Source organism: Miscanthus floridulus, chromosome 1, assembly GCF_019320115.1.
Source record: "Miscanthus floridulus cultivar M001 chromosome 1, ASM1932011v1, whole genome shotgun sequence".
NCBI classification, from domain to species: Eukaryota; Viridiplantae; Streptophyta; class Magnoliopsida; order Poales; family Poaceae; genus Miscanthus; species Miscanthus floridulus.
Window position 1 is genome coordinate 158,078,788 of NC_089580.1, and position 72,089 is coordinate 158,150,876.

Here is a 72,089-nt window from a genome sequence, read left to right on the forward strand (position 1 = left end):
TTTTCCCATGAGCCCTTAGCCGAGATGACACAAGCTCTCAACATATCTTCTAAGATTTGATTCACCCATTCAGTTTGCCCATTGGTTTGCGGATGATAGGCAGAACTTCTTATGAGCTTAGTCCCTAATAATCCGTGTAAGTGCTCCCAAAAGCGAGCAGTGAACTGTGGTCCTCTATCTGAGACAATAGTACGAGGGATCCCATGAAGTCGGACTATCTGGTTGAAGTACAACTCCGCATAGTCGGTTGGACAAAAGTCTATGCGGACAGGAACGAAGTGTGCCAACTTGGTCAGTCGGTCCACAATTACCCAAATTGAGTTAAAATTCCTCTGAGTGGTAGGGAGTCCAACTATAAAATCCATACTTATCTCTTCCCATTTCCAACCTGGAATAGAGAGTGGCTGAAGTAATCCAGCTTTCATGTGCACAGCCTTGACCCGACAATAAGTGTCACACCTAGCCACATAAGCGGCTATCTCTTTCTTTATTTTGGTCCACCAAAATCGAGGCTTTAAATCATGATACATTTTACTACTACCAGGATGAATAGATAGTTTAGAGGAATGAGCTTCGGATATGATTTGATTTCTAAGCTCTCTATCCTTCGGAACTACCAACCTATCCTTGAACCATAACACGCCTTTCTCATCTACTCAAAAATGTTTGGTTTCTTGCTCTTTCATCTTGCGCTTGATGTGAAACACACCTGCATCTGTCTTCTGTAGCTCGATAATTCAACTCTATAGAGTACAACTAACAGTAATGTTGTGTAGGACTGTAGGATAAAGGAGCTTTGACAAATGGACATCACTCTCAATCAATGAGTGGCAATGAGACTTTCTGCTTAAGGCATCTACGACGACGTTTGCCTTGCCAGGGTGATAGTGCACTTGGAGGTTATAATCCTTGATCAACTCGAGCCATCTTCTCTGACGCATATTTAACTCTGGTTGAGTGAAGATGTACTTGAGACTTTTATGATCAGTGTAGATGTTGCACACATTGCCAAGTAGATAATGTCTCCAGGCCTTCAAAGCATGAACAACTGCAGCGAGTTCCAAGTCATGCGTTGGATAATTCACTTCATGCTTCCGAAGTTGGCAAGAGGTATAAGCGATGACTCTACCCTCTTGCATAAGAACACCTCCTAACCCAACACCTGATGCATCACAGAACACATCAAAAGGTTTCTCGATATCCGGTTGTGCCAAAACCGGAGCCAATGTTAGAAGAGTTCGTAGGGTATGGAAAGCCGCATCACACTCAGGAGTCCAGACAAACTTCATGTCTTTTTGCAGCAATCGAGTCATAGGCTTGGCTATTTTAGAGAAATCCAGGATGAAGCAACGATAATAGCCAGCCAACCCCAGAAAACTCCGAACCTCGTGCACCGAAATGGGAACCTTCCAGTTCAATACTTCTTGCACCTTGGTGGGATCAACCATAATTCCACCATCGAACAACACATGTCTAAGAAAAGGTACCTCACGAAGCCAAAATTCACATTTGCTGAACTTTGCATACAGATGGTGTTCTCGCAATCTAGTAAGAACCACCCGCAAATGTTCAACATGATCTTCTTCATTCTCAAAATAGACTAGGATATCATCTATAAATACCACCACAAATTTGTCCAACTCAGGCATAAACACTGAATTCATCAGATACATAAAATGTGCGGGGGCATTGGTCAATCCAAAAGACATAACCAGGTACTCATATAGACCATATCTTGTAGAGAATGCGGTTTTTGGGACATCCTCAGGCTGAATTTTGATTTGATGATACCCAAATCTTAAATCAATCTTGGAAAAGACTTTTGCCTTAGACAACTGATCAAATAAGATATCTATGCGTGGCAGAGGGTACTTATTCTTGATTGTAACTATATTCAAGGGTCTATAATCTACACACATGTGTAGAGATTGATCCTTCTTCACAAAGATGGCTGGGCACCCCCACGGAGATGAACTAGGACGGATAAGGCCTTTCTTTAGCAGTTCATTCAACTGGGTCTTAAGTTCGGCTAGTTCATTAGGAGGCATTCTATATGGCCTTCTAGAGATGGGAGCTGTACCAGGAAGCAACTCTATCTTGAATTCTACTTCTCGATCCGGGGGCAATCCAGGCAAATCATCGGGAAAACATCCGGAAAGTCACACACGACAGGGATATCTGCCAGAGACTTTGCTTGCACCGCATTGGTCGTGCAAGAAAGATTGATGTCCCTAGGTAACTGTACTAGAAAACCCTCCTGATTGCTAGGATCTCTGAGCATAACTATCCTAGTCGATGTATCGATAAGCACTCCATGACGGCTCATCCAGTTCATTCCCAATATCACATCGATACCTAGCCTCGGTAAAATTACCAGATCAACCTGATAACTTCGCCCCTCTATCACAAATTATACATCCCCAACTACTAGCTTGGTTGGGATAATACCACTGGCAGCCCTTATACAATAACCCTCACCCTCAACAGTATATGTTTTCTGCATAAACTTGGATGCAAATGATGGACTAATGAAGGAATGCGAAGCACCTGAATCAAACAGTACAACTACGGGGTGTTGGTCAATCAGAAACTTACCGGCAGTCACTACCTCTCCTGAAGGAATCTCAGTAATATTAGTGTGGTTCACTTGTCCCTGACGGCCTCCCTGGTAATTATTCTTCTTAGGGTAAGGGCATTCTCTTGCCTAGTGGCCTGTCTTGTTGCAATTCTAGCACGGTATGTTGCTTGGTGGAGCCCTGGAACTGCCCTGACTGGTAGTGCCCTTGGGAAGAGCAACTGTAAATGCCTTGCGGAACCCCGTCTTGGTGGGATTCTTCTTCTGCGGTGGGCGAAACTTGGTGGCTGACGCTGGAGGACGAAATGGAGTCCTTTGTACGATGGGAGCCTTAGATTGTGAGGCACCCGCCTCATAGGCCCTCTTACGACTTTTTGAAGCCGCATATACAGCATTGTTGTTCTCTTATGATAAAGCATCACTCACAAACTCATTAAAATGAGCACACTTGCAATTTCCTATGGTCTTTATTAGTTTGGGGCTAAGTCCCCGCTTGAAGCTTGCAATCTTCTTGGCATCTGTGTCCACAAACTCGGTAGCATACCTTGCAAGGTTGTTGAAAGCTTGTAGGTATTCAGTCAGGCTCTTGTTTCCCTGAGTCAGCTTCATGAACTCTATATGTTTGATCGCCATAAGACCAGGAGGAATGTAATTTCCCCTAAAAGCAGACTTGAACTGATCCCAAGTGATTTGGGCATTAGTAGGCATAGTGGACCGATGATGACTCCACCAGATGCCAGCAGGCCTATGAAGTTGGTGCGATGCGTACTCAGTTTTTAGCACCTCAGTCAAGCGGAGCAGACGGAACTTCTGCTCGAGAGTATTCAACCACTCATCAGCTTGTAGAGGCTCCACAGCCTCCTTGAAGATTGGGGGTTTCGTGTCAAGGAAATCCTTGAAATCACTGTATTGATTTGGATTCGGTCCTTGGCGTGGACCACGACCATCACGATTCGCAATCGTACGGAGGGCCTCGGCCATAGTGCGCTGTCCTTCCGCAAGCATTGCTATTAGTTCCGTTGGTGTGGGTGGTGGTGGCGGAAGATCATCATCATCACTCGCACCGGTGGAACGAGTACGAGGCATCTGCATAATGCACAACCAGTAATTATTGATGATGTCAGCACATTAGAGAGGAACAATATAATCATGCCAAACTGTATTTACTGACGAGAATGAAAACTCCATACAATAAACAGAGGCAATAATTCATTCTCCAATCACCACATCATCAAGTAGATTACTAGCGCCATATGTAGTGCATTCCAACATGACAAGTTTTAAACTTCACCAACGTTACGCATCCCGAAGGGAGCGAATTAAAGTACATTACAAGTATGACTGCAAAAGCTTAACTAGTCAGACTTGCTAACGAACTACTCGTCGAAGTGATTACTGTCCACATTGGAGACACCTTGGACTTCTTCTGGGTATTCCTCTCCTTCTAACTTCTTGCCGAGAGATTTCACTTTATACTTGGGATAAGCAATTATAAGGGAGGGAGTAATGCAATATGAATGTCATGAGTGAATATGATGCATGCTCGTTCCGTACGTCCTCACAAACCTAAGAAAATTTAAGCTTTAGCGGAATATACGGTGGCATACATACGTTCTCTCAATTAGCGGTAACTAGTCGATCTACACGGTGCATTGTTAGCGTTCCTGCAGAAAAACTTCATTGCAGCCCAACCCAACAAGATATAATGCTAATTACACAAGCAGTATTAAGATACTTTCCATATATACATCCTCTAATATATATACTTTGGCATCCAAACTACCCGACAAATGTACCCACAATTAAGTACTTTCATATATATACATGTATGCAACATGTAAATACTCCAGTAACCATAACTAGCTCTCCCCTAGACCGACGGTTGGACGGTCATGCTCTCACAACTCACTCTTATCTTAGCGTAGAGGCAATTGATCCATACATTACCATTCAAACGAATGGCATCCATGCAATATCACGCCGCATGGACGACGAAAAAGAAACAATCAATTCTCCCAAGTTAGTAATTATATATAAGCCACCTAGAAGTCCTTAAGTGGGCTATAAGAGATGTGATCACCAGTATAATTTTTTTTTGATTTTTAAACACTTATATATAACTATAAGTTTGAAAACTAATTTAACAACAAAAACTTTTGTTTTAAATAGCCGTAAGACATGTTTAATGTTGAATCTAGCACTGATACCAGCTGTCATGGAACCGACCAATTTATAAGAGCACAAGTACAAAAACAATCGCCGAAGCGATCAAATTCTCGAACTTGAGCCCATATAAACCCAGTAGTCAACCGAAATCTCGAAGGATTTCAAACCAACTTGCATACAACCAAGATCACAGTAATTCAACATAACATATCGTACGTTACAACATTTCGCATACGTTCACAAATAGGTTACATCATCACAGAGTCATTGTTATTACAAAACAAGTCTTGTAAACATGCGGAAGCAAATAGTTTAACTCACACACCGAGTTCAAATACACATACTGGTTTGCTGATCACAGACTGCAAAAGCATTCAGATAAGAGAAAAGAGATCATGCCCATGATCTAGTCTTCATCACCCGCTGGGTGAAGACAATACTTGCAGAATCCCTGATATAGAAGGTCATCTGCAACAAGAGGGAATAAACCCTGAGTACGGGAATGTACTTAGCTAGACTTACCCGTCGAAAACCAAACAAATGACACCAAGGATTATGCATAGCTTAATGTAGTGGAGCTGGCTGACACTTTCTTTTTGTAGAAAAGCATAAGTAATAATGATCAACTCTTAACCTGAACTAGCAGTAACTTTTTAGCCATTAACCTGTCATCTATATTAGCACCTGTACTAAGCAATCATTTTATTAGGGTGCAAACATTAATAACCATATCAGGTATTCATTGTGGCAACCTTATCATCATCCATTTAACCATATCGTTAAATTAATTGAATCTACGTTGTCGCTGCTCAGTCAAGTTCTTACTATCCAGGAGAGACGGCGATTCGAATCGATTCCTATCCAGCTGGAGGGGTATTCCTAAACACAAACCTTGCTTCCCCCATCAGGATCGCAACAAGTCACCTTTGGTACAATTCAGGAGTCGCGGGTACGAACAGATCGGCATTCTCAGAGAACCACTCTGCCAAGGTTGTTCGAGACTCTAACCCGCCTTGGACTTATGCCAATGGCTCTCTGCACATCCTTACTACCTCTAGAGTGCCGCCACTGCTCGCGTTCCCAGCCTGAATCGAGCTACTAGGCTTCGCGGTTGGAACGACTTATCCAGCCAGCTAAGTGTTAGGCTACGTTCAACATGACATGAGGACGTACAGCGTATCGGTCCTTAAATGACTTAGACGGAGTCACTATGTTCAAACCTACACAAGACCCCGCCCGGTCTTAATTCATTATTCACATGGTTCTTTTCCACGATAGCAAATATAGCCAACCGTGATCCACCTCATCCTAAAGCTCGCAGGTGATAGGAAATCACCTGACTTCTACCGCACTAAGCATGGCTAAGCATTTAACCCGTTCCTGAACTTAAATAGGATTCCAGTGCGATATCTGAACAAGAAAGGATATATAATGTAGCAATTGGTTCCAACCAATTCCTATACTTAATGCATCATCAACAATAAAAGATACTCAATGTATTTGTAAAAACATAGGAGGCTTAATATGCTCTGGGGCTTGCCTTTCAGGAACACGGAAGGCTAGTGGTCAGGGCACTCGGGCAATTCCTCCGCGGTGACTGCTTCGTCGGGTTCCTGCACCTCGGGTTCCTCCTCCTGGTTGGCTCCCCCGAACTCCAGCAACGTCACTCCCTTCGGCACACCTATTGCATGAATGCGCAAGATAAATATCATGGATGCACATGAACGAATGTCAGGGATGCTCGAGGAATGCACATGTTCGCTGTAGTTTGCATATTCTAACTTAAGCCCTATTCAAATCACTTTACTTACCAAGTTTATACAACCTAATGTATAATTTCTCATCTTCAGTTAATGACCTAGCACCTGCACCTAAGCATATTCTTAAGTTAGGCTAACCCCTAAACAATCAATGAGAACATTGCAACCACATACACTCAAGCAATTGTATTTCAGCAAAATGAATACTATGTAGCGGTGTAGTAAACTAGCCATAACTGAAGATTTATAATTCCAAATGACATGCAACAAGACAATCTGGAAAGATTATGAAATTGTATGCAATTCATTTTCAGACCTCGAAGCATGATTCAAACCTTTGCCAGTTCGAATTCATAAATCAACAGAATTCTATCCTCACAAGACAGAGAATAAGCAAAAACTGCAACCTAACTTTAAACAGCTGTAGTTTCTAAACTACTAGACCAAATGCCCTCAAATTTTGACATGAGCTAGATACATAAATTATCTACAACTCTTGTATTCATTACAATCATAGAAAACCAAAATATCATGGAGAGCTTTCTAAAGTCCCAGATCTATCCAGAGGGACATAATGCAAACGAAATACTTAGTAACTCATGAGGTAAACATATAATTGGACAACACTAAATCTACTCACATGTCACACATATCACAAGAACACCAAAAAGTAGGGTGTTCATTCCCAAAACATTTCCTCTAATACTTTTCTTAATTTATTTAATTAATTAGAGGAAATAGTAAACATATATGAAAGCTACACCATTAAATCTACAAAAATTACAGTAGACCCTACATGCCCTAAGTAGACTACCATAAAAATTTCACATCATTTGAGTAAGTATAACATCCTACACAAAATTGGTAAGGTAGAATGGCTTAAAATGGCATAATTAGGAAACCTTAGTGAAAAGTGTCAAGCAACAGATTTCATATTTTTCCTAGCATCTATAAGGTACCAAGATACTACCTACCAAGTTTCATGGCCATAGGATTCATAGATAAATTACAAAAATTCACACAAGTATCTACCAATGATAAAAAGAAAATCTATAACTCAAAAACTACACATGCAATGTCTCTCAAATTTTAACCAGAGCTTCTACTAAGCAATACTAGCTTACCCATAAAATTTCACAATTTTTGGATCACAGAAACTCAAGATAAAATTCAAACAAATTTGCATGTATCCAAAAACACATTTCAAAGTCCTATTTAATTCATCAAAAATTTCTAAAACATGTGCTCATATAATATTTTTGTTAAATACTAGACATGACTAGGAACTTCACAAAATTGGAACCATATCCTTTGGATCTACCAAACTTGGGTTACCTATTTTTGAATCTATACACCAAACTATGAAAAACAGTTAAACAAAACAAATAAGGAAACCATTTCACTGATGTTGGCCCGGCCCGAGGAAACGGTGGCCCAAGAACACGTGCTGGCGCGGCCCAGACAACGGCGCGGCCCATGCTGGGCTCCCGCTTCAGCCGTGGTGCTGACAAGAGGGACCCGCGCGTCAGCGAGACAGGGCAGGGGAGAAGGAACGGCCGGTGGCGCAGTTCGCCGCCGGTGGCTTCTCCGGTGAAGGCAAAGGTGCCAACATGTTCGCCTCACCTAAGTGGACCTAGGGGAACCTTCTATTGCAGCTACTGACGCCGCTAGCGGGGGTGGCGATGGCCACGGCGGCGCTCGGCCACGGCACGGCCGACTCCGGCGAGGCTACGGCGCTACGTCTAGGACGGAAGGTGCTACGAGCATCAGCAGTGCACCTAGGATCTAGCGTAAGGCAGAGGAGGGGACGGGAGGGTCACGGTGGCAGTTGTCCGCGTGGAGCGACAACGCCGGCGAGGTCCCGCCATGGCTGCGGTGGGGGAAAACGGCGAATACGCCCTTACCGAGGCACGATCGACCCGACGGTGAGGTGGAGATGGTAAAGGGGATCACGACGAAGCTCTAGGTGAACGGGACAACGCGTTTTTGCAACGGCGTGGAAGCTAGGCGAAGGCGCGGCTGGCAATGGCGGACGGCTGCTTGCTTGGCGCAGCACGCGGTGGAGGCAAAGAAATGAGAAAAAGAGAGCGGCGAGTGCGTCGGCAGGCGCGGGGCGGCTTCAAGACACGGCTGCGACGCCAGAATGCGCACGGCGCGTGGCCAGCGTGCTCAGGCGAGCGGTGACGTGCGGCACACACGCGTCATCGCCTTTCTGAACCGGTCGGCCATGATCACTGAAGGTTTTCTGAAAACACGATTCAGAGTTCATCCAGTCCAACTGACGGCGAAACTTGTCGCCAATAGATCTCTTAATCCATGGCGATCCAGGTTAAGTTGTAATTAACAAAGTTGGAGACCTACGTGAGTACTACAAGTTTGCTAATTGGGGCTCGAGCTAATTTGGCTTGGTTAGTGAGATACAGTGCTCCAAACATCAGCTCATGAAACTAAAACTTGCTTTGTGACTTAGAAAATTTTCAGAGTTTCAAAATAGATCTCAAAACTAACTTGTAGGACCCTTTAGAGCATGTTGTGCACATTTTCATGACTTGGCTTCAAAACAACGTTTGTTCCTTATTAAATTTGCTACAACTTTGCTTTAGGTTGGTCAGACATGCAAACATCCTAAGCCATACTTTTTAAACAGTCAAACACAAGAGCTCTAGGGGTCCAAGTTGGTCAACCATGACTTGGAAACCTAATTAGGCAAAAATGATCCACATGAACATTGTTCCTAATGACATTCTAGGTGTAACTAAGTTACTTAGGATGATTATTAACCACACCATACATTGGTCACACAAGAATCAAGCATCACATGTATTGAAACAATGAAAAACACAAGAAATGTTGCAAATGTTTCATAGTCATGTTTCACATGTTTCATGATCTTGTTGCATAGTATTAACTAATCTTGTTTCACTAAGTGAGTGGCACATGTTGCACTCAAGTGTTGCACACTTTACATTTCATAAAAGAGACAATACACATGAAATATACAGCATGTTGCAATGTTTCGAAATCATGTTTCATGTGATATAAGTTCACGAAGGGATGCATGATGCTCATGTTCATGAAATGCAGTGCAAATGTGGAAGCTAAACACCAGGGGTGTTACAATGAACATGAAAATAAAAGCGAAGTACAATAACAAAATTTTGTTTGATAATTTCTATCAGCGTTACACTTGTCACAATATCTAAAGTTGATGATTCTACTTCTCATCAAATTATTCACCTAGCCAAGCCCACACAATGTCTTTCAGCGCGGGTCTCATACCTTGGTTCATAAAATTTTGATACTCAAGGCTATCACCGTTGGTTTTCTTAATCTCCACTAGATGAAAATTTGGTGTGATTTGAAATATTTCAGCATTTATGGACATCACACCTTTTATTCTTGGTTTGGAAACTTCCATCTGCAACAATCCACCATTTTTCTTTATAACCTTCAGTCCTAAACCCTTTGCAACTTCCATGAGCTTTGTGACAATTGTCGAAGTTGTGTTGGTAGATGTGAATTTAGACTCCTCCTTGTTTGAGTTATTCTCAAAAATACCTGAGAGATCAAACCCATTGGAAAGAGAGATGATATCAAAAGCATTCAAATTAGTAAGTTTCTCTGCTGCTGAATTACACTCAACTATATTGCTATTTAAAGAATCCAAAGCCAAATCCACGTCAATAGGCATAGCATCTCTTGTTGTATTCATAGTAGAATCAGACAATCTTGCATCAAGACCAATTCTAAACCAAGGATGTTTCATTATTTCTTCAATAGAGATTCTTCTATTAGGGTTTGGATGAAGGATACGCCGCAAAAGCTTTCGGACATCTGAAGAAAACCAACTTGGCCATTTGAGTTCTGCTTTGCAAATTTTCTTATACATGTCCATCAAGTTCTTGTCTTGGAAAGGAAGATAGCCTGCCAACAACACAAAGAGGATCACTCCACAAGCCCATATGTCAGCTTTTGCACCATCATACCCTTTTCTACTAATTATTTCTGGAGCAACATATGCAGGAGTCCCACATATTGTGTGGAGCAACCCATCTTTTCTCTTGCAATCTGAAAGTGCACTCAAACCAAAGTCTGAGATCTTTAAGTTGCGACTTCCGTCAAGAAGAAGATTTTCAGGTTTTAGATCACGATGATAAACTTGTCTGTTGTGGCAAAAGTCAACAGCACTAATCAATTGTTGGAAATATGTACGGGCAACATCTTCTTTTAACCTTCCACGTTGAACCTTGTTGAACAACTCTCCTCCCTTGACATACTCTATCACAAAATATATCTTTGTTTTGGTAGCCATCACCTCATACAATTGGACAATGTTTGGATGCTTTACCAACTTCATCACTGAAATCTCTCGAATTATTTGATCCATAAGACCACACTTCAAGATCTTATCTTTGCCAATCACCTTGATAGCAACACTTTGTGAAGTCTTAACATTGCGAGCATGGTAAACTTTGGCAAAACTCCCTTTTCCAAGTAACTTTCCCATCTCATATCTCTGCATTAGAATATTCTCTTTCTCAGCCATCTTCTCAGTGTTTTATATCCACGATAAAAGCAATGACTTTCAAACTTGAATAAGTTGGTGATAGGCAACAATGATGTAGGGGATGCTTGTAATTGTAAGTGACCAACAATTTCAGCCGTCTCCACCTAGAAAGTAACCTGAGATGATGATTGAGCTACCACTCGTAGCCCCATTATGTGTGTGCTCATCAAGATCAAGCAAAGTACAATTATGTTTGGGTACTCAGCCAATTCCCAAGCAAGGTACTCTATCATGCAACCACATCTTTCTGCATCCCTTGATATTTTCGACAATACTGCCAATAGAAAATACAAATATTTAGACACAAAATTGTTTAGTATTAACTAAAAAGAATTTAAAAAATGAAAAGGAGAATATTTCCGTACAGATAAATACTACCTCTTTTATTTGTTTTGACTCATGAAGAAGAAATAAGTTCATTTCACAAGAATTTGAATAAATTTTAGGCTCTTTTAACCCAAAATTATAAATCAAAATATGTACAGGAATATCAAAATTGAATTTATGTGTGTCCTTTTACGAGATAAAAAGAAGAGCTAAGGCTACTTGATAGAGAACCTATATAAGCTCGATCTGCATCATAGATTCCACAAAGACTAGAATAGATAACAATTTGTCAATGCAAGAAGTCCATACATGGATGGCTGAAAAAATGACCCTAGCTTCTAGTACTTGGGTGTGGTTTGTTCATGAGGAGGCCAACTGGTACATTACTATTGCAATGCCAAGAAGAGAAAATACCCATGATACTCTTATCAAAAGAATGCATTGATGTACTGAGAGGTAGATTGATCTGAAATCACAGGTCAATCCAACTAAAACTAGACAACTACATGTTCACATCTCTATTGGACACAACAAGGCACGGGCAAACTGACTCCTGACTTCCGTGTATATCTGTACAGAGCAGGCCTAAATCAAGAGGCTGCAAGAGTATATATATTGGTGTTTCAGAACCAGGAGCAGGTGCAGGATTCACCAATATATATACTTTATCACATGAACGGGCAAACATGCAGATACAAAAAAACTAAAAATCCAAAGCCATGTCGATAAGTTAGATTCTTTTTTGGACGCAACAAGATCGAGTTGGGAAGTGGTGTGCACTGGTACCTGATCCCGGCGATCCGGGCGAAGCGGAAGAGCCTCTCCAAGTCAGGTCTCGTCTTCAGAAAGATTCAAGCAAGATGGAGCGCTGTGCATGAGAAGAAAGCGGAGACGCGATTCCTCTCCTGACTCAATCAATCAGGTTAGTGTAAGAGAGACCCCTTTATAGGCGGAGGAGGCACTGAGCTTCGATGGTCGATGAACTCGGGCTGCCTGGGACTGGGAGAGTACTAATCTGCTTGCTACTCCGTACTCAGCATCACGAGTGGCCGTGGGCCCATCAGAACAGAAGCATTGGTTTCTCAGCTGGGCCCATTGTTTAGGCTGCGTTTACTTGGCGAAATAAAAATGTTTGATGTCACATCGGATGCTTTGAGGATGTTGGAAGAGGTTTTTAAATACTAATAAAAAAATTAATTACATAGCTCGCCTAGAAACTGCGATACGAATTTATTAAGCCTAATTAATCCATCATTAGCGCGTGTTAGTTACTGTAGCATTTATGGCTAATCATGAACTAATTAGTTTTAAAACATTCGTCTCGTGATTTCCGACCAAATTGTGCAATTAATTTTTTTTCGTCTATATTTAATACTCTATACATGTACCGCAAAATTCGATATGATAATTTATGGTGAAAATTTTTAGAAACTAAACCAGACCTTACTTTGTTGTTTGTTGGATTGGACATTAGACTAGACAATGGAGCAGCATGGCTGCTGCTGCCTGAGAGGCTGAGACTGACGGTGGAGTGGGGTGGAGCACTTGTTTAGGTCTGTTCCCAAAAAAATTTTAACCCAAACTATCAGATCGAATTTTACGGTATATATATAAAGTATTAAATATAGACGAAAAAAACTAATTGCACAGTTTAGTTGGAAATCACGAGACGCATGCTTTAAGATTAATTAGTCTATTATTAGCCATAAGTGCTACAGTAACTAACATGCGCTAACGATGAATTAATTAGTCTTAATAAATTTGTCTCGCAGTTTCCAGAGTATCTGAAAACCTCTTCCGATATCTTAAAATATTCGATGTGACATCCAAAAATTTTTATTTCGTGAACTAAACACACACTTATTTTCCCTTTCTCAAAAAGGAAAAAAAAACTTGTTTATTTTTCCCTCGTGATCAGTTAGAGTAATCATATTCCTCGTGATCCGTAATGGTGGTGGTGTACAGCTCGCACCTTTGCACTGGGTCCTGCTCCGATTTGGTTTTGGGTGCCTCGCTTGACCTCGAGCCCCACCACCCGTGGATTAGCTCGTTTCATTCAGAAAGTGTGTTGCCGGTAGCACTAGCACCGTATAGGAGGTAAAGAAAGCGTCCCAATATGTTGTGCTGAAATCAGAGAACAGAGACTTGACGAGCGAGCGATCTAGGCCGATCTGAGATCTCTCAGGGCACACAGTACACCGGATGACCCGGATCGACGGGGCTGGTCTTCGACTCTTTGTCCCGAAGGGAAGCAGAAGCAGAGCTGCAGAGGAATGGCAGGGAGTAGCTTTCGACGTCCTCAGGCCTCGGCGGCCGCTAGTAGGTTAAGCGTTAACCGAGTCGCATTACACTAGATTCTTTTCAATTTAGTAACCAACGCACTAGCAGCTGCGTCCAGCTAAATTGGGCAGACCACCAAGGGCCAGTTTAGTTCCAAAATTTTTGGCAAAATGAGCACTGTAGTATTTTCGTCGTTATTTGGTAAATAGTGTCCAATCATAGTTTAATTAGGTTTAAAAGATTCGTCTTGTGGATTTCGTCTAAACTGTGTAATTAGTTTTATTTTTTATTTATATTTAATACTTCATACATGCGTCTAAAGATTCGATGTGACGGGAAATGTGAAAAATTTTGCAAGACGATGGCGTATTGGCGTGGAAAGGCAGAGAAAATATCTGCATAGTGCAGTGACGTAGGACTGTTGGATTGGATCGGATAACAGCCTGGCACAGTCAGACCAGACGCCAAATTATTTCTTGCTCGAGTCGCGAACAAGAACAAACCATATTGCGATAAACGCTAAAGCTTACTACCAGCTTAGCATGCATATCCCTTCTTCGGATCGGATCCCCTGTAGAGCCACACTGATTGGCGTCCACACTCCAGTGAGAGATGAAATTAGAATAATTAATCTAGGGCCATCACGCAAGGTTTGTTGATGGAACAATGTTGCGACGACAGTGATATACGTTCGCGTCCGCTAGGACCTGCGGCAACCGGCAATATCAACCAGCGCCCTCGTAGTCGATGTTTTTTTAATAGAATGAATAATAAGACTTGTAGTTCCGCGGTTCGACACCGATCGATCGATGTTATGTGCTACTACTACTAATACATCTGATGGGACTTGGAAGATCTATGATACTCCACCTCGCAGTATTCATTTGCTACGGGAGAGAGAGAGAAAAAAAAAGGTAAGCTAGGGCGAAAGATTTGTTTCGTAGCAGCACGCGCAAACGGATAGAGATGAGGTTACGTACTACCGGCGGCTGCCCTGATGACCTGGCTAGCTCGATCATGTATCAGCGAAGACTCTATACCTAATAATAAAAGAAATAAAATTTCTCCTCACTTATTTTTTTTGTCCGGCCATCCCTTCTTCCTATTTTTTTTATGGCCTTTCCTAACTAACTATGTGAATGTGAAAATTATTTCTACTCGGCTGTCTACCGTTTGAATATATGTTTTTGAGGCCTAGATCGTAAAATCCTAATCTAAATAGATCCATCCGATGAGTACCGAATAGAAATTCTAATCTAAAAACAAAAGGCTAAAAGTTTTATTTTCTCTTTTTATTTTTCCGTGGCCAAGTCACGTACTATAAATCCTAACAAGTCACGATTACAAGTCACGTATCTGTGTATAGACAAGTAGCCGAACTTGGCTTCCTTGTCCCAGACGTGCTGGTGATGGCCAAAAAAGAAAAATAAAAGGTCAAGGCTGGTTAGCCTACAAAAATTAGCTTCCTTATGCTAATACGTGTTGACCAAATTCTGAATTGAAACCCAGAACAAGAACAAAAGGCCAACGACCTTGTATGGGTTCGGCCTGGATCAGGATGTCTCGCTACGGGACAATAAAATAGGAGGGTGCAAGGGCTGATTTTTTTTTCAGAGAAAAAAAGAGTAAATTTCATAGAAATTATTATAACTAGCAAATATGCATGTGCGTTGCAACGGGATAAAAAAACTATCGCACTTTCATTCCGGATGAATCCATTACAAGTGAGAAGTGCTCTACCTTAAGCGCAATGCTTGGGGGACGCATATATGCTATCCCCCACGGTCCGAGTTTTTTTTTAATAATGTTTGTTTGCTTCTAAAAGAATTATGTTTTTGACTCATTCATGAGCAAATGCAATAAGCTAAAGTACAATTTCGTGATGCACATATAAAAGAAATTAAATGCCTAAAATTTGTTAAGGACTGAGAGATATCCGGAGCCGGCCGGTTCCTTTCACAACAATTATCCCTTGTGATAACGCTTCTAGAAAACTCACGTCTTTTTCCAATATAAAAAAACGGACTCGACTTGCCAATTAGCTGAGATGTTTTCTGGGCGGACGTACGTGGTGATTGCTCTATCTAGGACCGAACTCAATTGACTCTCCTCCGATCCCATGCAGTCTGGCCATGGACCCAGCAAGATAGAGTTCCATTGCATAACGTGAAGCAACCCCAAAATATGTACGTATATATTTGGTTAACAGCTTGCGGCCGATAGACATACGCGGCGAAGTGGTCAACGTATCTGCCGGCCGTTTACACCAAAGGCCAGGCCTCTAGAATGTGCCGGACCGCTTGCCAAGTTGTGCCGCGCTGCCCAGACTATCTTGTAGGCTCAATATAATCCGTGTTCACGAAATAATAGCCTGATACACGTACATATACCATGGCCAGCTCAAGTTGTACGCATGCATACATATACAGGCGCTGCACATAAGGCCGCCGGCGTTCCAGCCATGGTGGCTTGTTTCTTTGCCATGCATGGGTGCACATGTCGAGCACGTACATTTTCTATGTATTTTTGAATGCCTGGTGATGCACGCAAATAAATACGAGTATACGCGTATACAAGACGAATTTAAATCTGACAAAAATCCATCAAACGGGGCAGCGGAATAGAAAAACAGACAAAAGAAGAAACTCTTCGGTCTCTCAGATGGGCGGGCAAAAAAACTTTGATTTATAGGAGACAAATAACCACACAAGCTTGAAACATTTGTTCTCCTGATTGTGAAGGAATTGTTCGGTAGCTAGGCAATATGTATAGTTTCCATAATTTGGGTGGGCAGACTCATCTCTCTTTTCCGTGTATCTCCACCAACTAAACATGCAATCCGAGGGCAGCATGTCTTAAGATTTATTTGATTCACTTAAGGTTGGATTAAGCCCAATTAATAAATTCGATAAACATAGATAGTGATGTCCGAGAATCATACAATAAATCATACGTCTCGTTGCAACGTACGGGCATTTTTGCTAGTTATCAAGAAAATGTCAATCGATAATAATAAAAGGAGGAATGCGTAGATAACAAGATAAGAGCTCAAAAGTAAATCCAAAAGTTACACACAAGAAAAAGAAATTGCGAAGAAGAAAATATAGTCTGTTCACTGATTGATTTCTAAACTGGAAAATCTGACTGACGCTGATTGGTGATAAGTTCCGACGGAAACCAAAACGGGCTGATAGAAAGGGAGAAAGCGAGGATCGATGAGCTGTCAACGACCATCCATCGATCCCGTCACCATCGCACTCGCACGGGATCAGCGCGTGCGGGATTGTGCGGGCTGCGGCCGCCACCCGAGATATTTTCCGCTGGATAGGGACGCCCAACCGCAACTACCCGATCAACACCAACACGGCACGTATCAGATACGATACCCACACGGCCCCCGGCCTTTCGATCGGCTTTCTCCTCGGGTGGACACTCTAGGCTCGATGGTCACTTGAGGCCTGTTTGGGCCACGTTTAGTTCCGCTGGTTCGGCGCCGCCAAATGAACTGTAGCTATACCCACAGTGTCGTTTTGTTTTTGTTGGGTAATAATTGTCCAATCGTTGACTAATTAGGCTCGAAACGTTCGTCTCGTAAAGTACAACCAAACTGTGTAATTAGTTTTTGATTTCGTCAATATTTAGTATTTCATGCATATACCGCAAGTTTGATGTAACGGAGAATCTTCTTTTTGCATAGTATTAAAGTTAGGAATTTGGTGGAACTAAACAGGGCCTTGTTTCACTGCGTGGCCTGGGGGTGCAGGGTGCTCGCCCAGGCAGCTCGATTCGGTCGTCAGACGCTCAAAATCGACGGTCGAGGAGCTGTCTGGTCCAGACGTCTTCACCAGGGTCAGAACCAAACAGGCCGGCTCGTCCGCCTGTCGCTACCCGTGCAACTATGGAAGGTGAGAGGTGCTCTCTTTTTTTTTTTTAGCATAGAGAGGTTCTTGTCCGATCAAAGCGCGAGAAGTCGCGGCTCCTATAGCGACAGGACGAGGTTTGTAGCTGTTGCGGTGTCGGGCTACCGATGGGGTTGCCGAGGTGGTTGCCCATGAAATAGGGTCCTTGACAGGTTGATGGTTTATAATCTAGGCTTATCAGTTATGATATGATATTTTTTCTCTCATAACGATACAGTATTAGAGCTGTTCGGCTAGTGGTTTTTGTGGCTGATAAGCCAGCTAATGTCGTTTTATTGTGAGAGAAAAACAATATACTATGGCTGATAAGTTCAAGTGAACAGAACTTTAGTCAGCTTATCAGCCGCAAAAACAATCAGCCGAACAGCCGAATAGATTGAGTTTCACGGTTTTTTATCTATTATATATAAAAAATAAATAAATAGAAGTTTGGCCGCTTGTTAGGAATCAGACTCGTCTAATTGAGCGTGTATCAAATAACCCCGTTCGGCTTGCTGAAATTTAGCTGAAAGTGGCTGAAAACACTGTTCTGGCTGAAATATTGTAAGGGAAAAACATTGTTCCGGCTGAAAAAAAAGTCGAATAAGCCAAATTTAAGGTAAGCCGAACGGAGCCTAAAGCTAGAGAGGCACCATGCAACTATGAAATGTGGATTTCTATCATCCTCGTCAATATGGAAGCGCAAGTGCCCGGATGTTCGGACGGACACACGCGTTCGAAAGCTCGCCCTCCGCCCTCGTCTGTGCTTCGTTTCCCGTACACCTACGCTCTGCCTCCACGCCCCGCAGTGCCCGCGTTTTGCGCGCCCACGCAGGGCCCGCGCGCGCTAGACCGGCGTGGGGACCTCTCACGCCCCTCCGTCGTTTGCGCCCGCTCGGTGGCGCCCCAACATCTACTGCAGGTGGCTGCGGCAGGTGGGTCCCGTTGCAACATGTGCAACACCAGATCTATTTGAAACATCCAGATACAACATTTGAAACACACGTCTGAGGCACATGAAACACTCGAAACATGTGTATGAACACACTTGTAAAAACATCTGAAAACACTTAAAAACCATTGCAAACACATACGCAACATCTAGATAAAATACTTGCAATATATGTATAAAATATATGCAACATCCAGATAAACGCATTTGCAATATGCTTGTGAAAAAACAGATGAAACATTGAAAACAGAAGCTTGCAACATACTTGTACCACCATTATAACATATGCAACATCCCGATCTACTTTTGCAATATTCATATGAAATACTTACAACGTACCTATGGAACATCTGAAACACTTGAAACATACTCTTAAAACATGTGTTGTTCGCCCTTCTTCTTCCGGACGACGCAAAGCGGACCGGGGAACGGCGGGTTCCAGCCAGCCGGCGGCCGAGAATGGTGGCGCGACCTAGCAGCGACCAGCTGTGCCTGCACTTGGCCTGGGCCCCGCTAGCGACGACCCCTCTCCTGGCCTCCTGGCCACACACAGCGGGCGGCGCCTGCACGCCTGCGCAGCGCTCGGTGAGCGCGGTGGAGAAGGAGCAAGGCGGTCGGCGGCACTCGGAGGGGTGGAGATGGAGGAGGGCGCGGGGGAGGCGAAGAGTGTGGCGTCGGGGAGCCGCGTGGCTTGGTGGACGGTGCGGACATCACGGCGCAGCGAGCGACCGGGCGAGGAGAAAGAAAACTGCGTTCGTTATTTTGAGATGAACCTTGAGGGGAGAAGGCCGGGGCAGGCCTAGGGAGCCGGCATCCGAGCGGATGGTCGCCCTAACTCAAGCATTACCGATATTTTTTCATCTTATTAAAAAATCCATACATTTCCGGTTCTCAGAAAACAAAGAATTAGTACGAAAATGGGGAAAATTGAGGTGACCATCCAGGTCATTTTCGTCAAACTAGGATTAATCCATCGGTCGGTCTAATTAACCATTTGACACGAATAATCAAGTGGGGCCCATCACAACAACAAAGTTAACAAAAGCTGCAGTTTCCTTTTCAAATGTCACCTTCCTAAATCAACGTGAGAGTTGCAGCCGGCGGGTTGATAAATATACTAATCTGCTTTATTTACTTTATTATGCTGTGAGCATCAGATCAGGATAGCATCAAGCCCAAATGCAGATAAACATCCATAAGCGCGGCAGGCACAGACAAGTTTTTTCCTCCGCCCAAAAGCTAACATAACACTAAGAACAAACTAAGGCGACATAAATAGATCTGTCAGCAGCAGTAGATCAAGCAAAGAACCAAACATGACCTGATCGCTGCATTGCAGTTTTATTCTTAAATAAGAACCCTCCTTTTTTTTTAATATACGCTTATTATATCATCAAACAGCGCACCGTGTCGTACTGGATAAAGCTGAAGGATTAAATTGGGAGTACAAGCATGGATGCAGCAGCCATAGAAAAACAATGGCATACGCACCACCTGACTGCACCGTTGGCCTGCTCTCGGCGCTTTCAGGTAAAGCTGAAGCAAGCAGCTGGACTTCATCAGTAAGGAAAAGAATCATCTAACCATGGCATCCCCCTGCAGTCCTACATACTTTTCTCAATATTTAAGCAGCATTGCTAATTGCTCACTTTTGAGCATGTGTATCATTTAATAGAGATCTTTTGGTAACACCTCCCACAGGAACAACGCCTTGTCTTCCATTGTTTGCCACCAGTACCAACACTAAAAGTATGATGCAGATGTTTCAGCAACTAACTACATTTGCTTGATGATCCAAACTACTATTCTCTATGTAGGATCAGGTGTTATTCCTAAAATTTATAGAATTCCTAAAATTCATGCAAGCAATACCTGAAGAACGAATAACCTTTCAGTTGGATCAATCAAACTTTACAAGGTAGGAATTCTAAACAGTGCGATACAAAATCACAGCTGAAAATTTAACTTAACGAGATAGATCACAAGCAAGTTATCTAGGAATCGAAGTTAACCTCAAGAACAAAAAAAAAAAAAAAAAAAAAAAACAAGAGTGATACCACGAAAAGAAAATGTATATAACTAGTATTCTAAGAGAATACAAGAACACACCCCCTCGATGGCTAAGATTGAAATATTTCTATCAACATATATGATCAATACTTCTGCTTCGTAGAAAAGACTTGATTGCTACAGAACTATAGTGCTATAAACAAGTAGGCACTTCATTTCGCCTCGACTCAAATCTGCTTACAACATTACACTGAAATCAGAACTTGAAAAGCGACAGATAGAATCAATCACAAAAATATATTCAAGTACTCTATACTACACGTGGCTTTCTGCATCTATCCTCAACCACCGATTCTACAACTTCTGCCGATTGGAGAAAGGCAAGAACCAGGTTCTTCAGTATCTGATCCCTTTCGCAACCTCAAAGAAGTGGGCAACATTTTCCTCTGGAGTTCCAACCTTGATGCCATGACCAAGGTTCAATACATGTCCAACATTGCCAGCCTTCTGCACAGTGTCGTAAATCCGCTTGCTTACAAACTCTTTGGATCCAAAAAGAACACCAGGGTCCACATTCCCTTGAACTGCTATGTTAGATCCCAATCTCTTCCTGCCCTCTGCCATATCAACTGTCCAGTCCAAGCTCACAACATCAACACCTGTCAACGGAAGCCTCTCTAGCAAGCCCCCGGATCCACTTGCATATAGTATCAGAGGCAAGTTAGGATGTGTTACCTTAACACTATCCACTATCTGCTTTAGATAAGGCAGGCTAAATTCCTCAAAATCAGCTGGGCTGAGTTCAGTAGCCCATGAATCAAAAATTTGGACAGCCTGCGCCCCATTGTCCGCTTGGTATTTAATATAGTTAGCCATCGATGTTGTGAACTTCTGTAGCAAATTATGTAGAATCTACAACAACACGAAAGCAACTGTCAAGATCAAAGCTTTATAACAAGACTCAGGATGATCAAGAAAAAAATAATGAAATAATGTAACAACTAACAAACTTAAAATATGCTCCGTGTTAATAAACTCTAAAAATGTCCTTTTGATGTACTCTGAGATATATATAAACCAAGTTATTCAGATGTCATGCTAGAAGCCAAGCAAACTGTGTAGTATTCAGTATCCTACATAAAAAAAAGGGCGTACCCAGTGCAAAGAGCTCCTGCTCTGTGCGGGGTCTGGGGAAGGGTGTCAATGGCAAGCCTTACCCTCGCCTGTGCAATGCGAGGAGACCGCGACTCGAACCCGGGACCTTCCGGTCACAGGCATAGTTTTAAAGGCGGTTAGGCGTCCAGGCGAGTGCTTGGTACGCCTGGACGCCTAGGCGACGCCTAGGCCACAAGGCGCCAGTTTTCCAAGGCGAGCTGGGTACGCCTGGACGCCTAGGCGTCGCCTAGGCGACGCCTTAAAAACACTGGTCACAGGCGGTAAGACTCTACCGCTTGCACCAGGCCCGCCCTTCATTCAGTATCCTACATGCATTTGCAATTTTCACAAGGGATTGTGCTGAGTAGAACAACATTCATGTGGAACAAAGATCTTTTCCATACCGCTGGTTCGGAGAAGGCCATTTTCTTAATCATTGTAAAGTTCTTTGATGAACCTCCTTCCACACAATAAGATGCCAAGGTAAACGGAGCTCCAACAAAACCTAGTACAGCAGCTTCATTCTTAACCTGAGAAAGAAACAACTTAGTCACTCATAGCAAGAAGAAAAACTATCGTATGTTTGAAATGTACCTCGATACTACCTCTACACACTGAAAATGAAATGCCATGCAAAATACCAAAAATCCAAATAAGATTAGAGAGACACATGTTTATAGTTTCTACTGAAACTTAAACTATTTTCCAATCTTTTGAAGAATGGAGATTGATTGTTTCAATGTACCATTTACCATGCCATTTGACTATAACGGACAGCAAATATAAACTGTACTTCTTTTTACAATATTTGCATTACACAACAGCAAAAACAAAAACAAAAAAAAGTTCCCAATGGCATTGAATTTTTTTTTTACAAAAATAAATAGAGGCATCTTATTGTTGGATGAAAACTGGACTGATCAGTTATATAGGCTAAGATTCTCAGTAAGGCAAACTGCGGAATATGTCAAGCCCTATCTGAAATGTTACAATGGATTGATGCTGACCAAAAGAAAAGTAAAGCATATGCGATGAAAATTGAAATCCAACAATTTTATTTTATGAAATCATTCCCATTCAAAAATGCACATGAGCTACTCAGCATAAGCAATTGCACTATCTTGATGTAATTATTCCATAATGTATTCATGACTCTAGAAAGCTCCAAATACTAAAGGGCGTACCCAGTGCAGAGAGCTCCCGCTCTGTGCGGGGTCTGGGGAAGGGTGTCAGTGGCAAGCCTTACCCTCGCCTGTGCAATGCGAGGAGACCGCGACTTGAACCCGGGACCTTCCGGTCACAGGCGGTAAGACTCTACCGCTTGCACCAGGCCCGCCCTTCAGCAAGCTCCAAATACTGTTGCATTAAAACTTAAAAGATGAGCCCAGATTGCCTGCGACTTAAATAGACTGATATATACTCTGTGAAACCAATAGGGTTGATCAATTAGAAAGTGAAAACTGTGAGTTGACTACCAAAATCATAACAGGGACAAACCTAGTTCCACATGAGCATGTTTTTCTAGTGACCAATTGACCACATTTTTCAATTTTCATGTCTAGGTACTGAACAACATATACTAACCTCTTGTCGCAACAAATTCAGAGCCTGCCCCACATAAGGGACCCACTCCTCAGGAACAAATTCTCTGACTTCATTCACAGCAGCTGCTGTTCTCAAAGGATCATAGATCACTGGACCTTTTCCCTTCACAATGTCAAAAGGTATGTTCATCCCAGGAAGTGGAGTAAGGATATCCGAGAACAAGATGACCTAATAAAAGCATATGACAAATATTAGCACAACACTGAATACCATACATAGAAGAATAACAGATATTGCACACGATATTCGTGTAGGCTTTGTGACAATTTCCAAACAGTGATTTTAAACAACATAGCCTACCCCAACTTGCTTGGGACTGAAAGGCTATGTTGTTATTGTTGATTTTAAACAACATACACAAAAGGCTAAAGTCTGCAGCTTACTCCATCAGGCTTGAAAACCTTCCATGGTTGCAAAGAGATCTCAACAACTAGGTCGACATTTTCTGATCTTTCACGGAACGAAGGATATCGCTCGCAGAGCGATTGGTAGCTCTGCAGGAAATTCAAAGGGCAAGAAGTTAGTAAGGATGGATGATCGCTATTGGTTGTACAAATAAAGCATGCCGGCATGCCTTTAAATAAAACATAGACCCATCCTGATTCAATAAGCCACAGCAAACTTGACATTGTTATGTAAACCATAAGTCACAGACACAAAGTTGCCATGGTTATGAAAAAATCGAACAAGTTCAGAACCAGGATCAGTTAGATCAATATGCAATCACTAGTGCAAGCATCTTTTTTTTCAAGGCCGTTGTTGTGTGTGAACAGGAATCAAGCTTCATTTTAAACATCAAAATGGTAGAACAACTGTGGAGTGGGCATTGATTTTAAAGGGAGTTTTGACGATGAGTTTTAGTAGCCCCCCCCCCCCCCCCCCCCCCCCCAACCCACCCTTTTTTTTTTACAGAAAGTAGCTCCCCCTTGACTAGTCCATTTTCCCACATGCCACTGGAGTCTACATCATAGCACCCTACAAATATTTAGCATTTTTCGTTCCCTTCTATGAAGAATCTTGGTTAATTCTGCTATTTCTCACATAACCTACCGATCACTTTTCGAGAGTTGAGACTATGACTATAACACTACCAACCAATTTAGAACGTTCATCGAGCTGCGCACTGGAATGCTAACTACAAAAATGCTTAGCAGACGAACAGAGAAAATCGTAATAAAATGGAAGTGGACTTGCCTTCATGTACCTCCCAGCCTGCCTCATGAGCCAGACGGGTGGCCTGTCGACCTTCCTCCCTCTGATTGCGCTCACCAGCAGCGGCTCCTCCGCCGTCCCGGGCGAGGCCTCCTCCACTACCGCCTCTGAAGCACCATCACGTCAAAAGAGCAGCTAAATTAACTTCTCAGCCCAAGCCTCCCAACCTGTGAGCAGAAGAGAAGGAGCTTCACCTCCGACGGCGCTGCAGCGGATGGCCGAGAGCTGCCGGCGTCTGGGCCCGGCGCGGGCGGACCTGCCGTGGAAGAGGGAGGTGGACGGCAGCGAGAGCGGCGGGCACGCTGTCGCCATTGGGGCGGGATCCGAGGTGGTGCCGCGCTCGCGGACGGGCCGACGGAGCAAGGGAGTCGCGGCGTCGGGTCCGGGACTCGGGAGGCGACGACCTGGCTTGGCTTGGCTTGGCAAGCTGGCTCAGCCGCTCAGGCGACGGAGAATCGGAAGGGGATGGGAAAATGGGATCAGATTGGACGAGAGATGATCTGGGATGAGATGAACGGAGATTGTGGGGATGACATGGTGGATAATAGCGTGGGCCATCGTGGCCTGGAGCGGGATGTCCGCTCTACCCAGTCCCAGTTAGGCCGGCAGCCCATCTGGCAGTTTTTTCGGGCTACGGCCCACGCACAAACAGGCCAACTGCGGAAAGGACGGAGGCCGCGACCAAGCGTGGTGGTGTCTCGTTCGACCTTACTTCTCCGCGCCGTGGGCCAAAATTATCTTTGGACGCCTGGAAGATTTTTTTTTTACGTGAAACCAAGTTGAGATAAATCTTAAAGTACCTTCTTGCAAATGAATATTACCAGAAAAGCTGCACTTTTGCCAGTTCCAATCTTAGCCATGACAAGAACATCTTTACCCGCATGTATGCCGTGATTATTGAGGGGGGCAACCTCCTGATTCTTGAAGGTTTCAATGATAGCATGTTGAGATAAATCGAGAGATAAAAGGTGCTAAGATCCTGTTCGTTTTTCTTATAATCCATATTTTTTAGCTTATTTTTTCAGTCGGAACAATATTTTTCTCCCGCAACAAATCAGTCAGAACAGTGTTTCGGCTTATTTTTTCAGCGAAGCGAACGGGGCCTAAGTAGTAAGGGGTGTTTGATCCGGTGACTAAAATTTAGAAGGTGCACGTAAGGGTGTCGCATGAGTTGTTCGGACACTAATAAAAAAACAAATTACAGAATCCGTCGGTACTCCACGAGATGAATTTATTAAACCTAATTAATCCGTTATTAGCACATATTTACTGTAGCAATATATTACCAAATCATGGATTAATTAGGCTTAAAAGATTCGTCTCACAAATTAGTCGCAAGTTGTGTAATTAATTTCGTAATTAGTCTATATTTAATACTCTATGCATGTGTCTAAACATCCGATAGGACAGCGACTAAAGTTTAGGAGGAGAAACCAAATACCCCCTAAGTGTAGAACTACTTAAGCAAGTATCATGATCAGTATAAACTTGGGGTTGGTACCGCATATTCCATTCCAATTTTAAAAAAGAGTACCTTAAAGACACATAATTAAGAATTAAGAAGTGTTGTTTCCTGCACAACAGTTGTCTGTACATTATCCAGCATCAGTGAGTATGTTTACTATTTTTTTTCTCGAATACCCAAAAAATTTACGTATCATTATAATTAAGAAGAAGAGTTTAACCGTACAAATGACACGCTTATGATGAGCGCGCTAGGTGCTATGACTAGACCTTCCTAACAGGCTGTCGATATTACATAATTAAATGGCAAACAATCAAATAAGAGCACGGCAGCGACCTACGGAGTTAGGCTTCTCCGCTGCTGGCTACACGACCCTACTCTGCCATTCGAGAAGAGCGCTCTTCTACTAGCCCTGTTGTTGGTCATTGGAACAGCTCGTCCAGAGCTGCCACGTGGCTCGGCGTCAAGTTCCCTGCGAATAAAGCATCGTATGTTCCCTTAGGCGCAGATGAAACTGGAGCTGCCGGTGGCACGATGCCCATCCTCTGCATGAGGAGTACCTTGCCTCGCTTGGAGGTCGGTATGTGCGTAAGCGGTTGAGCGGCAATCCGTCTGCTCCTGATTGGAAGGGCCTTTTGTTTGCCGCCTTCTTCCTTGGTGGAGTGTCGTTAAGGGCGAACTTCGCTTGAGCTGCACCTCCTCGGTAAACCGTGCGAGACGCCGAGCGACCTCGCGCTGTGTGGGTGTCGCGTCGCTGGGGTTGGGCGTGGCTTGGCTATCCGACTGGCCATCTTGCGTCAGTGTAGAAGTACCCCCCATGTTTTTGGCCGGCTTAAACCCTGGTGGCCAAACCTCACCATCATCCCTGTGGCAGAACCGCCTGAAATAACACGTTTTCGGAGGCGCTCGTTGTTGATGGTAGTTAACAACTAATATAAACCATCAATTAAACATATATCAGGGCATAAATATAATCACCAATGAAGGTTTAGGGGTTTAAACTAATAAATTTCATGAGTTTTGGTGAATCTATGTTTCCAGCAGGGTTTAATCAAAAAACCGCCAAGGAGAACCTAATCGTCAAAGGAAAATATGGAGTTCCACCGCGGTACCTACATGGGAAGACTCTAGAAGGGTCCAGAAGCCACGTTACTAAAGAGGAGGGCCACCCCCTGACAGGTGGCCCCCCCCCGGCCCCCCTAGGCCCACCTATTAGCTAGCATCTAGGTCGTTGCTTAAGTTGGTTTGATCTAATGGCTCAAGTTGGACCCTCGGGGCTATTAATCTAGCCCCTGCCTCTCCCCCCATGCATAACCCTAGTCATCAAGTTATTTGAGAAGACAGAAACCCAAATCTCCTTAGAGATCCTTCTCCTCCATACCATAGCTAGTTAGGATAGATCTAAAGGGAGACAAGCAGGACTTCGCTTGGATTCCTGATCTTGTCAAGAGCGTGGTTCGGTATAAACTTTGTACCCCTCTCTCTCTTGTTTGTCCATTGTTTTTATATGCTAGTTATAATTGTTATGACAATCTTAGTGTTCATCTTATTTATGTTCTTCATTATGATATTCAACATCTACTTTGATTATATATTTAGTATAGCTAGTTTATCATTGTGTTTATGCATAAGTTCGTATAACGCTCACTCTGATGTACACAGGGTGAGTGGTCGACATTGTGTAAGCGTGGTGCTTATACATTGTTTACCTACGGATACACCCTATATTCTGGGTCATGTGGTAGATAGCGGATGTGACACTCCTGTTGAGTCCTTTGTAGTCCACTCCCTGAATATAGGTGCAAGTAGGGTCCGATTACGAAGGTAGAACGAGCTCTACCCTCAATCTTCCTTAGTAATATCCCTTAGGTATAGATATGATGATGATCTTAGCCATGATTACTAGGTGTAATTGCACTAATCAAATGTATGCTTTGACTTATAATTAAGAATGACTTAGGAATTATTTCTCTAATATTCTACCTGACCATGCTAATGCTATAGAAATGAGTGCTCTAAGTGATTTATTATTCTCATTACTTATCATTTATACATCTCTTATCTTATGACTTTCCCCTATTGTGAGTAGAATATTGGCTATGGTTTATTTCTTCTTTAATAGTATAAGATATCAGTACATGTCCATGCTCGACCTTCCCAGTGGTAAAATATAAATAACGATACCTACAATACTCTCGGGCAAAATGCTACAATGGTATATTATCTGTGCGCTTGTGGATACTTTGTATTCATAGATTTATATATATTCTCTCTAGTCACTTGCATTAATAAGAACTGCTTAGTGTTATTCTAATAATACTATGTAGTACCAACAAATATCTCTGGCATCATCACTAGGGATGACAACCTAGTAAAGTTAGGAGATATAGGTTTATAATAGGTGGCTAAGTACTTCAAATAAGTGACACATTAATAAACACCAACACGCATTTTTAGCGTCGTTGCTGGGGAAGGTAACTAGCAAAGGAAGTATTAATAAACTTATACTTATTGATGGTATCGATATAACTATTGACCTCTGCTCAAACAGGCTTACCCTTGTTTGTCTACTTGTGTATCATATGTTGGGTAATGTATGACCGGTTTTGACCTTCCAACAAACTACGTTGAAGATCCAGAAGCATTAATCAAGAAGACCAGAGCTAAGCTCAAGAAAGTCTCAGCGTTGAAGTAGGAAGGCAACCATATAAGGTGAAGCTTAACACCAGAATTTGAAGCCATGGCTAGCAGGACTCTCCGTGAATTCTCTGCTCCAACTACGGCCAACATCCATACTAGATCGACGGTCAATGTTGGAGATAATGGATTCGAGCTCAAGTTGGCTCTCATCAACATGGTGCAATCAAACCAGTTTTGTGGAAAGGCACATGAAGATGCAAGTGCACATCTCCAACACTTCCTAGAGATCTGCAACACCTTCACCATCAAAGGAGTAACCTAGGATGCCATACTACTTTGCCTCTTCCTGTTTTCACTTTTGGGGAAGGCGAAGCAATGGTTCCACTCCAATAAAGATAGAAACACTACATGGGATAACTGATCCATTGCCTTTCTAGCAAAGTTCTTTCCCACAGGCAAGACCAATGCTCTGCGTGGGAGAATTTCAAGTTTTCATTAGCAACATAATAAATCTATCCCTGAGGCATGGAAACACTTTCAAGATTATATTGCGGAATGCCCTCATTATGGGATGGAGAATTGACTACTCATGCAGATGTTCTACCACGGGTTGACCAACAGTACCCATGAGACTATGGATGCTTAATGTAGACAAGGCCTAATCTTCTGATAGCGTCGATTGGTGGAGACTCGATGTTCACAATCTATGCTTTGAACCAAGACTGATTCGGACTCTTGCAACTGTTACACCACTGCTCCGTTGGTTATTAACTATGCGAATGCGATTGACCTTGTTGAGAATGCTTTCCTGCAAGCGAATCGAGAACATAAGCAAGAATGGGATGAACACAATCTAAAATTGCAAATAAATATGAGGCTTATGATAACGAGAAGGAGTTCAAGTATTTATTCAAAAGGACTAATCGCCATAGGCGAACAAGATCAAGAACAGGGGCCCTGGTTCACAACAAGCGGCCTTATCGGCACAGTTGCAGCAAAACGACGTCTGTTTCATGAGGAAATCAAGAACTAAACAAAACCCAAACCCTAAGGAGAGTGACGACTGCTAATTATAGAGCCCCGGATGTCACCCCCCTAGATGCGCCCCTAATGGTCCCAAATATGATACACGGTCCAACGGACCAAAAGACGGTGTCGTAGCACCCTGGCAGATTTTGGACGTTGACTTTTTTCAATGATTCCCATTGATTCTGAAGGGCTTTTGATGTGAGACCACTTGCATTGGCTTCCTTATCTAATTAGCTTTCTATCCATATGTGGATCGTCAAAAATAGAGTCCGAACGCACCTGTTTGAGCAGTTTTATGGCAGACTAGTCCTAGAACCCGAGATGGCTTGAACTTGATTTGGGCCTCCACCTTGGTGACTCGAACCGGATGAGCTTCAGGCCTCCTTCTCGGTTAGGACACCCTCACTGATCTCTTTGTCCTCTATCTCCAAGCATGGTCATATGCATGGAGCTCATGTCATTATCAATGCTGCTGCTGGAGGTGCATTCTTGTCACTTACACTTCCAGCTGCGACCACTCTTGTGGAGAAGATGGCCTCCAACCAAGGCTAGAATGAAGAACATGCTCAAACCTGCAAAAGAGGTGGAGGTATACATCAACTTAAGGAAGTAGACATGTTGTCTGCTAAGATGGACCTACTAATGAAGAAGCTTGAAGATCGAGCCAATGAGAAGCAAGAAGTCATGCACATTCATGATTCTCGCATGACATGTGAAGTATGTGGAAGCACTGGGCATGCAGGGAATAGCTATCCTGAGACCCATGAGGATGTGAACTTTGTTAACAACAACTACTATCGTCCTCAATAGAATCAAAGATGAAACCAACAACAGAGGCCAAACTACCAAGGTAATTATCAAGGTAACTATCAAGGTAATAATTTCAATCAACTACTCTTGAGAGAATTAATTGCTGGTCAATCTAAAATTATGGAGGAATTATCTAGAAAGGTAGCTTCCAATGATAAAATTCTAGAGAACATAAATAATAGAATGGATAGCTTTATTTCTGCCATTAAGAACCAACATAGCTTTAATAAAATGATAGAATCACAAAAAGCTCAGTTGGCGGCTACTGTTCCTCCATCCGATAAAGGTAAGATTCTAGGGCAATCGAAAGATCTAGAAACTGCAAATCTTGTCAATATTCATAATGCAGCTTACTACTACACGGAGCCATCGATGGGAAGCTGTATAGATTATACCTTGCTGGAAAAAAGAGCGATCTAGGGAGACCTATCATCCCCATCACCATTAGACCTCACATTTTCCAAGAAGCTGTCTATGACTTCGGAGCAAGTGTCAACATCATGCCTAAGGTAATTTATGATCGAATTAATGGAGATACTTTGTTGTACACAAATATGTGTTTGCAGCTTGCAGATTAGTCACTGTGCTACCCCTAAGGGAGTTCTTGAAGACGACATTATTCGAGTGGGACAATCATATGTTCCCGTAGACTTTGTGGTTTTGTAAACAGGTGGAGATGAAAGGACACCCATCATCTTGGATCGATCTTTCCTAAGAACCACAAAGGCCATTATCTACATGAATAGTGCCAAGATCTGCTTCACAATCAAGGATAGAAAGGAGAAGTTTTCTTTCAAGAATCGCATCTTGCAATCTCCTAGTCATCCACAAAAGGTATACCTACCCGAAGAGACAACAATGACCAACAAGAAGAACAACAGGAGAAGAAGGAAGAACAAAGCTAGTCAACCACATGAAGAGACAGTCAATATGATCAACACACTCAGACCAGAGTACGACCACCTACTTGCTTCACCATTCCTTGCTAAGAAGGATGATCCAGGCGTACCAACAATCGAGTGTACCATTGGACAAAGAATCTTCCACCAGACCTTCTATGATATTGGATCAGGAGTCAACATAATGTCCAAGGTAATGTATGAATATTTATTCAGTGATGAACCTTTGTTCCCTACATATATGCAATTATAGATGGCGAACCAATCAATCTGATTCCTGGAGGGGATAGCAAAAGATATTATGGCAAGAATACATGATCACTATGCCCCTACCAACTTCATGGTTCTGGACATGGGTAAAGAAGAAGATGATACACCCATCATTCTTGGAACACCATTCCTCAACACCACCAACACGATCATCTACATTGGATTTGGACAAGTCCACTTCCAATTCCCTAGAGAAAAGATACACTGTTATTTTAATAGTTACACTAGTTATGAGCAGCCAAAGAAGTCCCGCTCCAGGAGGAGACGTCGATCATCCCAAAACCAGAAGAATCAATCTCCAAAGAATGAATGGGAGGAAGATAAGGAACTTGAAGGAGTTGTAAAAGATGAACCCGCTCCGCCAAAGTCAAGTCCGCAGACCAAGCAGGTATGGAAAGAGAAGGTAACATCGTCACCAGAGTCACAAGAGGTGCAATCATCAGGGTCTCCATCCTTGGGACCAGATGATGCACCCATAAAGTAAAGGACTCTTCTCTAGCCAAGTCCTGTCCGGAGGACTTAAAAATCCAAACTCTCGCCGTGAGGTATCATCGGTAGTTATCCATATTTACTTTTAGCATTGCATGAATTATTTTTCACTTTTAGCATATTTATTTTTCTGCATTAGCATTGCATCTAGAAAAGAAAAATAATAAAAAGTTTTTCATTACTACATTACATCATTGCATCATTAAAGCTTAAAGCCCCATATGAATAAATCTATGGGGTGTAAAAGCCTGTAGGAATATTTACTGTGGTGGTATAAAATATAAAATACCATACATACATATTTATTTTTGCATTATATAAATAAGAAAAATCCAAAAATATATAAATAGACATACTGCTAAGACTTTGGCAATTAAGAAATCTGTCTAAACCCCCAAGGATAACAAATCTCTAAATGGATGACCGCTAACCCCTTATCTTAATTCGTGCCATGAGTTTTTGGTGTTCTTGTTGGAGTATTTTGTAGGATGATCAAGAGTAAAGCCATCCATCCAAAGTACATTTTCCTGAGCCGCTGCTACACCCGCTACATGAGGAAAACAACTTCTGTAAGGATGAGAGAGATTTTAAGAAAGACCACGACAACATCTAGCTTGAGGGAGGAGCATCCCCCATGTGCCTAGCTAAGTATTTCTTTTCCCTTTTTGGTTTTAGTATCTTTGAGTTTTCTATATATTTGCTAAAGTCATAAAAAGATGCATAACAAACAAAGACAAAATAAAACTTTATATTATATTATATATATATATATATAATAGTAGGGTGTGATCTTAAAAATGAAAACAAAATAAAAGTGTGTGTCTAGTTTTCTGTTTTTAAGAGCTCAATAAGAGGACTCTAAGGATAATCTCTTGCAATGAAAATGATGACTAGTTGCTCTCTCAGGATTCCTTTCAAGTACCTAGTTTTCAGCCTTAAATTTTCCTGAGTTTTGGATACGACTGTTTTGATATAAGAATTTACTCTGAACTTAAAACTCATAGGTAGCATATGCTTGAACTAAGTCTAGGTAATTGACGGATATGATATGAGAAGGTCTGAGCTGCTATTTATCTTGTTCCTAGTGATACTAGAGTTCTGGAGATTTATCTTTTGAAAAATATGAAAATCCTATATAATGAGTTCCTACCAGAGCCAGATATGATATTTAGATTAGAAAAACTTTCACTCATATATGATGCTTATTTTGCATTGAGTTTAGTCAAGCTTTGTTGATGCCTTATGAGAGGTTTGTCATGCTCTTAAAATCAAGATCATGTACACACCATCTAATATACACTACTCCTACACTGGGGGTAGGCGCAACAACATGACATCCATTTTGATCCACCCAAAATTGTTTTACTCCTACACTAGGAGTGAACACAAAAAATATTCTTCATAGATATCCACCAAATAAATGCTCCAAATTCTTCTTGCTATCTCTCAAAAGTTTTTATTGTAGAAAAGAAACATGGGGCTATATAAAAGTTATTTATAAAAAAATAAAGAGATAAGAAAAAATGGACAAGTATCCAAATTACTAAAATAATGGGTACTCAGATGCCCGCCTGAGAAAAAGAAAGTGAGATGAATAAGATAGCCCCTGTTTTCTTACATGGTTGTTTTCAAGTTTCAAAAGAGAGATATGTTTTTTAAGGAGCAAAGTAGAATTAGGTTAGTGTGACATCCAATCAAGTTTGGAGTTTGACTTTGTGGCGTCACAGTTAGTCACTATTTATATCCACCATATACATCCATACACATGCACATCTTGATTTGATTATATTACTTAACTCTCTTTGGGTCCGAGGTTTGACTTTACAATATATGTATTGCAAGTATGCTCTTTTATACTTTCTCCCTACCTATGAGCTCCACATAAGCTTTAGATGTATGAAGAGAAAGGCATAACACCACTATTGTCTTGGTGAGGATCCATAAATACCATATATATTGAGATACTTGAAAGTGTCATACAATAGGAAGCCCCTGAGTTTTATTTTGAAAATCTATAAAAACTCCAGAGTAATGGTTGAACAAAGAACTTGAGACATAGTGCTTGACTTGATTGTTCTGTCTTTCAATTGCTCAAGACCTAAAGTGAAGGCTACAAGCCCCATGGTTGAAGGTAATATGGGTAAGTTTGAAAGTCAACTCGATTTATCCAGAGGAGAATTCTTGTTTGAACGCATATGTACTTTTGAGGAGTTGCTTCAATATTTTCAAAATCCTTAAACTCCAGATTTAGTTACTAAGTTTAGTTTTGCTAAGGGACTAGCAAAAGTTAAGCTTGGGGGAGTTGTTGACGGTAGTTAACAACTAATATAAACCATCAATTAAACATATATAAGGGCATAAATATAATCACCAATGAAGGTTTAGGGGTTTAAACTAATAAATTCCATGAGTTTTGGTGAATCTGTGTTTCTAGCAGGGTTTAATCAAAAAACTACCAAGGAGGACCTAATCATCAAAGGAAAATATAGAGTTTTGCCGCAGTACCTACATGGGAAGACTCTAGAAGGGTCTAGAAGCCACATCACCGAAGAGGAGGGCCACCCCTGATAGGTGGGGCCTCTCGAGCCCCCTAGGCCCACCTATCAGCCAGCTTCATATGTCGGCCTCCCACCATCTTTAAGGATGCATCTAGGCTGTTGCTTAAGTTAGTTTGATCCAAGGGCTCATGTTAGACCCTCAGGGCTATATAATCCAGCCCCTGCCTCTCCCCCAGGCATAACCCTAGTCATCAAGTCATTTGAGAAGATAGAAACCCTAATCTCCTAAGAGCTCCTTCTCCTCGTACCATAGCTAGTTAGGATAGATCTAGAGGGAGGCAAGCAGGACTTTGCTTGGATTCCTGATCTTGTCAAGAGCATGGTTCGGTATAAACTTTGTACCCCTGTCACTCTTGTTTCTCCATTGTTTTTATATGCTAGTTATAATTGTTATAACAATCCCAGTGTTCATCTTATTCATGTTCTTCATTATGATATTCAACGTCTACTTTGATTATATATTTAGTATAGCTAGTTTATCATTGTGTTTATGCATAAGTTCGTATAATGCTCACTCTGATGTACATGGGGTGGGTGGTCGACATTATGTAAGCGTAGTGCTTATACGTTGTTTACCTATGGATACACCCTATATTCTAGGTCATGTGGTAGATCATGAATGTGATACTCCTGTTGAGTCCTTTATAGTCCACTCCCCGAATATAGGTGCAAGTAGGGTCAGATTATGAAGGTAGAACGGGCTTTGCCCTCAATCTTCCTTAGTAATATCCCTTAGGTATAGATATGATGATGATCTTAGCCATGATTACTAGGTGTAATTGCACTAATCAAATGTATGCTTTGACTTGTAATTAAGAATGACTTAGGAATTATTCCTCTAATATTCTACCTGACCATGCTAATGCTATAGAAAAGAGTGCTCTGAGTGATTTATTATTCTCATTACTTATCATTTATACATCTCTTATCTTATGACTTACCCCTATTGTGAGTAGAATATTGGCTATGGTTTATTTCTCCTTCAATAGTATAAGTTATCAATACATGTCCATGCTCGACCTTCCTAGTGGTAAAAATATAAATAACGATACCTAGTGGTAAAAATATAAATAACGATACCTAAATACTCTCAGGTAAAATGCTACAATTGTATATTATTTGTGCGCTTGTGGATACTTTGTATTCATAGATTTATATATATTCTCTCTAGTCACTTGCATTAATAAGAACTGCTTAGTGTTATTCTAGTAATACTATATAGTACCAACAAATATCTCTGGCATCATCACTAAGGATGACAACCTAGTAAAGTTAGGAGATATATGTTTATAATAGGTGGCTAAGTACTTCAAACAAGTGACACGTTAATAAACACCAACACTCGTCTTTCACTAGACACTAAGCACCCCAAAAGTTAGCTACATCGGACAGTTCTGTCGAGCACACTCCATGGGAGAACTCGAATCAATCCACGTTTTACCTCTAGAATCCAATAATGAGTATGAGCTTATAATACTTAGTCCATTTCATACAACAAGAGTTCTTGGAAATTATTTATTACAATACCAGGGTTGAGCTAAATTTGATTTCAAATTCTATTTCCAAGCTATTAGAAATACTAGCTAGTTATATTATTTTTCTACAACAAAAGTTGCATTGTCATCTACAAAGTTTGTACTTCAAACTTTATTTAAGTATCACACATATGTTCTATAGTATTTTTTCTTAATAAAAAATGGTTTTCAACCATACTTGATATACATGAGCTATTGAATCAAATTTCATTTAACATTTTTATTGGTCATTTTAAGTTAAAAGAAATTTATCTACACATTCTATCACATGCATTATCACATAAATATGATGCTCATGACAGGGTTTAGTGGTTTGTTTAGGGTGTAACACTGAGGGTGTTACAACTCTACCCCCCTAAAGCAAAATCTTGTCCCGAGATTTTATGTGTGTGCCGAGTGTGGGAAAGAGATAAGAAATAAATTTCAATTTACATAATTACCTTGGTGAACTAGAAAGGAGATGGGGATAATGTTCTAGAATATAACTCTCCTATTCCCAAGTTGCTTCGTCCTCCGAATGATTGTGCCACTGGACTTTATAAAATTTCACCACTTTGTTCCTAGTCACTCTTTCTTTTTCATCCAAGATTTTGATGGGATGCTCAATGTAAGAAAGATTAGGTTGGAGAGAAAGTCCTTCAATTTCCACCACTTCATTGGGAACTCACAAACACTTTTTTAGCTAGGCGACATGGAAAACATTATGGACTGCTGATAAAATATTCAGGAGTTAGAGACGATAAGCAATAGAACCACACTGCTCCAAAATTTTATAAGGTCCAACATAACGAGGAGCTAACTTTCCACAGACTCCAAACTGATGCACACCTCTCATCGGGGATACCTTTAGGTACACATGGTCACCAAGTTCAAACTACAAAGGACTTCTCCTCTTGTTCGCATAAGCTTTCTGACGGTTCTGAGCCGCATTCAAATGACTCTGAATAACACTGACCTGTTCTCTTGCTTCTTTGATAAAATCAGGTCCAAAATAACCACAGTCACCCACTTCCACCTAGTTAAGAGGTGTCCTACATTTCTTGCCATACAAAATCTTGAAAGGTGCCATTCGAATGCTCTCTTGATAGCTATTGTTATAGGAAAACTAAGCTAAAGTCAAGCATTCATCCCACTTTTCTAGATAAGAAATGGCACAAGCTCTCAACATGTCTTCAAGTACTTGATTGACCCTTTCTGTCTAACCGTCGGTTTGCGGATGATAAGCTAAACTTATGAGGAGACAAGTACCAAGACATTTCTGGAGTTGCTCCCAGAAACGAGAGACAAAGACTGACCCTCTATCGGAAACAATGGTAAGAGGAACTCCATGTAGGGTCACAACCCGATCAAAATACAACTTGGCATACTTCTTGGTTGAATACCTTGTATCCACCGGGAGGAAATGAGTTGCCTTGGTAAGGCGATCCACAATGACCCAAATAGAGTCATACCTCTTTGCCGTGCGGGGCAAACTCACAGCAAGTCCATGGAAATATCCTCCCATTTCTAAATAGGGATAGGCAAGGGCTGTAGAAATCTAGGCGTACGCATATGGTCTACCTTAACCCTTCCACAAATGTCACATTCTGAGATATATTTGGTAATATCCTATTTCATATTTGGCCACCAATACAAGTGACGCAAATCATGATACATCTTGTTACTTCTCGGATGAATGGATAATTTGGAGTTGTGAGCTTCATCCAAAATTTTTCTCTTAAACTCATCACTTGAGGGAACCACTAATAGGTTCTTGAACTTCACCACACCTTGATCATCAATACTAAAATGAGGACCATGCCCTTCAGCGATTATCTTCTTGATATGAGGGATTTCCGAAGCATCTTGCCTTTGCTCTATAATAATTTGCTCAAGTAAATCCGAGACTAGAGCAATATGGGCTAACACTTCAGAATGGGTGAGGGATAAAGATTCTTCATTAACCTAATGTGACTTCTGGCTTAAGGCATCAGCTACCAAATTAGCTTTTCCCAGATGATAATGAACTTCTAAGTTGTAATCCTTGATTAACTCGAGCCACCTCCATTGCCTCATATTCAACTCGGATTGAGTGAAAATGTATCTAAGGCTCTTATGATCCATGTAGATATGCACTTTATTTCCTAATAGGTAATGTGTCCAAATTTTAAGAGTGGGCACAACTGCAGCCAGCTCTAAATCATAGGTGGGATAATTCAGCTCGTGCTTTTTCAGCTGACGTGAAGCATAAGCGATCAAACGTCCATCTTGCATAAGCACATATCCCAGTCTAGTCCTAAAGGCATCACAATACACATGAAATGGCCTATCAATATGTGGTTGGACAAGAATAGGAGCAGAGGTAAGAAACTTCTTAAGGGCTTGGAAAGCTTCTTCACAAGCCAGACTTCATATAAACTTGACATCCTTCTAAAGCAACTTAGTCATCGGTTGAGCTATTTTAGAAAACTCAGGGATGAAGCACCGATAATAACCAGTAAGACCAAGGAACTGACGAATCTGATACACTGACTTTGGAGATTTCCAATTTAACACATCTTGCACCTTGCTAGGATCCACAGAGATGCCTTTAGGTGTTAGGACATGTCCCAAAAACTGCACTCGGTCCAACCAAAACTCACACTTGCTGAATTTGGCATACAACTTGTGTTCCCATAATCAAGTTAGGACTATACAAAGATGTTGTGCATGCTCTTCGTTGTTCTTGGAATATATCAAAATATCATCAATGAACACCACTACAAACTTGTCCAGTTCTAGCATGAAGATTGAGTTCATGAGGTACATGAAGAATGCATGAGCATTAGTGAGACCAAAAGACATGACTATGTATTCATAGAGCCCATACCTAGTAGAGAAAGCTATCTTTGGTGTATCTTGTGGCCAAATCTTAATTTGGTGATACCCAGAATGAAGATCAATCTTCAAAAACACCTTGGCACCAGCTAACTGATCAAACAAAGTATCAATACGAGGTAAGGGATACTTGTTCTTAATGGTTACCACATTGAGAGGGCGATAATCCACACACATCTAAAGAGTGACATCCTTCTTTTTCACAAAATAGCTGGACAACCCATGGTGAAGAACTAGGATGGATGAATCCCTTCTCCAACAATTCCTCTAACTATTTCTTCATCTCAGCCAATTCTTTTGGAGCCATGCAGTAAGGATGCCATGAAATAGGAGCAGTACCAGGTGCTAACTCAATAGAAAACTCCACATCCCTAGCCAGTGGTAACCTAGGTAGATCCTCAGGGAAGACATCCTGAAACTCATAGACTATAGGAATAGAAGCAAGGTTAGGAGAAACTTTAGTCTGAGCAATAACTGGTAGGGTGGAAACTGAAGGCATAAGGAGAGACATTCTATCCTTAGAAGAAGGAAGCTTTAACTCAATAATTCTTTGCCTAAGGTTCAAGACTACCTCATAGTTTCTCAACCCGTTCATTCCCAGAATTGCAACTATGCCTTGCCTAGGTAGCACCATGAACTGGAGATGATAAGAATGAGTGGCTAGCACTAGTCTCACTGTGTCCGTCCGAGTTTTAACGCACAACTACACACTTGGGGTTCTAATTCTATAGGCAATAGGAGTAGCCATAGTAGATATATTGTGCCTTTGTGTAAACCCTATACTCATGAATAAATATGATGCACCAGAATCAAATAATACATATGCCAGGTGGGAATCAATGGTGCACATACCAGCCATCACAGGCTCTCGCTATGGGATCTCCTCAGCCTTAGTGAAGTTAATCTGTCCCAAGTAGCTCACGGGTACCTTGTTCCTGATGATAGTCCTCTTGACCAAACAAGAGTTAGTCGAAGGCTGAGAAGACTAAGTAAGCTGGTTCTAGGGGCACTCATGAGCATAGTGGCCTTCCTTGCCACACTTGAAATAAGCACTCGGCTTGTTCCCCTATCCCTGACAAGGTGGAACCTACCGTCCCTAAGGCTGTTACACCTACTGAGTAGGTGTACGGTATTGAGTGGGAGGTGCCTAGTAAGTCTGCCGGATACCCTCCTCACAACCTATACCTTCTATGACTGTGGGTGACTAGAAGACCCTGTGATCACCCTCTTATGCTTCCACTCAGCCTGAGAGTCACACTGAAGTCCCTCCATAGCAATGGCAGCATTCATCAAAGCACCAAAGGTCTGATAGCCCCCTATATATAGCTTCTCTTGCAAGATGCAAGAGAGACCATGATTGAAACGGTCCATCTTCTTCTCATCAGTGTCCACATGAGTCCTAGCATGTTGTGCAAGGTGGTTGAACTTGTTCACATATTCCATCACAATCATATTTCCTTGCTTCAGCTCTAGAAACTCGGACAGCTTCCTGTTCAGCAAACCAGCATGAATATAGTACTAACAGAAAGTAGTGGTAAACTCCTTCCAAGTCACATGGTGGTCCATAGGTTCCATGGCATTGAAAGTGTCCCACCAAGCACTGGCAGATCCTAGAAGCTGTTGTGCGGCAAAGCACACCTTCTGCTCATCCGTCACATTGAGCAGCTGAAACTTCTGCTCTAGAATATGAAGCTAATGCTCCATGTCCTAAGGCTTTGTAGTTAGTGTGAATGTGGGTGGGTGTCCCCAAGAAGTCCTAATAGGAACAGGGCCTCTCGGGACCATGGGCACCACCCCCGTTCCTACCATTGCCATCGGAACTTCCACGGGCGAAGCCACCAATAGCCTATGCTAGCATCTCCAGGGCACAGGCTGACTCATGATGAGTAGCCAGCATCTTAGCCATCATCTCAGCATGGGTCATTAGAGATGGTGGTGGTGGCAGAGGAGGAGGACCAAGGAGTTGCGCCTCGTGGCTCCGCGTTGGCATTGCCATGATCATCGCCATGACCATTTTCACCTTGGTCTTCACTAAGACCATGGCCTGTCCTAGCACTGGTGCTCCCATGACCAGACCTCAGGTTCATCTGTAAATAGATAGGAACCCACCGTTAGGGACTGGGCCTCCATACTTAGAAACAAACAACTAGAGAGATAACAAGGTCCAATAAATGGTTACAAGCGAGAACTTTTCCTTAAGAGTTAAAGCATTTCTCTTTATTTATTATCCTATCAATTTACTACCCAAAATTATATGTGTGGGGGAGTTTAGTTTAAGCAAGATTCTCTTTTCATAATGCATGGATAGACCTATTTGTTCACTTAAGCCAGAATATAGCGGCATTCACATATAATTTTTGGCACAGCGCACACTCATTTTCTGTACGCTAAACGATTCTTACGCAGCGTAAGTTAGTGTACCTATAGAAGATTGATTAGATAAAACTAGTGCCACTATCCTAGATAGACCATATTACTAGGGCTTATACTTATTTACGTAATTTATCGCATCCTACTTTTCACAAAGCTTTTCTTGGTCAAATTTTAGGTTTTGAAAAGAGTTCTTAAACCCATATACTCATTATTGGCTCTAATACTACCTATGGCAGAACCACCTAAAATAACATGCTTTCAGAGGCACTCGTCTTCCACTAGACACTAAGCACCCTGAAAGTTAGCTACATCGGATAGTTCCGTCGAGCACACCTCATGGGAGAACTCAAATCAGTCCTTGTTTTACCTCTAGAATCTAATAATGAGTATGAGCTTCAATACTTTGTTCATTTCATACAACAAGAGTTCTTGAAAATTATTTATTACAATACTAGGGTTCAGAGTGCGATAATTAAACAATAGAATGAAAATAAACATATAGCAAAAATCATCCTCACAAGAGCTACTCCTCAAGCTGCACCTGCAATAGGGTAAAATAAACCCTGAGTACATAATATACTCGCAAGACTTACCCGACTAGTGGGAATAGTTTCCTGACTCCAAGGGGTATGATAGGCAATATGGGTTTGTTGTTTTCTTTTTGTTTGTGAAAAGTATTACTAGAAGTACGTCCTTAAGATCAAGTTTAATTAGCAATCATGATTACTTCATTAGCTAACCATTCTAGGTAAGCACACGTTCTACTTTCAAGCAAAGGTTGAGCAATCAGAACCAATTTACCATCTTTTATATTCTAGTTCTTACTATGGTGCTAGACCATAGCCAAATCGTACCATCTCACAAAAATGGTGATTCATGAACCAATGTATCCCAGCTAGATACCCCGAAACACACGCCCTGTTTGTACCCCAGTCACAAACAAGACCAACCCATTCCACTCCTATCACGGGGTCTAGGTCCCCATCTAAACTTTGACTCCAAGCCCCCATACTTGAGACCCAGTCTCAATATGGTGCTTAGACCTCCACCTTTTTCCGCCTCCAATCAGTCGGTCCAGAAAGAGACAGAACCCACGACAAGAGCGTAACGAGCCTTCCCGCTCCCATAAGCAAGTATGTGCACAGGATAATAAGTCTATGACCTAACTACCATCCACAACAATGGACGGTCCTCAATCAACACAGACAGGGAAAATAGTGTGACCAAGCTAAGCCCCATGGTCGCAGGACACAACTTGTTACACCCACCAATACCCATACCATATCCCTCTCCGGTCTCCATTTTTCTTTCATCATTTTTATCATGAGAGTAATTATAATAATCACCCTTGGGTAGGCGTGGTGTTAACTGCGTTAGTCAGTGGCGGCTCTGGGATCTCCTCCTACACGAGAATCTCCTCCTCGTACTCCTCAATGATCTCCTTGAACTCATGATCGTCGGTGGTCACGATCTCCGCCGACTCGTTCTCTATATGCATGTGATAATGATGATGCAACAATTTAGTATTTAGGCAACAGCAACTCTTAAAATAAGAATACACATGTTAAGCTACTAAGCTAACTATCAGCTCTATCAAATCAAGTGTCAAGCTCACCCTAACAAGTGCTTAATTTCCTAAATCAATGTTATGCTCTTATTCATATTAAAGGTTTAATGGATATGTAGCTACCCTAATAAATAAGCTATATTAGGGCTAAAAAAATTATAGTAAGCACATAATAATACAAAGAAGCTATTGTAAAAATTTTAGGATCAAAGCTATCACCAATTTACTACAAAAATTCCTACAATAATTACCCTAATAATATTAAACACTTTCAAACAATTTAATAGCCCTTAGTAACAACACAGATTTGCATGATCTATCTATACTACCAGATAGATCACAATTTAGAAACCTAACAAAATTTGTTTCATAATTTTTGGACACCTACACGAATTTATATCAATTATACAAATCTAGCTCAGAAATTGAAATGGAAAAACTATTACTAATTCATAAGAAAAAGAAAAAGCGGATTCAACCGCGTGGCCCATGCGGATGCAGACCAATGCGAGATGGCACTTTTGCAAAAGAGGCCTTGAGCTTATCCCGAATTACACCTAAACCCATAACATTATTCCTATGTCTCTCTAATGAATTCATTTAACCACCTGAGTTTTTCCAAATTCACCCGCGCACACCCTCGGCAACTCTGTGCATGGTGGTGCGGCGAACGGTGGCACCAGGTGACTACGCCGGCCACCTAGGACCTACATGAGCCTATCTAATGGGTCGATCGCCATCTCTGACCTAGATGACTATGCTAAACGGTGGTGAGGGGTGGCGGGGCTCACTGGGGAAGGCTACAGTGGTGTGCGGCCATCCACGATGGCGGCGCAACTATTCCGGAGAACTAGTACAACCACCGGCTTAACCAGCTAGCGTGCGAGCATCAGGTGCTCACCGTGGACCTAGCCGAGGTGACGGTATGGCCACTTCCCGAGCAAGGCCAGCCATGTGCGATCAAGCGGCATGGTGGCACACCACGGTGGACACGACCACATTAGCAGCACCGGGGTAGTAGTAGAGGTATGGCTAAGGAGCGCAGGGCGATGTAGAGGTGGAAGCGAAGCTAGCGGTGCACTTGGATTGGGTCAGGGTGGACCGATGGAGGACAGCCCACAGTAATGACCGAGCTCAGCCTTATCGACACGACGATGGAGAAAAGCTCAAAATTGGAGCTTGGCCATGCTTGCTTTAAGGCTAGGTGGGGTCAGGGGTCAGGTGGCTTAATGGAGAAGCCAGGGACAAGTCGAATTGAGTTGAGATGATCTAACCATGCAGAAGTGGGTGAGTGGGGTCAACCAGTCATGGTGGTAGAGAGCGAGGCAGTCGGTGCATGGCTCGTCCTCGCTTTGGCAGGACATGAGTGGTGTGATTAGGATGCACACGCGCAGGTGCTATGAACAAGGCGTGCTCGCATCCATGACTAGCATGGCATGAGCTTCTACCGTGCCTTTATGGGCAAGACGACAACGGGTATGACCATCTGCCGATGTTGTAGATACGCCAAGCGCATGCAGCAGCGGCAGGGCCACCAGCAGGGTAGACAGCGGTGCAGAGCCATAGGGGAGGTGTGGATGCGACGGTGAGGTGACGGCAGCACGAGGCAGGGCAGCAGGGCATGGGGCTGGCGCCTCGCTGCGGTTGGCCTTGGCGAAGCCTAGGTAGGCTCGACCGACCCAGCATGGTGGCACAGGGTGACGGCGCCAAACATCTCGAGGCTGTGTTGTGCACAAATTTTAAAGCGTTGATACAAACTAAACTAATGAAGTTGGAGCTAAACCGCCTTCACTATGCTAAAGAGGGTACATCAAACTATGATAAGGAACAAAAACATAGCACTGACCTTTAGATAAATTTTCTGAAATTAATTCACCAAAATGGCATTGTCACACTATTTTCAAACTTTACAATTATCTAGTCTTGAGCTGAATTTGATTTCAAGTTCCATTACTAAGCCATTAGAAATACTAGCTAGTTATATTATTTTTCTATGGCAAAAGTTGCACTGTCATCTACAAAGTTGGTACTTCAAACTTTATTTAAGTATCACACACATGTTCTATAGTATTTTTGCTTAATAAAAATTGATTTTCAACCCTACTTGATATAAATGTGCTATTGAATCAACTTTCATTTAACATTTTTATTGGTCATTTTAAGTTACAAGAAATTTATCTACACATTCTATCACATGCATTATCACATAAACATGATGCTCATGATAGGGTTTAGTGGTTTGTTTAGGGTGTAACACCGAGGGTGTTATAGTCCCCTGGTGCCACAACACCCGCGACAACAAGTTGCCCCATCTGTGGAGGCATGCCTTGCATAGACGACGATGGAGATAGGTCCGTCGTGCACTAAGGAGCCATAACTAGAGAACTTGTGTCTACAGCATGCAGACACCTAGGCGCTAGTGTGACCGCTGGTCGGCTCATGACGAGCGAGGTGGCAAGCTCGCCTAGCATCGGGTCGACCGAGTCGAGCCAAGTAGGAGGTCCTACACCCTCGCATAGTGCCTCTGCCAGTGGATCTTGCTCAAGGAAGTAGCGTGTGGTAGTCCAAGCAGGGGCATCGTCGGCATAGTCGGTAGGCGTGCCTATGATGATGTATGTCACCGACTCACCCCTACGTCGTCGGCGTCATCTCTGGCATCGATGGTTGCCATCAGCACCCCACGACCCCCTATGTGGTCACATCCGAGGTCAGTGGATTACTAAGGGGTGTGTGCTGGGAGGCCGATGGGTCGTCGACACGAGCTAAGCAGCAAGGTAGACCACCAACCTTAGGCACTGACTTGGACCGCTTGCAGTCCCTCGCAAGGTGTCCGAATCCGTGGAAGCCTAGGCAACACGCGTGGCAATCGGCAAGTCGCTACCCGGTGTGAGTAGGAGAGGCAGTTCAAACATCTATCATGGAGCTATGTGGGGATCTTTCGAGCCTCTGCATGTAGACACAGGCCACGGCGAGGCTCAACCAAGGCGGCCATAGGTCCCACCTCCTATCAGGGTTGGATCTCCTGCCACCCATCGGCGTTAGGGGCGTAGACCCACCTAAAGGCACCAAGAAGTTGGTAGGCTAGGACCCTACCATCCACTAGTCAAGCGAGCAATCCATGCACAAGCTGGGGGCATGGTCCCTGTCCATCGTCCACTCCATCGTGCCCTAAAACAACGACTAAATGAGTCTAGGCATGCACGAGGGACGTAGTGGTCGGCATCACCGTGCGACGAGTGGCCTCCAAGTAGGTTGTGGGATAGTTGTCATTAGACTCATCGCCGTCGTCATTCGCCCATCGATGGCGCTTTGTGTGCCATCCCAAAGATGGGTAGAACAGAGCCACGGCCGGTGAGAGCATGGAGCCCAGCGTCGATGGCGGTAGATATGGAGAAGGAGTTTGCGGAGGCGCCTTAGAGCCAGAACCCATTGGGGTGGGCTTGATGGATCTACTGTTGGAGGTGGTGGTCGTGGGTGCTCTAGCACCGGAGGTGGTTGCGGTGGTAGGGCACATCGTCGTTAGTGTTGGAGGTGTCATCCTAGCATTGGTTGTGGTGGCGGTGCCCAACATCATTGGTGTTGGGGGTGTGAAGGGCCACTAAGATGGGGGGCTCTAGTGCCAGAGGTGGCTGCGATGGTGGGGCATGCCATCGTCAGCATTGGAGGCAGCATCGTAGCACCGGCCACGATGGTTACGGTGGTGGTGCCCAGCGTCATCGGAGGCGAGGCGCAGAGGCACCCCAGCACTAGATCCCATTGGGGAGGCCATAGAGCTTCTACTGCCGGAGGCGGTAGCTGTGACATAGGGGTCCAATAATAGCGACAATGCGGATGAATGGGGATCCCCCAGTCCAGCGCCAGATCTCGTGGCTGCGTCGATGGTTAGGAGTAGATGGGAGATGGAGGGGGAGATGGAGGGGTAGGTGGGGGCCCTCGACACCTGGGTGGCGACTAGCACTATCGGTGATAGCTGGTGTGGAGCCATAAGAATTAGGCCTTCCTAGGGTATAGGCCCTGCCATGTTGTTCTACAGTGCATTTACTATTAGCGAAGAGATACCACTGTTAGGTTGATCTCCACCAATTGACCCAACGACCAATTGGGCCCTTGATCTGCGCCCTGATTGGGGGCACTCAGCCCTTCTACTGGCTGATGGGCCCCTATTGCGCAGTGTAATAAATAGGAGGTGGGGGCTAGGGCTCGCTCATCGAGGTTCATCGCAGCCGCCAGCACCCCACTAGTTTTCCTATCCCTAAGCCGATCTAGAGGGCACGCTATAAGTGACAGGAAGGTCCACTGCCTTCACCACCGCATCTACATAGCGTCAGACATCTACACCACCGCTGGGACACCACTAGAGCGCTACCCCATTGCCACCTTATCACCGACACATCGTGGCCACCTTGCTGGCGGTGCCACCACCGCGTCTGCCTTTTGGTGAGGTATATCAGCAAGTCCCCTTATCTAAGTTATGTTTTTACCCACTGATCTACGCCTAGATGGTCCTAGAAACCCATCAATGGTACTAGAACTAGGTTGTTAGTGGGTATGTAACACCTCTGGAGTTATGAGCTTGTTTAGCACCACGATTTAGGCCTAAGAAAAATTACCGAACTGATTTTCTCGGATTTTAAAATTTAAAACCAGTTTTTTGCGTCAACGGTAAAAATCAGAAATTATATTTTAAATCGCTAATTGTGGCGAATTGTTTTGCGCAAAATAATTACATAACACCTAATATTTTGTTCTATGGCTGAGTATGGAGTAGGAGTTGTCGCGTGAAATGTTTAGGGATGGTGGTCGATAGGATTTAAATCTTTTGGAGTGCCGATGATGTATCGTTGTTCACATTTGCATCGCTCCACGTCATCGAGTCCCGTCGTCGTGCCGCTGCTCCCTCTCCATCGCTTGCGTTGTGTCCAATAATTTTATGTGAGTGCCACCGTTTGACTGCCCGTTTCATCACGACATCTCTACTGCAATGAAAGCCATGGTCTTGTCTATGCCAACCGGCATGTCCTGCCGGCCACGTTGGGCTAGGCCGTCCCGCCGTCGTGTTTAAGAAGTAACCAAGCCCACACGCATCTCCTTGCTTGTTCGTCTTGAGCTAGTCTATCTCTGCTTGTCCTTGCTGCCTACCATTGCTGTCTATCTCTGTGCCGAGGTCAAGTTGCTGCTGCTGTCTGTCTCTGTGTCGAGCACCCGACATGTCCGCAGTGCCAGCGTGTGTCACTCAGTCACTCATGTAAGATAAGGCCAGCACACTTTATAGCACATGTAGCTGAGCCTTCACAGCTGCAGTAGACCTTTTTCCTCCTCGCGTCTGCTCCCTTTTACTCTCCCAGTCTCTGCCTCTATCTGCCTCTATCTTTGCCTGTTTTTCTGGGCCAAAGTCAAGTCGTGTTAGAACTATCCCTCACTCTCTTCCTTTTTCCCCTGCCTTCTATCCACCATTGCCCGGCCACAGCGCTCAAATGCACCAAGCCCTGTTGCTAACCGCGTGCGTCCCTCGGTGAACCAAACTGCTCTAGGCGACCTCTGCTAGCACATGCGCTGCTCCCATTGCCGGCCATCACACACGCATGCTACGGCCTACCCTGCCCTCTGCCATTTTAGCCTCGCTGGTTACCAAGGCTGCCATCCCTCTCTCTTGCCGGCACCAGCCCAACCACAAGCACCATCGTCGTCCACGCTGTTGAGCCCCGCTACGCTGCCCTCCCGTGCGCTGCCTCGTCGTCGAGCTCTAGTGCCTGCTCCTTCGCCCTCTGCTTCATTGCCATGCCATGCCATCGCTTGGCCATCGCTGCTGTGCGCTGAGGTCATCGTGCCATGTCCCTATTTACACCCAGGGCCGAGACCGCCGATGCTGCTGTGGACCAGGCCACCCTCCCACCATGGTCGCGCCCGACATGGCCACTTCCACTACCATCGGGTGAGCATGAGCATGCAAGGCCCGCTCAGAGCCGACCTGCTAGCGCCGCAGCACCACTGCCGCCGTTCTGCGCCATGCTCACCTATGCCTAGGAGTCCGGCCTCGCCAGCACCGTGCCCCATAGCACCCTTATCAGCGGGTTCCGCCACCGCCGTGCCGAGCTCCTCTACCGTGGTGCCTCCTCTGCTTCACCAGGACACGGCCACCTTCGTCCCGGTCTGCGTCCGCCATGCCGCTTGTGTCGAGAGCCTACACCGACAATGACCTCACCTGGGTCAAGTGCCGTGGCGCTGGGTCTTTGGCATCGGGCCACAGGGAGCCGCTGGTACAGCACCGCCGCTGGACGGTTTTCCTTCCCCTATGTTGTTCAGTTTCTAGGCAGATAAAGGACCCAAACACGAATAATGATTTTTACTGTGTCCATTTTGCATACATGCTAGACTCATAGATTTGCTAATAAAGGCTTAGTTTATTTTAGGGAAACCCAGGGGCCTAATCGCTAAAACACCACCACCATCTAGCCCTGGCTGCGTGGGCCACGCTCATGCACGCGTGGACCACTGCCTACTCGCTAGGCCATTCGTGCCTCTACCGCGCCTGTGCCGATTGGGCTGGCTCGTTGCCCGCGAGCGCCTATGGGCCATTGGCCACACGCCTCGCTTGGGCCATTGGCTACACGCGCACTGTGCTCTGCCTAGGCCGTCGCGTCCCTTATCACACCGCTGGGCTGAATGAGTGGCCGTTGACCCTTTAGTCTTATGAAGCAATGGTTAATTTAGTTCGTAAATGAACTTGTAAAATTCACAGAAAAATCATAAAATGCCAAACCAGTTTTGTTGAGTTCCTAAAATCATGATCTATCTAATAGTGTATTTTGTTTGCATAGGTTCGGTGTGTTTTTAGGATTCTCTAATTATTTTAACATGCTTAATATGGTTAAAATGGGAACTTGTAGGAACTTTCGGGATAAATCATTGATAGTGTTGACTCTAAAAATTTGATAGTAAACTACTAAGATTATTAGCTGCTCAATGTAATTTTTATCACTCACAAGATATAGGAAATATATTACTGTATTATTATCACTTGGAATATATAAAGTGGTGGAAAGGAAAATGGTGACCGGGCAGGGATATGGTTTGGGTATTGGTGAGTGTAAGAGGTTGTGTCACCATGGACGTGGGGCATGGCTTGGTTACACTTTTTTCCTAGTCTATGTCGATTAAGGACCGACTGTTACAATGCACATGAGGCAAGTCACAGATCTATTGTCCTGAGCACATACTTGGGCATGGGCGCTTGGAAGACTTGTTGCTCTCTTGTCATGGATCCAACTCTTTCCGAACTGACTGTCTTGGTGGTTTTTGGGTTAGGAGGTCCTTGCACCGCACTAAGTCTGGGACTCAGGGGCGGGGGCTTGGAGTCTTAGTTTGGATGGGGACCTAGACACCTAGGGCAGGAGGGTGATGGGTTGGTCCTGCTTGTGCCCGGGGTACAAGCGGGGCGTGTGTTTTTAGGGCACCTAGCTAGGCACATTGGTTTGTGAATCGCCGCCGAGTTGGTATGACTTGTCTTACCTCTAGCATCATAGTAAGAACAGAAAGATGAAAGGTGATGAAATGGGAAAAGGAAATCTGATTGCTTACCACCTGCTTGAAAGTAGCATAGGTGCTTACATAGAATGGTTAGCTAATGAACCAATACGACTGTTAATAAAAATTGAATATAAGGACTCACTTTTAGTAATGCTTTATGTAGATGCAATAAATCCACAAGCCAGATAGCCTTGCATATCCTTGGAGTCTTTTCTTTCCTCCTGTCGGGTAAGTCTTGCTAAGTACAATTGAGTACTCAGGGTTTTATTCCCCCTGTTGCAGGTGACAGGTGGATGCTAGAGTTGACTCTTGTGTGTGGATACCTCCTGATGGGCTCAGCGAGGATTCCTTTACGCTGTGATCGTAGTTGTTATTTATAACTTTCACCAAATGCTTTTATAAATGAAAGTTTCATAATCTGTTGCCATAGTTTATATATCAATACTTCATCATGTCATGATTAGATATTTATTTCTGCTGTAATTCTGATCACATTTTATATTCTGCTGTTACGTTAAGTTGCTCATAACTCTGATAATATGATTACATTCCACTGTTATAATAATAAATGTTATACTCTGATGTACATGTAAAGTGATGTAAGAAATGGTTAAGAATGATATAAGCTTTATTCTCTCATTTGTGATCCTGATGTAAAAAAGTGGATTTTCGAGTTCTCCCCTGGGGTGTGCCTGACGGAACCGAGTAATTTAGTGTTCTCCCCTGAGTGCTTAGTGTCTAATGGAAGACGAGCACTCCTAGGAGGCATTAGATTAGGCAGTTCTGCAACAGGGTAGATCCAATTTGGGGTAGAAAACAGAAAAGAAATCAAGAAAGAAGTGATCCAAATCAGATCAAAAACCCTAACCCTAACGGAGAGGTTGGCGAGGGGAGGGACCTACCTAGGATCTTCCTCACCGCCAGCGATACCACTATCATGTAGGAAGACTACGCGCACTGGAAGTCTACCTTTGGATAGCTTGATTTTAGGGTTCGCGATATTTTACTTCTTAGTTGACTATTTTTGGATCTGTTGGTGCTACGCCATGTTTTGGATAATCATTATCTTGTTGTTTCTCCATAGCCCTCGTCTATCTTGACTTCTAGATTAAGTCTCGATTGTACCAAGTTGCTCTTAACCATGTATCCCTAAATCCCCATGTGGTTTAGCAATCAAAGTCATGTAATCTTTCGTGTAATCACTGATCTACGGAATGTGATCGAGTTTTTCCCTCTTCTGGTTTTTGCTTTGAATCTCGAGATGAGATTCTTTTAAAGGGGGGTTGGTTCTAACACCTCTGGTGTTACGAGCTTGTTTAGCACCGCGATTTAGGCCTAAGAAAAATTATCGAACCGAGATTCTTGGATTTTAAAATTTAAAACCAGTTTTTCGCGTCAACAGTAAAAATCAGAAATTATATTTTAAATCGCTAATTATGGTGAATTGTTTTGCGCAAAATAATTACATAACACCTAATATTTTGTTCTATGGCTAGGTATAGAGTAGGAGCTATCACATGAAATGTTTAGGGATGGTGGTCGATAGGATTTAAATATTTTGGAGTGCCGATGATGTATTGCTGTTCACATTTGCGTCGCACTGCGTCATCGAGTCATGTTGTCATGTCGTTGCTCCCTCTCCCTTGCTTGCATCGTGTTCAATATTTTTATGTGAGTGCCACCATTTGACTGCCCATTTCATTGTGTCGTTTCTGCTGCAATGAAGGCCATGGTCTTGTCCGTGCTAACTAGCATGCCCTACCGGCCACGTTGGGCTAGGCCATCCTGCCCTCGTGTTTAAGAAGTAACCGAGCCCGCACGCGTCTCCTTGCTTGTTCATCTTGAGCTAGTCTATCTCTGCTTGTCCTTGTTGCCTATCACTGCTGTCTGTCTCTATGCCAAGGTCAAGTTGCTGCTACTGTTTATCTCTGTGTTGAGCACCCAACGTGTCTGTAGTGCCAGCATGTGCCGCTCAGTCGTGTCACATAAGATAAGGCCAGCGCACTTTACAGCATAAGCAATCGAGCCTTCATAGCTGCAGCAGACCTTTTTCCTCCTCGCCTCTGCTCCCTTTTTCTCTCTCAGTCTCTGCCTCTGTCTACCTCTGTCTTTGCGTGTTTTTTTGGGCCAAAGTCAAGTCATGTCAGACCTATCCCTCACCCCCTTCCTTTCCCCCTGCCTTTCGGCCGCTGTCGCCCGGCAACAGCGCTTAAGCGCACCAAGCCCTGTTGCTAACCACGTGCGTCCCTTGGTGAACTGAACTGCTACAGGCGACCTCCGCTGGCACATGTGCTGCTCCCATTGCTGACATTGCACGTGCATGCTATTGCCTGCCCTGTCCTCTGCCATTTTAGTCTCACCAGTCAGCAAGGCCGCCATCCCTCTCTCTTGTCGGCACCAGCCCGACCACGAGCACTATCGCCGTCCACGCCATTCGTGGCCTAGCCTGCTCTGGATCGCTGCCTTTCCGGCACCTGAGCCCCGCTGCACTACCCTCCTGTGCGTTGACTCGCCGTCGAGCTCCAGCACCTGCTCCTTCGCCCTTCGCTCCGTTGCTATGCCATGTCCCTATTTCTGCCTAGGGCTGAGACCACCAATGCCACTGTGGACCAAGCCACCCTCCTACCACCGTCGCGCCCACTGTGGCCACTTCTGCTACCAACGCGTGAGCACGAGAGCGCAAGGCCCGCCTGGAGCCGACCTGCCAGTGCCACAGCGCCACTGCCGCTGTTCCGCGCCATGTCTGCCTGTGCCTAGGAGTCCGACCTCGCCAGCACCGCGCCCCGCAGCACCGTCACCGGTGGGTTTTGTCGCCACCATGCCGAGCTCCTCTACCGCGGTGCCTCCTCTGCTTTGCTGAGACACGGCCGCCTTCGTCTCGGTCTACGTCCGCCATGCCGCTCGCATTAGGGGCCTACATCGACAGCGACCTCACCTGGGCCAAGTGCCATAGCACTGGGTCTTCGGTGTCGGGCCACAGGGAGCCACCGGGTATAGCACCACCGTTGGACGGTACTCCTTCCCCTATGCTGCTCTATTTCTAGGCAGAGAAAGGACCCAAACACGAATAATGATTTTTACGGTGTCCATTTTGCATAAATGCTAGACTCATAGATTTGCTAATAGAGGCTCAATTAATTTTGGGGAAACCCAGGGGCCTAATCACTAAAATGCCACCGTCGTCTGGCCCTGGCCACGTGGGTCACCCTTGTCCACATGTGGGCTGTTGCCCGCTCGCTGGGCCATCCACGCCTCTACCACGCCTGGGCCGCCATTTGTGCCACGCTGGGCCGCGCGTGCCCCACCCGTCCTGGTGCCTCCCACGTTGGGCCGCCGCTTCAGCCACTTGGGTAGGCCCGTTGCCTGCGAGCGCCTATGGGCCATTGGTCGCGTGCCTCGCTTGGTCCTTTGGCCGCGCACGCACTATGCTCCGCCTAGGCCGCCGCGTCCCTTATCGCACCGCTGGGCCGAATGAGTGGCCGCTGACCCTTTAGTCTTATGAAGCAATGGTTAATTTAGTTCGTAAATGAACTTGTAAAATTCAAACAAAAATCATAAAACTACCAAACCAGTTTTGTTGAGTTCCTAAAATCAGGATCTATCTAATAGTGTATTTTGTTCGCATAGGTTTGGTGTGTTTTTAGGATTTCTCTAATTATTTTAATATGCTTAATATTGTTAAAATGAGAACTTGTAGGAACTTCCGAGATAAATTGTTGATAGTGTTGACTCTAAAAATTTGATAGTAAACTACTAATATTATTAGCTGCTCAATGTAATTTTTGTAGCTCTAGAATAATTGGTTTGCTAGATAGATAGTGATGCCCTATTGCGAATAAAGATTAAATTGATAGAATAGAATAAAGAAACAACTTAGGTTTGTATAACTAAAACTTTGGTTGGGAAGTAATGACTAATTCGACAACATGGATACATAGACTAGCGCATTAGAACTATCTCGTTAGCTTGTGAGACGTAATCGGATTTCTAAGTATTTCGGCTGTCGTCGATTATTTACATATATGCATTTGCATCAATGCATATCATATAGGTACGATGATCGATCAACGGATCAATTGAAGAATGATTGGGAATCCGAAGATGGTGTAATGGTATTCTCTCCAGGAGATGATGCAATGGGCTTTCTATTCAGATAATGGTGGATGATCTGAAGATGCAAATACTAACTTTTAATACATATCTTACCCAGGCAAGCCCTGGTGCATAACCCCTACTTTTCTATAGTTTAAATTATATTTGTGCATTAAGTTTTAAGGAGTCGAATGAAACCCACTTGCATATATATATCTTTATCCTATAAGTCTTACTAGTATGATAGGATCATGTAGAATGCTATGCTATAGGATTTTGGTAGAAGTCAAGTGATTGCCTGTCACTCACGAGATATAGGAAATATATTACTGTATTATTATCACTTGGAATATATAAAATGGTGGAAAGGAAAAATGGTGACTGGGCAGGGATATGGTTTGGGTATTGGTGGTTGTAAGAGGTTGTGTCGTCGTGGACGCGGGGCATGGCTTGGTTACACTGCTTTCCCTATCTGTGTCGGTTAAGGACCGGCCGTTGCAATGGACATGAGGCAATTCACAGATCTATTGTCCTGAGCACATACTTAGGTATGGGCACTTGGAAGACTTGTTGCTCTCTTGTCGTAGATCTGGCTCTTTCTAGACCGACTGACTTGGTGGTTTTTGGGTTAGGAGGTCCTTACACCACACTGAGTCCGGGACTCAGGGGCAGGGGCTTGGAGTCTCAGTTTGGACGGGGACCTAGACACCTAGGACAGGAGGGTGATGGGTTGGTCCTGCTTATGCCCAGGGTACAAGCGGGGCGTGTGTTTTCAGGGCACCCAGCTGGGCACATTGCTTCTTGAATCGTCGCCGAGTCGGTACGACTTGTCTTACCTCTAGCATCGTAGTAAGAATAGAATAATGAAAGGAGATAAAATGGAAAAAGAAAATCTGATTGCATACCACCTGCTCGAAAGTAGTACATGTGCTTACATAGAATGGTTAGTTAATGAACCAATATAGCTGTTAATAAAAATCAAATATAAGGACGCACTTTTAGTAATGCTTCCTATAGGTGCAATAAACCCATAAGCCAGATAGCCTTGTATATCCTTAGAGTCTTTTCTTTCCTTCTATCGGGTAAGTCTTGCTGAGTACAATTGAGTACTTAGGGTTTTATTTCCCCTATTGCAGGTGACAGGTGGATGCTAGAGCTGACTCTTGTGTGTGGATACCTTTTGGTGGGCTCAACGAGGATTCCTTTACGCTGCGATCATAGTTGTTATTTATAACTTTCACCAAATGCTTTTATAAATGAAAGTTTCATAATCTGTTGCCGTAGTTTATATATCAATACTTCATCATGTCATGATTAGATATTTATTTCCGTTGTAATTCTGATCACATTTTATATTCTGTTGTTACGTTAAATTGTTCATAACTCTGATAATATGATTACATTCCACTGTTATAATAATAAATGTTATACTCTGATGTACATGTAAAGTGATGTAAGAAATGGTTAAGAATGATATAAGCTTTATTCTCTCATTTGTGATCCTGATGTAAAAAAGTGGATTTTCAAGTTCTCCCCTGGGGTGTGCCTAACGGAACCGAGTAATTTAGTGTTCTCCCCTGAGTGCTTAGTGTCTAATGGAAGACGAGCACTCCTAGGAGGCATTAGATTAGGCAGTTCTGCCACAGGGTAGATCCAATTTGGGGTAGAAAAAAGGAAAAGAAATCAAGAAAGAAGTGATCCAAATCAGATAAAAAACCCTAACCCTAATAGAGAGGTCGACGAGGGGAGGGACCTACCTAGGATCTTCCTCACCGCCAGTGGTACCACCGTCATGCAGGAAGACTGTGCACACTAGAAGAGAGCCGCCGGCTCGCTGGCACTCTATGGCATCACGTACAAGAGCACAGGGTGCAAAGAGCACCACCAAGGTGCCGCTCGATGGCGCCGTGCGTAGCTCCGACCACACGCGTGCACCGACAAAGGGTGCCACGGCGGTGCCACCACCTCCTACGTCGACCTCGGGTACAGTGGCTATGGTGTGTGATGAAGAGAGGGAAAGCTAGGGTTTAGGGCGAGCAAGGGCGCCATCGCCCAGACCGCTCGACGGTGACACACTCAGCCTAGGGTGAGCGCGTGCGCCGTCGAGGGGACCGGCAATGGCGCCGCTACCGCTGTTCTTCTTTTGCTCGGCTACGTGTGCGGCGAAGAGAGAGAAGGCGGGGGAAGAAATGGTTAGGGTTTCGAGGAGCGAAGCCATGTGGGGTCAAGGGCAACAGTGCAAGGCCGCTCGATGATGGCACACTCAGCCTCAGGTGAGTGCGCTCATCGACGAGGGGCCCCACGGCGGTGCCACCATCTTTGACTGCCGAGTTTCTAGAGAAAGAAGGGAGAGAGAGTCGACCGCTATGGTAGTAAGAGAGAGAAGCAGAGGAAGCAATTGAACTAGGGTTTCCACGGGAGGTGACCGCGATGGGTTTTTATCTGGGCAAGATGCGTGGACAACCGTCCGATGCAGATCGACGGCTCGCAGCGCTCAGACAAAATTAGGCCCAGGAAGGATGGAAGAATCTCGGCCTAGGCCCAGGTTGTGGCCCTAGACGTGGGGGAGCGCAGCGTGAGCGGCCGTCGTGGGCCGTTTTTGTGATGCTGGGCCACGGCGGAGGGCGGCAGCACACTGGGCCACGCGCACGTGCAAACTGGTCCGCGTACTATTTTTGCCAGGCCGGGCCAAATGAATAGTAAATGTAGAGTTTTGTTTTATTATTTTCAGAAGCAATTTTGATGAATTTTGTCAAGTTTTGAATCTCTGTCAAAATTAGAACCAACGGGATAATTTTTCATAGAGTAGATGAGTAAAGTAAAATGCTTCTAAAAATTAGATAAAGAATTTTTTTATGTTTCCGCTGCAAAGTTTAATGTTGATTATCTTCTAATTAAATTCGAACCAATGGGAGAATTTAATTTGAAGAGCAGTTATATTTAGTAAATTATGATCATGTTTATCCTCGAATTAAATTGGAACCAACGAGAAAATTTAAATTAGAGGAGTAGTCCATTTTGTTTAAGTAAGATTATGGTATTATCATTTTCTGACCAACGTTGATGATGACAATATTATAATAAATTTAAGTTTAAAGTTTAAATCTCTGATAAATTTGACACCAATGTGGTCAATTTTTCAGAGTGTAGATAAGGACCAATAAATGCTCCTAAACTAAAAGAATGTATTTCATTATCAAGTTTTCACTGCAATGATGTTGATTATCTTCTAATTAAATTAGAATCAATGGGAGAAATTAATTTTGAAGAGTAGTTATATGTATTTTAAGTTGATTTATGAGTTTTATACATTAATTCTATTTTCTGCCCAACGGTGATGTAGAATTAATGCAGAAGCATCTTGTTTATTTAACCGACGAAATCACTCGGCCGCATGCCAACGGGCTGCAATGCTGGGCTATGTGAAAGAAAAGGCTTGAGTCAAGCCAGTTTAGGACTATTTTTTGTTAGTTTACCAATTTTCTAAATAAATTGGAACCAACGGGAAGATTTAATTAGAAAATAAAGTATAAGTGAATATTTTATGATAAGAGTTGCAATAAGTAACATGCAAGTCTAATTTGACCAACGTTGGATTAAACATGCGTGTTTATATATAGATTTATCCCGTATGGGGAGAAGTTTTGACATAGTACTTATGCTAGTCAATCCTGCATGACGGGAGAAGTTTTGTGATGATTCACATGTTTTGTATCCTGCATAGCGAGAGAAGTTTGGGTAGCTCTTATGCTATCCTAGTATTAACCGTGACACAATAGAAATGCATCGTCATGGTCAATACTAACCAAAAGATAAGAAAAGATGTAAGCGTGACTTGCAAAAGTACTGCTAATAAAAGACCTCGTTGAGTTCTTAAAGTGAAATAAGGAAAGTGTACTCATAAACAGATCAAGAAATAATTTTGTTTACATGACATAATCATGTGAATGAAGTAAGTTATAAGTGTCTCCTCGTTTACAAGTTTTCTAAATAGTTCTCGAAATTATGGCAGTAAAGTTCATGCCATATTTCAAGGGGGAGAATATTAAGACCAATTAAGAAAAATACTCTTCATTAAGAGTGAGATAAAGATCAATTAAGAAAGATATCTTCATTAAGAGTGAGATAAAGATTAATTAAGATGAATGCGACTGTTGGAGGAGTACAACGGTCACAACAATGATACCCCTAAGCAGAGAAAAAGCTAAATTCCTAGACCTTTTAAAGTTCCGATAGGAAGATAGCGTAGTCAGCCTCAAAGATGTTAAAGTGGTGCTTAAAGCGCCATATGAGGTTTTAACAGATAACCCAAAATAAGATATTTTTAGAAATACTATCTTTAGAAAAGATGGAAAGATCTGGGGGAGTATGGTATGTAGAGGTATGTATAGACCTAAGACTTAAAGAGAAGAGGAACTGCGTGCCCACTCCCGTGACTTAGGAGCAATAAGTTTCTCAATACCTATTGATGTTGTATGACTAATACAACACCTGTTGTTAGCTCTTCGAAGAAGATGAATAATGTAAATAAGGATCTTGTTATACAGGAGCCTATATAATCAATTGCCTCTTAGCAATGAAGATCAACAACAACCCCATATGAAAGTGCTAGTAGCTAAGGCCCTTGAAGGTCTCGAAGAAGTTTGGGTTTAAAGAAAATGAGAAGGACAATAGCATTTATGCGAAGTTCAAGAATGGAAAATTCATTTTCCACATCATGTGAATAGATGACATTCTACTCACTAGTAGTGATGTTAATCTATCATTGGAGAAGAAGAAGTTTTGTCCTTAAGTTTCAATGTGAATGATCTTGGTGAAGCGTCATTGGTTCTAGGAATCAAAATTCACCGAGACAGAAGAAAATGGGGTATTAGGACTATCACAAAGGTATACTTAGAAAAGATTCTAAAGAAATAAATTATGCATGTGGGTAAACCTATACCTGCTTCTATAGTCAAGGGTAATAGATTTGGGAACTTTAAGTGTTCTAGGAACCGATATGAGATCGATCAAATGAATATGGTTCCATATGCTTTAGCTATTGGAAGCTTGATGAGTGTACAAGTACAAGTAAGAACTTACCTTGACGTAGTTTTCCGTATCCGGGATATTTTGGCAGAAGTCTAGTCCAGATATAGATCACTGGAATGGAGTTGAGAATGTCTTGCAATTTTACAAAGTATCATAGGCCTCATGCTGGGTAAGAAAGAACAAGTACTCTCAAATAGTTAAGGGTACAAATGTTAAGTCTTGGCGAGATGTGTAGTGAAATCCACAGTAGTTGCTAACACTCGCAGTTAGAGTATTATTGTGGAAAAGCTCTAAAGAAGCAGTTGTGATGTCATCAGTGATGCATACCATAGTATAGGTTGACATCAGGCTTAAGGAACCGGCAAAAGGAGGTTAAGAGAATTTGTACCCGAATTTAACAATGGTAGACAACAACAATAACCATTTAAAGTAAGTTAACTCCTAAGACAACAGGTCAAGTGTGCTGCCAAACACATTGACACTAAGTTATATGTTGTAAAGGAGAAAATCCAGAATCATTTTAAAACCATTGAGTACATAAGTACCGAGTAAGTACTTGTGGATCCACTTACCAAAGGCTTACCACCCAGTGTGTTCAGAGAACACACAATCGACATGGGTTTATGGGAAAACCTATGATTTCTGGATACTAAGGGCCTAGTTGAGTATCTGTTTAAAAACAGAGAGGTGCATTGTAGTTGTTAAATCTAATAGCAACTGACCGTGACGATAAGGCACGCTCTATGCACTGATCTGTGATGTAATGGGAAAAATAAAAAGGAAGTTAAGTTTAAGTCATAAGGTGAGATCAAGGGGGAAAATATTAGGTTGATCTCCACCAATTGGCCCATTGGGCCCTTTATCCGTGCCCTGATCGGGGGCGCTCAGCCTTTTTACTGGCTGATGGGCCCTTGTCATGCAGCGCAATAAATAGGAGGTTGGGACTGAGGCTCGCTCAACGAGGTTCACCGCAGCCGCCAGCCCCACCGTGATTCCTAGCCCTAGTCCGGTCTAGAAGGGTGTGCTGTGAGCGACGGGAAGCACCATCGCCTTCGCCGCCGCCACCAGACCGGGTCTGCACTGCTGCTACTTCATCGCCGGCACCATGGCTGCGACTGGAGACTCGAGACTTCGAGCGTCGCTGCAGCACCATGTCCACGACATCGTTCAGGCGAGCTACATAAGTTATGTTTTACCCACTGGATCTACGCCTAGATAATCCAAGAACTCTATCAACCACATTCATCAAATCTGATGTCAATGAAACAGCACAGCTTGTTAATCACATGGTATCTCTGTTTTGAAGTACGCTAGGAAGCAATACACATAAAGTAAAAATATAAAATCACCTATTAGAGTATCATATCAGTCATTAACCTCAAGTTAAATGGGCATCTATCATTGTTTTCTCCCTCATGGGACCTAGCACTCTCCCCTCCTTCGTATCACAGTTCCTCAAAGCAGCACTGCTCCTTTTCTTCCTGATAGCACTTGTCGTCTCCGATTCATCGTCTTCTGACTCCTCTTCGCTGGAAGCTCCAAACTTTGCAAACCTCAAATCCTTCCTTGAAGTTGATATTTGCTCGTCATCCTCATCTGAGGAGTCTGGTCTCCATTTCCTGTCAAATTGCCCAACTGCCACTGAGTACAACCTCTCTTGATTAAACAGGGAGGGAGAAATCCGACCACTGGCAAGAACTCTAGCAATCAGCAGAACCATCGATGCAACGCTGGACACCTGATGTGCCTGGAATGGAGGCATCAGTGAGAGCATCTCTTGGGACAGAAAAAACAGAAAGAGCATCTTTTGTTCGCACCAGGGCTTGGACCAAACTTTATTGCCACCACCAGGGCTTGGACCAAAGTCCAAACTTCTCTTATCTACCTTGAATCTAGTTAACCAATAAGAGATTGAACGACAATTCCTTTATGGTACTTCAACAAAACAGTTGCCTCAGCTCTGAGCTGGATGGCAAGCTCACTTGTAGTTGTAGGGCAAAGGATAAGGGAAAATATTTCATTGCAACAAAAAACAAAGGAAACCAGAATATTCAGAACACTCAAATACTATATTACTATTGTATAGCATGCTTACATATGGCCTGAAACCAAGTTGCAGGAAACAAGAGAAAATTAATGCATGCGTTGAAACGTTTGAAACTAGAGGATTTCATTCCCAAAAAAAAAAAAAATCAGAACAGTCAGCATATATTATGGCTACTCAGCAAATCACATCTTTGCGATGAGGAATTAAGACCGGAAGTGAATAATATGAGGTGACGCCACCACCAATCCCTCTGTAATTTGCTCCCTCACCAACTCCTGTTCCTCGATGCTCTGGGGATATCTTGATGGACCAACCTCGATCTTTGGATCCAAGTCTTCACAGCCCTCTGTCGTATAAGGATATCTCCTCTAGGTTAACTGCGGCTTCCATGACGTGCCTCATGTATCCCATGAAGTTCTCATTTGGTTGGAAACCATAAATGGTGAGCTTAGTCAGGTTGTGATGCCTGAAACCATCAGGTGCAGATGACTCCCACTCCACGTTTGTTTTGTCACAGTAACCCTCTTCTTCCCGTTCCACCTTGTCTGTCTCCATATCACACCAATGGTGCCAAACACTACCGGATTCAGCTTCTTTGCCGAGTGCCCGAGGCACTCGGCAAAGGACGATATACACTCAGCAAAGTCTTTGTCGAGTGTTACACTCGGCAAAGGGCGCTCGATAAACAGTTTATCGGCAAGGACCTCTTTACCGAGTGCACTTTATCGGGCACTCGACAAAGGCTTTGCCGAGTGCCAATCCGACACTCGGCAAAGAAAAGTAGCCGTGACGGCGAGCGCCACCGTGACGGCGGCTTTGCCGAGTGTCAAGGTCAAGCACTCGGCAAAGGTATCCGATTTGCCGAGCGCCGTTGACTTAGACACTCGGCAAAGGTGGCCACTTTGCCGAGTGTCGTCGAGAAGACACTCGGCAAAGTGACAACCTTTGCCGAGTGCTTGGCCCGTGGCACTCGGCAAACCTGTGATATTTGCCGAGTGCAATGGCTATTGCACTCGGCAAAGCATGCTCCCAGGTAGTTCCCAGATGGTCACTTTGCCGAGTGTCATGGCCATTGCACTCGGCAAAGTGACTGAAAATAGCATTTTTTATTTTTTATATCCCATCCAAACAAACAGAAGATATATATAACAAACATCACCAACATCACATATATATCATCAACATCACATATATATAGCACCAACACCACATATATATCACAAACGTCACATGTCTCACAATATATCACAAATAAGTTCACAAGCAATCCTTGTGCTCCATCATCGTCAACCACAATTGCAAATAGAAGTATCATTAACAACCACAAGTATCATCATTGATTTGGTGAAGGATTCGCTGAAGCATGAGGATCGTTCGATGCCGCCGATTGATTCTGCACAAAGGAGAAGAGATTGCATGTGTGAGACAAGATAAATATATACCATACATGAATAAAACTTTCATACTCCACTAGGTTTGACCGTAAGCATGAACATACAAACTTAAACATTTATACTCACATGAGTAGAATAGTGAGGAGGTGGAGGTGGAGCGAATAGCGAAGGTGGTGGAGCTACACTCGTAGCGGCGTCAAGACTTTGCATGTACTGAAGAATCTCCGCCATCCTCCGCTGCTCGCCTCCCGCTCGGCCTCCACCCTCTCCATCTTCGCCTGCATCTGCTCCCATATCCTCCTCTCTTGTTCCAGCTGGGCCTACAATATATTCACCTAAATGTTACAATAATGCAAAGGAAAGGTATGAAAAAACCAATGAACGACGAATAAACCAGGAATAACCTCGAGTGCCTCCACCCGGTGGTGTGAAGTGTCTTGCCGAGGTTGTATGGCCGGGCTCCTGCTCGTGCTGCTTGCTCGAATCTGGGAGAGACTGGGAGTAGCGGCTGAGTCGATTGCGCCGTCGCCAATCCAGTACCGCCCATGCTTCTTGCCTCCGCCCACCCTCATGACGACTTCTCCATCAAGGTCCTCGGTGCTCGGATCGTACTCTGACCCATGGACCTCTCTTGCCATTGATGTGTACTCACTGAGGCGGTTGTGGACGGTCGCATTGTTGTACGCCTCGGGCCCGTCCTCCAGGTTGTAGTTGATGTCGGACGTCGCCTTGCCCTTGTGGGCCATAGCAAATGCCTTGAAGATGGAGCAAGGCTGGCCACCATGTGACGCCGACTGCGAGAAAAAATGCAAGATGATTAGAAATCATGTAGAATTGAGCGTTAGAATAAATAAATGAATTGGCGTACCCATGTTTCTGCGTATCTGCTAAGGCTACGACTGCCTTGATGGTGTGCTACACCTGGCATCATCAAATGTCGCTCCCGACACAAGTTGTGCATCTCCTCCCACTCGTGTGAGCACCACCGGTCCACCATCTGTTCCCAGCACTGGGGATGCACGGCGCACCAATAAGGAATCATCTACAGGCCATTAAGTACATAACATATCAGAAGATGAAATTAAGCCTACTTAATCTCAAAAGGAATCAATGTTAATGTTCTATATTTACCTACAGGTACTGGTCCTAGGTCAGCGTCATGGATCTTGCGTCCCTTTTGGTGACCTTCGTTCCAAGGACGGTCCCATGGTAAATTATGACGGCCTAGATACGCGCCTCGTAATGCATGTCCACGATGAGTTTTTTGCAGCATTTGGTAGCCACCGCATCCGCCCTGGCCTCATGTCTGTCCTGGCATCTAAAGAAATCCTGCATACAAACACGATGTATCCATTCATTATTTCAAGAATGTATTAAGCAATGTAGTGTGAGGAAGACTTACCCACAACTCTTGCTTCACCCGCTCCGCCTTGTTGTTGAATACCCTGCAGGCCTGATCTGCAGCATCGGGGCAGTGGCATAGTGGTCAAACGAGTAGGCCGGCCCCATCACTCCGGCGTACTCAACCAGTCCAGGGAAGTGCTCCTTGCACAGAAGACCGAGGATGCCATTGACTTAGCGTGTGTGACCACCTCCACTGGCCATAATCGTCCAGTTCCTGTCCAAGTGATTAAGAAAAATTATTAATTTCTATTTTGATTTTCAACATATCATATAAAGTAGTGATAACATCTAAAGTTACTTACTTTTCCCCCTCGGGTCGAATCAGCGGGCGTCTCTCATGAGGTATCGGTCGCTGAGGGAGGCTCGTAGGACCTCGTAAGTAGACGCTCGACGAACTAGAGGAAGTGGAACCTCCCGCTGTCGCCTCATCCTCATCATCCTCCTACGCATCCTCCTGCACCTCCTCGTCGTCCTCCTGCGCCTCCTCGGTGTCCTCCTGGGGCACCTGCTCCTCTTCCTCCTCACGCGACGGGGCGGCAGGCGACGACTCCCTCCTACGGCTGCTCCTCCTCCTACTCTCCCCTGGTGCAGCGGTCCTTGTCCTTCGGTACAAGGACGTTAGCTTCCTCATCCCACCGCCCACCACCTTTGTTCAATCACCTACAATTAAAAAGAGTAAACCAATAAGCACAGATAAACTAGAAGTACTTAGAAATAGATGCAAAATAAACAAAATGTAATTACAAAATAACATAGTATTACATGTATTAGAAATAATCTTCATGATCGGGATTAGCTGGATCATAAGTCTCATCCTCACTATCAATCATGTCGAAATAATCTACACTATCCGAATGAGCAATGTTGTCATTGTCATTGTCTAAATGTAATCGCTCAAACATTTGTAAGTCCTTCATATTTTGCACCTCATCTCTAGCATCCTCTTCAATAATCGTTTCATTGTCTACTTCCATTCCGATTGTTTCGGTTAAGTCTATCTCAAACCTCCCTTCTAGTCCCTCTTCTTGAAAGAACTCTTCGTCATATGTGTTTGGGTCTAAGTTGTAATCTTCATCGTTTGGGACATGCACTTTACCGTGTGGCGATACCATGTGCACAATATCCAAACCCTTAAGATGCCTTATGGTTTGACACGCATATGGGAGATAATAAACTTGCATGGCCTGTTGGGCCACAATATAGACATCATCTCCTGGTAAGATGGAATCATGTCGAATTTCGACTAGCCCAAGATTAGAATATGTCTGTCTCGTTACTTCAGGATCAAACCAATGGCATTTGAATATGACAGGATTAAAAGGTTTGGAACCATGAAACTTGAGTTCGTATATTTCTTCAATTCTTCCATAATACTCGACCTCATCAATGTCGGGCATAAAAACTCTAGAACTTGTGGTTCTTCGATTGGGCTGACCCTGCTCGTAGCTTGTTGTGCGAAAGCGATATCCATTCACATCATAACTAGAAATGACCTGACCCTATAGGCAAAGCCATCGACAACATGTCTCAACTCGGCACGCATAGACACATCTCTCTAGCCCTGCAAGCTCAAGCAGGATACATCGTTATATTATTTGCATGTACGATTAACTTGGAATGTCAAACTAAGTACGAGCTAAATTGGACGGTACCTCCGTTTGAACCAAGAAATGAAATCGGGCATTCCATTTCCTGCACCCTATCTAAGAAGGGTATCTACCTGCTACGGGGTAGGATCCCTTGATTGACGCCAGAATTCATGAAGAAATTCCCTATACCAACGAGAAATAAGGGGGTTGGATGTAGAATAGTGATGACGTATTTAACAAGTTCGTTGAGAACTTACTGCATGTACGACGCCACTTCATCAAGGTTGGTCAACATGTATAGCATGATATGGCGCCACTCTTCATGATTCAAGGTCTTGGGGGTCGATGCACTTGCGCTTCCGAGTTGCCTCGGAAAAGGCTGAGATTCGATTCATTTTTGCCAACATTGTAACGAGGGGTGGATTATGCACGTTAGGGAGGTTGTCACTATAGTATGTTGTTGTGAAGTTCGCCACCTCCTCCAGAATGTATGCCTCTGCAATGGAAGCCTTGATTTTGCATTTATTTCTATATTTCTTTCGAAGAACCTTTAGAAATCTCTCGATTGGATAGCACCAACGGCCCTGCATGCCCCCCATTCGTGCCTCATACGGGAGGTGCAAAATCAAATGCTACATCGGATTGAAGAAGCCAGGTGGAAAGATCTTCTCCAACTTACAGAGCAACACAGGTGCTATTTTTTCCAAGTCAGCAATCACGGTCCGAGATAACTCCTTGGCACAAAGCTGACGAAAGAAATAGCTCAACTCTGCTAGCACTAGCTAGACATGCTTAGGGACATAGCCTCGAACCATCGCCGGAAGAAGCCGCTCAATCCATATGTGGTAGTCATAACTCTTCATCCCTAAGACTCGCATAGTAGATAAGTTCACTCCCCTCCTTAGATTAGCTGCATACCCATCAGGGAATATTAACGTCTGCATCTATTCTAGTACTTCCTTCCTTTAGGGCTTGCTCAAGACAAAATCAGCCTTAGGCCTTCTCCATGTCTTGCCGTGACTAGGGGCTTCATATGTTGGTTTGGTCTATCGCATAACATTGCCAGATCCACTCTAGCCTTAACATTGTCCTTTGACTTGTTAGGAATATCCATGAGTGTTGCCTAAAGTGCCTCAGTGACATTCTTTTCAGTGTGCATTACATCAATGTTGCGTGGAAGGAGAAGGTCATCAAAATATGGGAGCCGAGTCAAGCCCAACTTATGAGTCCACATATGTTGCTCTCCATATCCCACAAAACCACCTTCTGGATTGACCACGAGACCATCTATCTGTTCATGAATCGTGGCACCAGTCATTATCGGTGGTGCATGGTCTGTCACTATGACACCTTTTGTAAAGTTCTTGATGTCTCGTCTGAATGCATGGTCAAGAGGGAGGAATTGCCGATGTTTGTCGAACGATGAATACTTACCACCCTTCTTCAACCAAATGAACCTCAAACCTTTCTTGCATACTAGACATGGAAACTTCCCGTGAACACACTAGGCGTAGAATATCCCATACGCCAAGAAGTCATGCAGGGAGTAGTGATACCAAACATGCATTTTGAAGTTTTTCTTTGTAGCTCAGTCGTATGTCCATACCCCTTCCTCCCAAGCATGGACCAATTCATCAATCACAGGCTCCATGAACACACCCATATTATTCCCCGAGTGTCTAAGAATTATCAACGACAAGAATACGTTCTATCGTTGAAAGCATATGCTGGGGGGAGATTGAGGGGGATAACGAACATGGGCCAACATGTGTATGGGGCAGCCATCATTCCATAAGGATTGAACCCATCTGTTGTGAGTGCAACACGTACATTACGAGCCTCTTTAGCTTTCTCATGATGAATGCCATCAAAGTGGGTCCATGCTTCACCATAGGATGCATGTACCATCCTATCAGGATTGTATCGTTTGCTATTTTTGTGCCATGTCATCTGTTTCGCAGATTCCTCTGTCATATATAGCCATTGGATCCTCGGTATGAACGGAAGGTGCCGTAGGATTGTCACGGGAATGTCAAGCTGCCTCTTCTGGCCATCACCAGAATCTACCTCCAGGAACCTAGAGGATTTACACTTTGGATAGTACTTTGCTTCCACGTATTCTTTCCTAAATAGGATGCACCCCTTCGGGCAAGCATGTATCTGCTCATACGACATCTTAAGTGCATGAAGGAGTTTCTGTGACTTGTGCATGCTCTTTGACAGAAGGTGACCCTCCGGAAGCAGGCTGCCAATAACTGTCAACATACCATCGAAGGCGTCTCGACTCAGGCTATACTGGGACTTTAACGTCATTATGCGTCCAATGGCATCCAGTTGAGAAACCTTTGTTTGGTCGTGAAGGGGTTTCTGTGCCATGGCAAACATGTCATAGAACGCCTTTATGGTTGCCTCTGGCTCCTCCTCCATACGTCCTTCAGCGAACTGTGCCTTGTGATAGTCATTTAACATGTTTGCTACCCTGGTATCAGCATCATAATCCTTGACGCGTGGTCTCACCATCTCCTCTCTCATACGATTAGCTTCACCATGGTAGACCCACTGGGTATAGTCTGCCGTAAATGCATTCTTCCAAAGATGTTCCCCCATGACCTTCGTTTATCTTTTCCTGTTTGCACATTTGCTGCAGGGACAACAAATTTTACTCGTTCCTTTAGCAGCCACGCCAAATGCCCATTCTAAGAATGCATCAGTCTTGTCGATCCATTCATTGGTGACCTGACCCTGACTTGTGTGGCCCATGTATATCCACTCACGGTCCTCCATCCTCTAACATATATAGTGACGAGTAATACAAACATCAATTACATCTACACAACGTTCCTACTATCTAATAGGTGAGGATAGGTCCTAATCCCACGCAAGGATGCGTATGTGGGGTTAGTTTCCATGCTCTACTCCTATCCGAGATAGAATTTCGACAGCACCTCCCTGCTGTTCTCCAAATACACGTCCTGCCAACGAGAGTGTGTATCTGGAGAACAACAGGGAGATGATGCCGAAACTCTATCTCGGATCGAAGCAGACCATGGAAACTAACCCCACCTACGCATCCGCGAGCTGTCCAAAAAACATGGACAATTCGAAACATATACGGTTTTAGATATGGAAATATCTGCATATTTCCAACCGTATCTCTTTCGAACGGAAGACGCCTAACTGGGTTATGTGATCTATGACCATGATACGAAGAGGGGTTATACCTAGGGTGGCGGTGGAGTCAGGCTAGCGGGGGCATGGTGGGTCGGTGTAGTGGCGAGGCGACACGGTGCAGGTAGACCCGCAGCGGCGAGAAAGGCGATCGGGGTCACCGAGGTACTCCAGCTCCGCTCCGACGGGCTCTTCTCTACAAAAAAGAAACATAAAACTGTCAATACAAAATTTCGGCAGCACCTCCCCTGCACGTTGAGGTTTCCAAAACCTACAAGAAAACTAACGACACGATGGCCGACATGCACATATATATGAACAACACGATGGCCGACATGTACAAGATTATATCCAATCACATATATATAACAATGTCACAACCACTCCTACGACTACCACCACTGCTACTCTACCACTACTACTACCGCAACTACTAGTAATACTACGATGACGACGACGGTAGGGCATACCTAGTGGGCATTGTAGGGCGGCGGTGGTGAAGGGGCTAGGGCGCCGGTGGACAAGGCGACGGCTAGAGAAGCGCCGGGGACGACGTGGGCGTGGGCGGGGGCGGCGGGGGCGGGGCGGCTAGCGCCTCCTTCTCCTTCCTCCTTCCTCCTCCTCCTCCTCCATCTCTTCCTCCTTCTTCCTTCCTCCTCTCCTCCTCTCCTTCTCCTCTCTTTCTCCTCCTCCTCCGGCGGCGCGGGCGGGGGAGGCGACGGGGCTGGCGCGGGCGCGTGCCGGGGCTGGCGCGGCTACGCGGGCGGGGGCGACGGCGGCGCGGGCGCGGGCGGCGCGGCGCTGGCGCGGGCGTGCGTGTGTGTGTGCGTGCGGTGTGTGGGCCGGCTGGGCTGGGAAGTTAAATGCCTTCTTTGCCGAGTGCCCCTGATCTGGCACTCGGTAAAGTTTTTTTTAATTTTTTTAATTCTTTGCCGAGTGCCACCTGGCCAGGCACTCGGCAAAGAGGGGTTTTTTTTATTTTTTTTTAAAAATCTTTGCTGAGTGCCATAAGTCCTGACACTCGGCAAAGAGACTTATTTGTCGACTTTGGTTTGCAAGCATCGTACGTGACAACTTGCGCGAAACCTCCTCAATTTTTTATCACAGCCTCCACATATGATATCTTGACATCTTGACAAGTTTCATGATTTTCGGACTTCGTTTGCTTTTTATAGAATTTAAAAATAACTCAACTGTAAGTTCGTGGTCATGTTTCGTAAACAAGATGTTCGAAATTAATGGTCTGTTCCTGGATACGGCCTCACATTATACTAAATAACATGAATATCATTTTTCCATTCAATTTTTTCACTATTCGAATGACTAGCCGTTATAATTTAAATTATACAAGAAAATTCAATTAAATAAAATAAATTAAAAAATATAGAAAAAGTCCGAGAAATGTGCTACATTGGAACATAGAGTACTAGGTATTGTCTGAGAACTGCAGAAAAAGTTTAGAGGTCAAAAGTGAAAAAAAACATGGTTTGCCGAATGTCAAAAAATGACACTCGGCAAAGGAGCCTCTTTGCCGAGTGCCAGGAGAAGACACTTGGCAAAGGATTAACGGCGGCTGCCGGCCGTTAACGGCGGCGGTCCTTTGCCAAGTGTTATTGTTTGACACTCGGCAAAATTGGTCTTTGCCAAGTGTTATTCTTTGCCGAGTGTTCGACACTCGGCAAACCACCTTTTTGTCGAGTGTTATTTGTTTGCCGAGTACTTTCTATATGACACTCGACAAACAGCCTCTTTATCGAGGGCTCGATAAAAAACATTCGGCAAAGTCTGGGATATTTGGCAAAGAAGCCGTCTCCGATAGTAAAACCGTCACACATACCTGCTTTAGGTTAGGTGCAGCCTCGAAGAAGAATCTTGTCCAAGCTATATCGCATCCTTCAGGGAGTTTTTCCAGATTAGAAAATTGCAGATTCTGGAGAACCGGCGACAAAAGTTTCGGGCACTCTGGCTGAACCCAAACCTGCAATACAAGTAATAATGGAAGGATGCAGATTAAGTTGACAATGAGGAACAAATAAGCTGCTGAGAGGGCTTGCTTTAAAGTAATTACCTTTTCACTTAGGAAGCTGAGGTGCAGGTCTCTTATGTAGGGGACACTAGGAAGGAACTGACTTAATCTGATAACCATCTGCCATCTCAAGCTTACATTAGTGAGGCTTAGGCTTGAAAGCAGTGGGATGTTGCCAAAAGACAAGGGTTCTTGGGGACATTGCCACATAATAAAAACCAGCCGTTTGAGGTTCGGTAGGGAGTTGAGCTCAACTAGTTCTAAGCCTGCACTGGTGATATCAAACTCAACAAGCCGTGGGTGTTCCACCTGCAGGTGCAACACACTATCTTCTATTTGACACATGGACAAACGGAGATACTCTAGCCGTTTGCATGTGGCGATGATGTTGGGAATGCCATTTTCAGCAAGCTAAGTTGCGTAGATAGAGACGTGTAAGGCCGGCAAATGCATCAGTACAGGCATAAAAAAGGGGTAAAGTACACTTTACAACCCTCAACTCGTGCCGAAGTTCGATTTTCAACCTTCAACTATGAAACCGGTCAAGAAACACCCTCCAACTATCAAAACCGGACAAATTTGGTCCTCGGACGGTTTCAAAAGCGGTTTTCTATTTTCGGGAGCGCCGAAATTTTAAATTATTTTTTTGAGCATCTTAACGTCCTCAAATGAAAAAAAAACTCAAAACTACAAAGTTGTAGGTCTCATTGAGGTCTACAATTTACATATAAAAATTATCTTCATCCGACATCGTATTAAAGGGTTTTCTATTTTTTGAAATTTGAGTCTCATCACGAGATAAAATATGGTGC

At 43.7% G+C, this 72,089-nt stretch overlaps 2 protein-coding genes and 1 pseudogene across 4 annotated transcripts; all 3 read right to left on the minus strand.

Moving 5' to 3' along the window:
• Window positions 1-5,017: 5,017 nt before the first annotated feature.
• Window positions 5,018-12,367, minus strand: LOC136499470 (CBL-interacting protein kinase 10-like). Of its 3 annotated transcripts, none has more exons than XM_066495118.1 (4): window positions 12,182-12,367; window positions 9,892-11,342; window positions 6,282-6,422; window positions 5,018-5,209 (listed from the first exon to the last, which is right to left on the minus strand). In XM_066495118.1, the coding sequence occupies exons 2-3, from the start codon at window positions 11,045-11,047 to the stop codon at window positions 6,301-6,303; spliced, it is 1,278 nt and encodes a 425-aa protein (XP_066351215.1). In that variant the 5' UTR covers window positions 11,048-11,342; window positions 12,182-12,367; the 3' UTR covers window positions 5,018-5,209; window positions 6,282-6,300. The 3 variants fall into 3 exon arrangements, with proteins under 3 accessions (XP_066351215.1, XP_066351210.1, XP_066351211.1); XM_066495113.1 differs by having other exon boundaries at window positions 9,781-11,342; XM_066495114.1 differs by having other exon boundaries at window positions 9,781-11,323; window positions 12,182-12,202.
• An 8,307-nt stretch (window positions 12,368-20,674) lies between these two features.
• LOC136499488 (uroporphyrinogen decarboxylase-like) lies at window positions 20,675-24,997 on the minus strand. The gene is made up of 6 exons (XM_066495125.1): window positions 24,703-24,997; window positions 24,491-24,615; window positions 23,680-23,790; window positions 23,276-23,464; window positions 22,096-22,221; window positions 20,675-21,448 (listed from the first exon to the last, which is right to left on the minus strand). Exons 1-6 carry the CDS (start codon window positions 24,818-24,820, stop codon window positions 20,933-20,935), a joined length of 1,185 nt encoding a protein of 394 aa, XP_066351222.1. The 5' UTR covers window positions 24,821-24,997; the 3' UTR covers window positions 20,675-20,932.
• A 36,902-nt stretch (window positions 24,998-61,899) lies between these two features.
• LOC136499495 (uncharacterized) overlaps window positions 61,900-72,089 on the minus strand; it is an 11,555-nt pseudogene continuing 1,365 nt past the window's right edge.

Bases quoted from the DNA above. Each gene is read 5' to 3' on its own strand.
- LOC136499470 (XM_066495113.1), bottom strand. From the start codon at position 11,047: ATGGCTGAGAAAGAGAATATTCTAATGCAGAGATATGAGATGGGAAAG. The intron at 6,423-9,780 runs GTATGAGACCCG...TTCATGCAATAG, and splicing joins TCAAAATTTTATGAACCAAG to GTGTGCCGAAGGGAGTGACG.
- LOC136499488 (XM_066495125.1), bottom strand. From the start codon at position 24,820: ATGGCGACAGCGTGCCCGCCGCTCTCGCTGCCGTCCACCTCCCTCTTC. The intron at 24,616-24,702 runs GTGAAGCTCCTT...ATGGTGCTTCAG, and splicing joins CCGCTGCAGCGCCGTCGGAG to AGGCGGTAGTGGAGGAGGCC. The intron at 23,791-24,490 runs GCAAGTCCACTT...AATTTCCTGCAG, and splicing joins AGGCTGGGAGGTACATGAAG to AGCTACCAATCGCTCTGCGA.